General features: G+C 41.7%; 2 protein-coding genes across 8 annotated transcripts; one reads left to right on the top strand and one right to left on the bottom strand.

The window, feature by feature from the left end:
* The first annotated feature begins 23859 nt into the window (after nt 1–23859).
* On the top strand, nt 23860–57779 carry Slc25a36 (solute carrier family 25 member 36). Of its 7 annotated transcripts, none has more exons than XM_087563392.1 (7): nt 23860–24079; nt 36493–36657; nt 38632–38723; nt 42446–42546; nt 49602–49668; nt 53237–53526; nt 54033–57779. In XM_087563392.1, the coding sequence occupies exons 4-7, from the start codon at nt 42525–42527 to the stop codon at nt 54224–54226; spliced, it is 573 nt and encodes a 190-aa protein (XP_087419518.1). In that variant the 5' UTR covers nt 23860–24079; nt 36493–36657; nt 38632–38723; nt 42446–42524; the 3' UTR covers nt 54227–57779.
* Nucleotides 57780–70522: 12743 nt separating this feature from the next.
* On the bottom strand, nt 70523–71034 carry Bax-ps1 (BCL2 associated X, apoptosis regulator, pseudogene 1). Its single transcript, XM_087564292.1, has 2 exons — nt 70943–71034; nt 70523–70847 (listed from the first exon to the last, which is right to left on the bottom strand). Exons 1-2 carry the CDS (start codon nt 71032–71034, stop codon nt 70523–70525), a joined length of 417 nt encoding a protein of 138 aa, XP_087420418.1.
* Between the last annotated feature and the right edge of the window lie 1055 nt (nt 71035–72089).

Raw genomic sequence — 72089 nt, 5'->3', positions numbered from 1 at the left:
CAGAAGGACAAAGGACGGACAGGGCTAAGCAAAGTCCTGGGAATGTTGGGGTGTCTGGTAGACACCCCAGAAAAGGGATCATGACATAGAGCCCAACGTGGAAAACAGAAGTTAGGGACTTTCAATAATAAATAAGTCGAGCCAGTCAGTGGTGCAATGGATGATGTATCTATCAATGGAGTCAGAAAAATGACACAAATTAGGGTTGCTTAGTGCTGACCAGACTTGAGGTCTGCAAGAATTCATGATTAATATGTCATAGAGAGCAATTTAATACGCTGAAGTTTTCTGTTTGGTTTTTGGTTTTTAATGTAATGAGTGCTCTATATCAGCATATATACCTACATGCCAGAAGAGGGCATCAAATATCTCTATAGAGATTTGATATACATGAGCGGCCATGTGGTTGCTGGGAATTGAACTCAGGACCTCTGGAAGAGCAGCCAAGCTCTTAACCACTGAGCCATCGCTCCACTCCCTAATACACTCTATATCACATTGTTAATACAAAAACCGGTCCCTTTAAGCAACTCCATGTTAATGTGGCTGTAGCCTGAAGTGGTAATGTCTGGGCTGGAGACAGCACAGAGCTGTGAACTGTCACGGACTGGAGTTATAGGTACATACAGCTTGTCTCTTTCCAGTGATGGTGGCATCACTCTGCTCCCTTCTGAGACAGTCACAATGATATAAAATATCTTACACACAGTAAGCATGTGGTACATTCCTATGGTTGTATAGACTTGATGAAAGGAAGTTTAGTCAAATCATCCAATATCTACTAAAGTGTCCTTGTCCTAGTCATGAAGCTAGCACCTCTATGGTGATGAGTTAATTTGGGTTAAACGTATTTGTATACATTAGAATACATGCCATGCATATATTTTCTTCCTTCTTCCAAACACTCTCCTCTCATTCCTGACCCTCCCATCATCCAAGAGAGATCACTGCCCAAGCTGCCACCAGCTATATCTCCTGGTGGATCTCCTATTCCCTTCTGTGTCCTCCTTTGGTCCAACTCCCATGTTACCAGAATGAGTTCTGTAAAGTGAAAGCAAGGCCCTCATATCACCCAGCCTCAGATCACGCACTTGACCTCTGAATGGGAATTATACCCTCCATCCAAATGAAACAAGAAAATTCACACGTTGAATTCCTAACTTCCAATCCCTATAGGGATGTGATTCTTCTGCAGAAAGGGCTTTTACAGAGGTAGTGGAGATAAAAATCAGGTTATTCTTGTGGGATCTAATGCAATTTGATTTATTTCTTTATCAGAGGAGAGGGTGACACAGACACACTTAGGAACAACTATGTGAAGTGTGATGTCACAGTCAGAAGGCAGCCATCTGCAAGCCAAGGAGAGGCCTCAGAGAAAAACCAAACCTGCTGACATCTGGATTGGAGTTCTCTGTGGAAGCCCCTAGTCTGGGGATTCGTCTTGGCAGCCCTACTAAACTACTACCGCCCCCAGCCACATCTTCACACGGTTGCTTTCCACTTCGTTCCAAGTTCCCAGCACAACTGGCACATCTGCAGAGAGGCCGTCCATCCCAACCCACGAATTCTAAACAACTCTTCCTTCTTCTGCTTGTTTTTGTCACAGTAATGTGTCATGTCCGGAGACCAGCTCATTGTTGATTTTCCACTAGAACCCAAGAGATGGCTGCCTTAATGTAACCCCTGGACTTAGGTAGAGCCTAGCACAGAGAGGACAAGTGGAAACCATGCATTAACCGTCCACATGGGTGACTACAGAAGAGGCTACAGATATGAGACTCTGCAAGCATGGAGAAGCGAGCTGCTTGCTACGTGCCGGGAGTCTTGGCACTCAGAGGGTGCTGGAGCAGGGGCTGTGAGTGGACCAGGGTCTGGAGGTCAGAGGAGAGCTGTGCAGGCACAGAGGGGAGAGGGTGATCCAGAGGACTGTCTGCAGACACAGAATGAAACAACTGTGTGACAGCAGGCAGCGCCAGAGGTGCGGTGACCTGGAGTAACCCCTGTTTGGAGGAAGGGTGGGAGGGTGGGAAGGAGAGCCAGCAAGCACTTCCACATGAAAGGCTGAGTGCCAGAGCCAGGAACTTGAACTTTCTTCTCTCCTTCCCACTCACGCTTCTGCCCTGGAAGGAGGGGAGAAAGTACAACCCATAGATTTAGTGATAAAAATTAACTAAATGGATTTAGTTGCATATTTTTGTACACAAGTTTTGTTTCAGCCTTTGACCTGAGTGTGGATTCGGCAGTTTTCTCAAACCACATCAACAGTTTGGCTACTTTCTGACTTCTTCAGCTACCCACCCCTTGCGTGCCCATACCTGGTAACTTCATGCCGGGGACACAATCTGTTTGTCCACATCAAAATAGAGTCCTGCAGGCGATTTGTAGGAAACAAATTGTGTCAGCTGTAGATTCTCTAGAGCCCAAAACAATCGAACAGTTGTACAGTTCAGCTAAAAGGACTGTTTTTCAATTTTAATTTCTTTGTGCCTACAGAACACAATCTGTTTCCTTACCTTTTTCTTTTTTTTTTTTTTTTGGAGACGTGTTCTGTAGCTCCGACACGTTCTGCATGGTGAATAGCCCATGCTTTCCATGTGGTAAACATTCCATGGGCCATAGGACTGTGAAATCTTCTGGGTATGTTGGAACACACCTGTAGCCTCAGCACTTGGCAGGTAGAGACAGAAGGAGTTCAAGGCCAACCTCAGCTACAAAGTTCAAAACAGCCTGGGTTGCAAGAGATCCAGGCTTCAAATCGACAACAGAGCTGGCAAATGTCAGTTCAATTCCCAGAGCCCACATGATGAAAAGAAAGGACTGAACCCTGCAAGTATCCGCTGACCTTGATGTGCCTGCTGTGGCCTGGGCACTTACTCCCCCTGCCCTATACACAAAGTAAATGAAAAGGGATTTTAAAAACCACAGCAACACAAAACAACAACAACAACAAGCGTGCTGTTGAGAGATAGTCTATAAATCTCAGGATAAGTGATTGATTGTAGTAGAACCCAATCAATCTTCTCAAATGATCCTGGCGGCAGAGGCAAGTTCCTTGACAGTGTTGTTCAAAGCCCATGTATGCTCACCTATTTCTGTCTACCTGGTATTTGAGCCTAATTCTAAATTTGTCTTCTTCCTCTGTATAGCCCTACTAGTTTTTGCTAACTGGATTGAGCCATAATGAAATTATTTTCTTTCAGAAATAGCCTGGTGATATTCTTTGCTATGAAGTCTATTTCATTTTTAACCCAGCCAAAACAGCTCTAACTGCTGCTAATAAGGCATATGTGGTGGTTCGAATAAAAATGGCCTCCACAGACTCATAGGGATTAGCAATAATAGGAGGTATGACCTTGTTGGAAGAGGTATGTCAATGAAGGATGGGCTTTGAGGTTTCGAATGCTGAAGCCAGGTCCAGTGTCTCTGTTCCTGCTGATCTAGATGTAGAATTCTCAAGTATTCTCCAGCACTATGTCTGCTTGCACGCTCCCCACCACAATGCTGGACTAAACCTCTGAACTGTAAACAGGCCTGTACTGGCTGGTTTTGTGTGTCAACCTGACACAAGCTACAGTCATCACAGAGAAAGAAGCCTTAGATGAGGAAATGCCTTCATGCGATCCAGCTGTAGAGCATTTCTTCAGTTAGTGATCAATGGGGAGAGAGCCCAGCCCATGTGGGTGGTGCCTTCCCTGGACTAGTGTCCTCGGTTCTATAAGAAGGCAAGCTGAGCAAGCCAGGGGGATACAAGCCAGTAAGCAGCAGCTTCCATGGCCTCTGCATCAGGTCCTGCCTCCAGGTTCCAGCCCTGCTTGAGTTCCTGTCCTGACTTCCTCTAATGGTTGATTGTGTGGAAGTATAAGCCAAATACACCTTTTCCTCTCCAATTTGCTTTTTGGTCACAGTGTTTCATTGTAGCAATAAAGCCCTGACTAACACACAGCCCCAATTAAATGTATTCATTTATAAGAGTTGCCATGGTCTCTTTAGAGCAATAGGACACTGTCTAAAACAAACCTAGTACCAGGAGTGGGGTATTGCTATGACAGACCTGACCACACTTCTTGGTGGAATGTGGACTTAGACTTTGAATAAGAAAAAAAAGTTGAAGACTTTAAGTGGGGCTTAATGCACCAGACTACTGGGAACAGAGAAGACAGTGGTGCTGAGAACAATGTAGATTATAACTGATGGCTAAGCTCAAGAGGTTTCAGAGGAGAAGAGTATTAATAAATAGCCTACAGATCATTCTTGTAATATTTTAGTGACAAAAGTAAATACTTTATGCCTTTGTCCAAAAGCCTGCCTAGGGCTAAATTGAAGAGTTTTAGATTAACAGTAATGGAAGAGGAGATTTCAAGACAGCTTAGTATGAACTGTACCGTGAGGTTATTAATGATGAAAGAGCTTTCTGAAGACTCTACCCAGCTTTGCCTCATTTATGAAGTTTTCCATTTTAGCTGAGGTGAAAAGGCATCATTCTTTGCTATTAACCCCGAGCAAGACAGTTCTTCATCACCTACCTATTTGCCCAACTACTAAGCCTACTAAGAGGTGGTGATCTGGAATAAAAGCTAAAGAAGATGAGAACTCATTTTACAAAACCCAGCCCTAGAGGGAAGCAGTCTCCTGTGAACTGCAACTGCCATCACACTCCTCACCAAGAATTGTTTGCCAAGAATCTGTCCATGCTTCTTCTCACAGCACCACTGCCAAACCAGAAACAAAGCTTCTAATCAATGGCCCTTGACCCTGGCCACTGATTCAAGGCTGATATTGTGCCAAGTATTGTAGAGGAAAGAAAATACTAAATAATTTTGGCTTTGGGAACTGAAAGACAAGCCAGCAATGAGAAACAGTTAAAGATGGTCCACGGGCATTCCCAGCATTCTGTTTCCTCAGTGGGAAAGTCCACAGGGTACCCTGACACAGACAGTAGAGAGAACTTACAGTACTGTTTCACAGAACTTCACAAAGTAAGGAGTAAAGATAAAGTTCCTAAAGGTTTTTGAATCTATAACTCAGAGAAACAGGCAAGTAGGGGATTGGAATGAGAGTTCAGTCAACATAGATGATAACCAGAAATGGTGGGGGGTGAGGTAGGATGCTAGGAGGGAAGGCTAAGAAACAGTTATTCTCTCTTCCTGTCTGCAAGAATAGCAGAGTACCATTAATAGTGCCAGGGCCAATTGGTATCCATAGGAGGTATCTCCCCTTCTCTGATGAGAAAAGAGAGGAAGGATGGGAGAGGGGGTATGAGGGTAGTCCTGGAAGGAGAGGAGGGATGTAAAATGAATGAATGGTTGAATGAATGAATGAATGAATGAATGAATGAATGAGTAAGGAAAACCATATGATGTGACTAAAAGGAGAGGAAAAAAAGCAACACAATTCTAAAACAAATTTGAAATTTTAAATGTACTGGAACCTAAATTGGAAAGAAAAACAAAGTTAAGTGACAGGGGTTTGTTATGTTACCTTGGCTGACCTTCAAATCCTTGGCTCAAGTGATTCTGCTAAATAGCCTGGATTATATGTGCACATTAATTCTACTCCATGCCACCTCCACTAAGCCTACACACATGTGGTTCAAAACCTTGACACTTAAGAAAGTCACTCTTCAGCTGACACCACTTACTGCTGTGGCCTTCTGGAAAACCTCAAACCCCTATTCAAAATTTGCTGCCCCCTTTCTAGTCCTTCTAGCTAGCATGCCACATGGATTCAAATGGCTAAAATCCTCCTGATTCATGAATACCGATACCAATCGCTGACTCAAGGATGTCTATCTGACCAACTGGCACAAGATAAAGAGAGAGGGTTGACATCAATTACCCAACTTTATCGAGAGGTAGCTGGAATAGAAATAGATGCTCACAAGACCTTTGGCCTTCTGGTGGTTTGAATGTGCTTGGCCCAGGGAGTGGCACTATTAGGATGTGTGACCCTGTTGGAATAGATGTGGCCTTGTTGTAGAAAGTGTGTCACTGTGGGGATAGGCTTTGAGACTCTCCTCCTAACTGTGTGGAAGACAAACTCCTTCTGTTTTCTGATCAAATTGTTGAACTCTCAGCCCCTCCAATACCATGACTACCTGAATGCTGCTATGCTTCCTGCCTTGGTGATAATGGACTGAGCCTCTGAACCTGTAAGCCAGCCCCAATGAAATGTTTGCCTTTTATAAGAGTTGCCTTGGTCATGGTGCCTGTTCACAGCAGTGGAAACCCTGACTAAGACAGACCTCACCTTCCTCTATTCCCTATCCTATAAAATCGTTTCTTTTAAAAAATATTTGGGGCTGGGGATTTAGCTCAGTGGTAGAGCGCTTACCTAGGAAGCGCAAGGCCCGGGGTTCGGTCCCCAGCTCCGAAAAAAAGAACCAAAAAAAAATATTTATTCTATTACTTTATGTATGGTGGAGGATGAGTGTCCAAAAAAAGTCAGAATTAGATATTAGAGTCCTTGGAACTAGACTCACAGGTGTTTGTGAACTTTCTAATACAGGTTCTGCAATCTGAACTAGGTTCTCTGACAGAATAGTAAACTCTCTTAAACTACTGAGCCATCTCCCCTAGCTTCCCTCTTTTATTGTATTTTACTTTATTAGTGTGTAGTTGGGGGAGGGTGTCCTGGATAGTTTTGGGGTTTTTTGGGGTTTTTTTTTTTTTTTGTCAACATGAGACAAGCTAGAGCCATAGGAGGGAAGGGGAAGTCAATTTCGATAATGCCTACATAAGATCCAGCTGTAGGGCTGGGTAGGGGAGGACTCAACCCATTGTGGGTGGTGCTATCCCCAGGGCTGGTGATGTCTAAGGGAGCAGGCTAAGTAAGCCATAAGGAGCAATCAAGCAAACAGTATCCCTCCATGGCCTCTACATCAGCTCCTGCATCCAAGTTCCTGTCCTGTTTGAGTTCCTGTCCTGACTTCCTTTAGTGATGGACTGTGATATGAAAGTGTAAGGAAAAAACCCTTCCCCCACCCAACAGCTTGCTTTTGCTCATCTTTCATCTCACTGACAGAAACCCTAACTAAGACAGGGGCACCCACACATTTCACACGATATGTGTGGGAGTCAGAGGGCGACTTGTAGGCTTTAGTTCTCTCCTTCCATTATTTGAAATTCAGGGATCACACTCAGGTCATCAGGTGACAAACAACTTTACCTGATGAGTTCTCCACAACATAGACACTATGTGCTCTACGAGTGAGCAGTGCCTGAGGAGAGCAGAAGAGGGTGACATTGCTGGACCTGGAATAATGGGTGTCCTATGCCACTCATATAGGTGATGAGAACCAAATCCAGGTCCTCTGGAATAATGAACAGGTGCTCTTAAACACTTAGCTATCTCTCCAGTCCGTGTGTGTGTGTGTGTGTGTGTGTGTGTGTGTGTGTGTGCACATATGTATGTATTGAGACAATCTCATTGTTTAACTCTAGTTGGTCTGGGACTCACCATGTAGACCAGGCTAGTTCAAACTCACAGAAATCTTCCTACCTCTGTCTCCCCAGTGCTGAAATTAAAGGTGAATGGCACCATACCTGGACACATCCCCCACCATGCACACACATATGCTGAAATATTAGATTACTGAGGCTACTCCTGATACAGGTCTTTAGCCACACCATACAGTCCTTTCCCTAGATTGCAGAATGCCTACCATGTAACAGCCCCATATGAATTTGCCTCCTAAATTACAGTCTTATATCCTATCTATGACCCTCACTAATCTGTTAAGCTCAGAGGCTTTCCCCTCTAAACTCAGTAACCCCTCTCTCAAAGCTCAGAGACTCCTACTGTCTAAGGCACTAGTCCCTAATGCTGCGACCCTTTAATACAGTACTTCATGTTGTGGTGACCCCTGACCATAAAATTATTTTATTGAGACCTCATAACTGTAATTTTGTTACTGTTATGAGTTGTAATGAAAATATCTGATATGCATGATATCTGATATATGACCCCCAAAGGGGTCACAACCAAAAGGTTGAGAACTGCTGCATAAAGTCTATGAATAGACTTTTGTTCTGCAGTTCTTTTGGGTCTCCTATTCCAGTTTCCCCTGCTGTTGAATGGCTAGCCTTAGGAAGCACCAGATCCCCTGAAATCTGTCTAAGCCTATCTACTGAACACGAATCTTTATCGTTTAAAACATTGAGCATCCCCCCAAGCCTGGCTTCCACCTTGATTCCTCCCAGTGTAACTCAGCACTGTCAGGTAGACTCACACCACTGCTAACCGTCACCATTTTCAGACTTTCCCATTATCCTAAGCTCAGCTTTGTCCTCACGAACGATTAAACTTCCTACAGCCTTCTCTCCCAGGAGCTTCTACTGTGCTTCTGTCTCTGTGACTTTGCCTTTTCTTTCCTTTTTTATTAAAACAACAGATATAGAACTAAAAGCTAAAAGCAAAATCTTATAGTCATTCACAGAGATGAAAGTGAAGAGGCAGGAAGGTTGGGAGGGTCTAGTCTTTTTTTTTTTTTTCTTGTAACTTTCCTAGTAGTATATATTTACTTTTTGACCATGCGAACAGCCTACCTACTTTTATTGTGGTTAAAAATCTACAACATAAAATTTTATATATCAACCGCTATGGAACACAAAATTTATTGGTGTTAAGCCCATTCATGAGCTAGGTGTGCTGGTGCATGCCTGCAAATTCAGTACTCCAAAAGGTGAGGAAGGAGGGAAGGAGAGTTTTAGGCCAGCCTAGGATGCACAAAGCAAGTTCAAAGTGAGTAAGGCTCTGCCTGAAATATTCAAGAGCTCAGGCCATCACACACACACACACACACACACACACACACACACACACACACACACACACACACAGAGAGAGAGAGAGAGAGAGAGAAACAGAGACAGAGACAGACAGAGACAGAGAGACAGAAAGAGATCACTGTACATTCACATCATTGTGTGGCCATCATCCCTATCAGTGCCTGAAACTTTTCTAGTATCTTAGACTGAAATTCTGTACCCATGAAGCATGAGCTCCCGGCTCCTGTCCCCTTTCTTCCCCTACCCTTGATTAACATTTTCCTGCTCTCTTTTTCAGTAGCTTGACGATCCTAGGTACTTCATGAAGCATAAAATATCTGCCTTTTATGTCTGGCTGATTTCACTTAAAAGCTTGTCCACACTGCTGTTCCTGTCGCAATTTTCGTCCCTCTAAGTGCATATATCACATGTGGTTCATCCATTCGTGTATTTGCTGCTAGGGAAACCCCTTCAGTTGTCCTGGATGGTGCTGTGGTGAGTGCCTGCTTTCATGTCTTGGGGTGTATGCCCAGGAGTGAGACTTTTGGGGGGCTCACTGTGAAGTCCCTCACTGCAGTGGCAACAGTCTGTGTTCCTTCCAGCCGGAAGCAAAAGTTCCAACTTCTCCACACCTGGCCAAACCTTGTTATTTGGAGATTTTTGTCTGTTTGTCCAGTCAGCCTATGGGTACCTGTAGTATCCCATCTTGATTTCGATCTTATTGCCTTGGTGATTGATAACATTAAATGTATTTTCACAAGCTTGCTATTGTCATCCTCTGCAGGGGTTCCCTGGATCTCTGGTCCCTCAGAAGGGAAGCCAGTGCAGGGCAGGTAGCCAAGGTCCCAGGGTTTCTTCAGCTACCAGAGCCAATGCCAACTGCAGCGACGAGCAGCAGTGAGCGACGGCAGGTGCAGCAAAGGAGTGAGCCCAGCTGGCAAGGTGGGTCTAAGGTCCAGCAATGAATACTTCGGGAAAGAAAACACTTCCCCAAAGTGTTACAGCTCAGTAAAACAGCCACTCTCAGATGATTCTTGGAGAAATAACAACGTGGGTAGGGACTTCATAAACATTGAGGAGTAGGATGGGATCCAGGGGTAGATGCTTCCCATTGGCTCAGATCGATATGTTAGTAATGCTCTATTAGCATGGGAAAGGACTTCGGGTGTTTTCCCTATGAGACTGAGTGTCACAGCCCTCTCAGTGGGGTGTCATGGTTCAGTGTTCCAGAGCAGGTTTTGGCAGTGAGTACTTTTTCTGAGTTTCACAGGGTTTGGGGCTCATTCAACCTTACAGTTCTTCTGTCTGGTGGCACGGTCCACTTGCCCCACATGCGATCATTTTTTTAAACTTTTTTTTTCCTTAGAGCCATTCAAATTCTTTCCCCGCTCTGTTTGATCTGGACTGTTTGACTACATTGATTTTGTTTGTTTAAGGACACTGAAATGACTCAGTAGGTGAGGACACAGAATGGTTAACCCTAGATGTCACTTTCATTACATCAACTAAAACAAACAGCTGGGCGGTCTCCAGCAGGTTGGAGGTTTGAGGGTTGGTTTGTTGTTGTTGATGATGTTGTTTGTTTGTTTGGGTTTTTTTTTAATCATATTATTTGATGTGGGAAAACCCACTTTATATCTGGGTCATTTCAGACTAGAAGGTCCACCCTAAATCTGGGTCAGTTGAGGTCAAAAGCCCCACCCTAAATTTGAGCCCTAGCTTCTAATTGTAGCCCATATACATGATATGAAAGAAAGAAGCGTTTTGCTTTTTCCTGTTTCCCTCTCTGGTGTTGGCAAGTTTATTCTGCTGCTGAGGAATTCCTTCATTAGTATTAGAACCTACTTCTTTGGAATTTCAGCATAGACTGAAGACCAGCTGAGACACCCTCCCTTATGGTCGGAACAACTACCTGATTCTTGGCCTTTCTGTGAGGAAACAGCCACTTCTGGGCTAGCAGGACCACAGCCTGTACACCACTCAGCTAAATCTGCTCTTAATATATAGAGAACAATTCTGTTCTTCTAGAGAAGTCTGGCTAATACAGAGGCTAATACAGATTGTTATATGAGGTGGCTAATACAGAGGCTAATCAGATTGTTTTACCGGGAGTGGTTCTAGAGAAATGCCTGGATTGTTTTAAGTGTTTGGAACAGGCTTTCCAAGTTGCCAACATCTACAGTTCCTGAAGCCTCTCCCGGAAGAACAGACTGCATGAACAATCCATGGCGTGAACTACTTGAAGAACTTACTGAGATAAACTCGTTTGATTAGCTGATTTGCCTGTTGTGAGGAGGAAAAATGTAGTGACTCTGTACATAGAACTTTTTCTAATTTCTTACTTTTAAGAATAATTGATTTATTTTTATGTATAGGAGTACACTGTAGCTGTCCTCAGACACACCAGAGGAGAGAATCGGATTACAGATGGCTGTGAGCCTCCATGTGGTTGCTGGGAATTGAACTCAGAAACTCTGGAAGAGCAGTCAGTGCTCTTAACCACTGAGCCATCTCTCCAGCCCGACTTTTTTTTTTTTTATTATGTACACAGCGTTCTACCTGCATGTACATGTGCAGGCCAGAAGAGGGCATCAGATCCTATTACAGATGGTTGTGAGCCACCATGTGGTTGCTGGGAATTGAACTCATGACCTCTGGAAGAGCAGACAGTGCTCTTAACCACTGAGCCATCTCTCCAGCCCCCAACTTTTTTTTTTTCTGTAGAGCCTGTCTGGCCTCAAACTCTGCCTCTCGAGATCTCCTGCCTATGCCTCTGGAGAGCTGGATTGGAAGGTGTGCACCACTGCGCCCGACTGTGCATAGTTTTCGACAATTTGTGGAAAAGAAAGAGATGTTCTCTGGTTGTTTTTTCACATCTCTGGATAAATCCACAAAAGAATGAGATTCCTGATAGAATTAAGCAACTTCTAGCATCTCTGAATATAGTAACAAGGAAAATGAATTAACCCTGAGATACAATTGGCTGGCTCCTGGTACATATGAACAATTGAAAGGTTTCTAGATTTATTTATTTATTATTTATAAGTACACTGAAGCTGTCTTCAGACACACCAGCAGAGGGCATCAGATCCCATTACAGATGGTTGTGAGCCACCATGTGGTTGCTGGGATTTGAACTCAGGACCTCTGGAAGAGCAGTCAGTGCTCTTAACCACTGAGCCATCTCTCCAGCCCAATTGAAAGGTTTCTAAGTGTGCCCTGGAAGAGAACCTTCTCTACAGTAGCCATAGAGTTCGAACTGTGGGAAATCAAACGGAAACCCTCATTGGCAAATTGGCTGAATTATAACAAAAATTCCAGCCCCAGCCTTGTGTGTTGAAGGAAGGGAATTGATGGTAAGGAAGGGAATCTTGTATCTTGAGATGGAGATGTGTAAGAGGTTGGGGCTTAGAACTTTGAAGCCTTAGAGCGGTGGCTCTCAACCTTCCTAATGCTGTGACCCTTTACCACATGTTGTAGTGATCCCCAACCATATAATTATTTCATCACCACTTCACGACTGTAATGTTGCTACTGTTAGGCATTCTGATGTAAATATCCGATATGCAGGATACCTGATATATGACTCCTTTGGGGTACAAGACCCACAGGTTGAGAACCACTACCTTAGAAGTAGTCTCCCTTCCCTTAGCAGAAGATACACCTGGACCCTCTACAGTATTGCCCTCTCTGCCTTTGCCTGAGGAAATTAATCCTTCATTGTTTGCTGAATAGCCAGTGACTTCCCCAGGAGATGCCAGGCAGGACAATCCTGATGTCCCTCAGGGCCCTTCAAACGTTGCCTCTAAATGTATAGCGAAACTTCAGGCTTCTAGAGAGGAGATAGAAAGTGTAGTCCATGAGGAGGTCTGTTAACAAATGAACTTACTGAGTCTGCCAATTCATTCAAGCAGAAGACTGGAGATATTCATGGATTTTAAGGGTGTGGATAGCCACAGAAAGAACATAAAACTGGATCAGGCTGGGTTTGCTGATACGAGCCTGCTGAGTGGAGATTCTAGGTTTAATATGTGTAATGGCTATTCCTGGTTGTCAACTTGACTATATCTGGAATGAACTATAATCCAGAATTGGAAGGCTCACCTGAGATCCAGATTTCAGGGCTGGGAGATATGAGTTTCTGACCTGGATCTTGACCTGGAGACCTTAGGGCATAGTGGCTATGAATCCCAGGAGTCTAAGGCAAGGATATCTTTGAACTCAAGGTCAACCTGGGACAAAACAAGTCCCAAATCCAAGGGTGGTGGTACACGGGGTTGGGGATTTAGCTCAGTGGTAGAGCGCTTGCCTAGGAAGCGCAAGGCCCTGGGTTCGGTCCCCAGCTCAAAAAAAAAAAAAGGGTGGTGGTACACGGCTTTAATCTGGGCCACAGCTTCTGCAGGAGACCTACAGACATCAGAAGAAGGAAGACACACTTTTCACCTGCTTGCATTTACTTATTCTGTTAGAATCTACTAGCCTTGGAGGACTGAGCGACCACTAGATCCTTGGACTTTCAATTCACAGCTGACCATTGTTAGGGAGTTGGACAACAGACTGTAAGTCATCATAACAAATCCCCTTACTCTATAGAGACTATCTGTAAGTTCTGTGACTCTAGAGAACCCTAATACAATATGGATGCCTAAATAGTTAAGAAAAGATGTCAAAAGCTTGACTGGTTTGGCTGAAGCCGTTTGTCAAAAGGTGGCCTACTGAAAAGGAACAGGAAATGCCTGATACCCCTTGGCTTAGTGTTGGCGAAGGGCTTTTAAGGTTGAAGGAAATTCTAATGCTAGAGTGGGTACACTGTGTAAAACCTAATTCTCTATGTCATAAAGGTCCAAAAGACATGCTCCTCACTAGTTTAATAAGACCCAAAATGGCGAGAGGGGCACCAGCACACTAGGAAAACCTTGTTGTAGCCCTTTTCCTTGAGCCAGATCTTACAGTTGGAGATGCTGCTGGTCAGTTAGATGACTTAAGTGAGATAGGTTCAATTGGGCCCCAGAGCAGCAGGGACCAGATGGCAGTCTTGACTCATCAAAGGCAAGGTGAACCTAGTTATCATAATGGGAAGCACAGACAATGTCCATAATGGCCTAACAAACAATGGTCAGCACAGGCAAAGTAAACTTCTCAGAGGCGTGATTCAAGGGAACCCTCAGTACTGGCTCATCAGTCATGGTGTTTCCAGAAATGCTACGTTTTTGTTCAATCCATTTAAACAAAAAGACGCTCAAACAAATGAAAGAAAGGCTTCATTGGATCATAGCATGAGGGGATCTCAGCTCGTGGACCCATTTCTAGCCAGTTTTCAGACCCGGAACCCTTTGAATGAAGATATGTCCAAGTCCCCCTGAAGAAGGACCTTGAAAAATACCTAAAAGTTTTGCTGTTACTCTTTTCCCAATCATTCTTCAAAGAGAACTAAGGGCTTTTATAAGTGAAACTGTGCACTGAGAGGAGGGGCACAATCAGACTTTCTGGGATCTACTGGAGACTCGAGAATCACTGTTGCCCTTCACCTAAAGTAGGGGCTTATGAAGATCGGGCAATTAATGCATTTTGGGTTAAAGTCTGACACACAGTGGGTCCAGTATGGGTCCCTGAACTCATCCTGTGGTTAATTCTCCAGTTCAGAATCTATAGTTGGAATATGTATGATTAGAGTTTGGCAGTTTCCACAGCGGTCCCCTGACCTGTGGAAGGAGGGTTGGAAATGCCAAATGGAAGCCATTCAAAGTTACTTCTACTAGGTAAAATAGTGAATCAAGGGGCTGGGGATTTAGCTCAGTGGTAGAGCGCTTACCTAGGAAGCGCAAGGCCCTGGGTTCGGTCCCCAGCTCCCAAAAAAAGAACCAAAAAAAAAATAGTGAATCAAAAACAAATATGATATCCCTGGGTAAGTCACAGAAATCAGCGCCGTTATTGAGACTTAAAGGATGTAGAGATTTTGTTTCCCAGCATAGCTGCCTTTAACTCCAATCTGGCCAGTGAAGAAGAGAGGGAGACCACGGGTATATAGTGTGCAGGTATTGATCTAACAAATGCCTTTTTCTCTGTAGCTGTCCACAGGAGCACCGGAAGTAATTTGCTTTTAGCTGGCAAGGCCAGCAGTTTTACTTTTACGGTTTGACCTCGAGGGTATATTAAGTCTCCAGTTCTGCGTCATAATTAAAATGAAAGGGAACGTGATCGTCTGTCCGTTCCACAAAATACCGCCTTGGTCCACTATACTCATGGCATTGTGAGTATAAAGTGGCAACCACTTTGAATTTGGGAATACGTATGCATATCAGAAGAGAGAAAATAAATTCAATGACCTTCCAATGGCAGACAGGGAGCCTTTGACAGGCTCTTTCGATGAATCACAAAAGAGACCCTTGGGATTTTGGAACTAGGCTCTACCATTGTCTACCAACAAGTATTCTCTTTTGAGGGACTGCTGAGTGGAAACTAAGTGTTTGACAGCTGGCCACCAAAGTTACCACGTGACCTGAGTTGTCCATCATAAGCTGGGTGTTACTTGACCAACCAAGCTGTAGCTTTGGCTACTTTGTGGGTCCCTTTTTCTTCCACCCTTCTCCACCCCCTTTCCACCCCTTCCACCTGATAACACTAGAAAGGAGAGAAAAAAAGTATATAGAGGAAAAGGGGCCATGTTATAATTAGGCTACTTCCTGGTGATTAGGGACATCAAGTCCTTGGGGCAAGTTTGATCTTTGTTATCAGAATATCTAACTTCTTGATGTTTTTTCTTTGCACATGACTACTTACCAAACTGTGACCAAGAGCAAACAGCCAATAGTCCAACAACAACCCCACCTCTCAGGGCCCTAGCATTTATATACCTTCTCAAAAGTCCCCAGAATTCCAAATGTCACACAATCAAAGAAACGATCTGCAGCTGGCAAAATCACACCCCCTCTTCACCAGAGCACTAGACAAACCATAGTCACCTGATGTGATCTGTCTCATATTCCACACATGAAATTAAAACAAAACCAGATCCTTATACTAGTTCTGTGCTTTTAAAAGAAACCAAAACTCCAAAATTGTCACTACACCAAGCCATAAGGTAGAGTGTACAAGAATAATCCATTATCGAATAGAAGTGGTATATGTGTGATTGGGAACAAGAAAAGTACATGAAGGAGTTGTTCAAATGCCTATAATATCTACTCCCATCACAATGCCTTCTATTCCCAAGCATGCATTCCTAGTCTCTGGGGTCCCATGATTGGTCCGCTGAAGAAGTGATGACTAGGGCCTGGTCTAAGATGATTCTGCATGCTATGCAGGCACCATCACAGCTACATTATAATCCCTTTCAGGAACAGCCCTGAAAGACACCAGTGAAGGGATGTCTTCAAAGTAGACAGAACTTTGGGGACTGTGCATACAGCTTGGAAGGAGAAATGACCACATGCTTGATTGTTCACCGACCACAGGGACTATCTAACTAAAGGAGTAATGGCCAGGGGCTGGAAAGAGCATAATTGAAAAGTTTCTAAGAAAAGCATCTGGGGAAGAGGAATGTGGATAGATCTCTTTAAAAGGGGAAAAGGTGTGAAGATACTTGTGTCCTATATAAACACTCATCCAAGGGTGACTTCAGCAGAGGAATTCAATCATGAAGATAGGATGACCCATTCTGTGCACAGTCAGCCTTTTCCCTAGCCATCCCTGTCATTGCCCAATGGGTACATGAAAACAAAAAACAAAAAACATGATGGCAGAGTTATCCATGGGCGGCTCAACAACTTGGCCTTCCATTCACCAGGGCTTACAAATGCAGATCTGTCAACAGCAAAGACTGAGACTGAAGGCCCGACACAGCACCATTTCCTGTGGTGACTAGCCAGCAATCTGTTGGTAGGTTGACAATATTGAATACTTCTTTAGTGAAAACGGCAGTGCTTTGTACCTAATGGGATAGATACGTACCTCTGGCCCCTCTATAACTCAGCCATTTTAGCTAGGCCGGTCTCTTGACTCAGGCTACTCCTCTTGGTTGGCAACTTCTCCCTGGCTCTCCCCTCTCTCCTCCTCCATTCCTTCACAATTATGGATTTGCTTTCCCTGAACACAATGCTTCTGCCAAAACTGCTATCCAGGGACTTACAAACTGCCTTATCCACCATCATAGCATTCCACACAACATTATTTCAGACCATACAACTCACTCCACAGCCAGATAAGTGCAACAGTGGGCCCATGTTCATGGAATCCACTGGCCTTAGACTATTCTCCACCATCTTGAAATAGCTGACTTGATAGAACTATAAAATGACCTTCTTTTAGTTTTTGATAGAAAAAAAAAACACAATTTTTTAAATGTATTGTTAGCTTTCAAACCTGGGACAAATGGCTAACTTAACTGCCCATGGACATAACAAAGCAGGTGCTGGCTGCCAGGGTCTTCCTGGATTTGTCAGCCTCTACCTGTTACAGGACCCTCCTGGCTGGCATACCTTGTCCACTAGCCTGAATACTCTTGCCTAGATACTGGGCTGGGCTTCCCTCTCCCACCGCCTCCCCCAGCTCCTCTTGTCCCTATATAATTCAGCCATTTTGTCTAGGCCAGTCTCTTGGCTCCTCTTGATTGGCTGCTTCTCGCTGGCTCTCCCCTCTCCCCTCCTCCATTTCTCAAGGGCCAGCTCGGGTCATGGTCACTCTGGACTCTCCCAGATGCCCCTACCTCTGGCTATACTCTCCCTTTTATCTACAATAAATTTTCTCTTCCACCACACCTAGAAGCAGTCATGTCCTTCCTTTTTTATTTCTTTTTTTCATTCATGTATGTATGTCACACGCATGTCACATGTGTGAGTCAAGGGTGTAAGATCGTCTGCATCTGGAGTCACAGGGAAACAACATGTGGATGCTGAGAATTGAACCCAGATCCTCCAAAAGAGTGGCAGTTCTCTTAACCACTGGCCATCTCTATAGCCCCTGGAATGGCCTTTGGAAGACACGGTTTACAGGGCTAATTAGTTGTCAGTAGCATGGAGGGCTGAGTCAGGGTTCTCAAAAGAAGGCAGTATATACTTTGAATTGGCATCCATTAGGTATAGTTTCTCCCAGGATTCAGGGATCCAGGAGTCAAGGGCTGGAAATGGGAATGGTTTCCCTTATCATTACCCCTAATCACCCATTAGGAACAATTTTCCTTCCTGTTCCCATGACCTTAAATTCTATTGGCCTAAAAGATTTGGTTCCAGGCAGTGGAGCAATTTTGCCTGGAGACACAACAAATATTCCACTGAACTGGAAGTTCAGACGACCTCCCTCTGGCTACTTAGGGCTTCTGGTTTGTCCTGTTGGCTAAGAAAAGAATAGCAGTGTTAGGAGGGTGATTGAACCAGACTACAAGGGGAAACAGGGTCGTTTCTCCATAATGGAGATAAGGAAGATTCTGTCTGGAGGGCAGAGGACCTAAAGTGGTTCTCAACCTTCCTAATGCTGTGACCCTTTAATACAGTTCCTCATGCTGTGGTGAGCCCGCAACCATAAAATTGTCTTCATTGCTACTGTATAACTGTAGTTTTGCTATTATTATGATTTGTAACATAAATATCTGTATTTTCCAGTGGTCTTAGGGGACTCCTGTGAAAGGATCATTTTATGCCAGAGGGGGTCTCGACCAGCAGGTTGAGAACCACTGCTTTAGGGCATCTCTTGGTATTGCTGTGAGCTATGATCAAACTCAATAGGAAACTACCAATACAAACGGGATAGCACAAAGACCCTTCAGGAATGAACATGTGGATCACCCCTTCTGGAGAAGAAGCAAGGCCTGCCGAAGTGCTTGCTAAGGGTGAGGGCAATACAGAACGGGTAGTGGAAGAAGGTAGTTATAAATACCAGCTAAGGCCATGTGACTAGTTGCAATGTGGATTGTAGTTGACGTGTTTCTGTTCTGTTTTATTAAGAACATGTTTCTGCATATGTATGTGTACGTACATTAAGTGATCCTTTGTTTTCTTTCTTCATCTTGCAATCCCTATTGAGATATCAGTAATTATTATCACGTTTAAGTTATGGGACACTCAAACACTAAGCATTCCTCAAATTGGACATTGCTGCCTCTTTTAAAATGTATAATGCATTTGCAGTTGACCCGGCACTGAGAAGGGAAGGTAGATGTTTACCTTCCTAACCAAGAAGCTGCTTGCAAATGATGCCTGCTGGAAAAGAGAAAATTGCTTTTTTCCAAGGACATGTCACTGGATATACATCCACCCTTCAGGGTGGGCTCCACACCCAGGAGTAGTTACCCAGCACTAAAGAGACTGATTTTTTGTTTGTTTTGCCATGATTTTTTTGTTTGTTTCTTTGTTCAGTTTTCAGGTTTTTTTCTTCCTGAGCTTTTTTTGTTACATGTTTTCATATATTTTGTCTTATTGACATTTTGTTTGTTTTGATTGTCCTTTTGTTTTGTTTTGGGGAGGGAGAAAATGAAGTTGGGTAGATAAGGAGGTAGAAAGAATTTGGGAGGAGTTGATGGAAAGAAAAGAATATCATCAAAATAGATCGTATCAAAAATATGTTTAAAATTTAAAAAAAAAGTTGAGGTTTTTTCAGGGGATCTTGGACCTGCTGTGGGCTCTGAGACACAGTGTTTCCCTTGAGGAAACAGTTGTTTCACCATAGGGGAAAAAAATCCATCTTTGCAACAAGTATCTTATCTACCTCCGGTACTCCCTCTGAAGGCTCACCACCAGTATACGGAGCTAGGTCAGTAAACATCACTGAGTTTAAGTGTCACAGAGTGGATGATGGGAAGGCACTGAAGGGGAGATTAAACTGCACAAGGAGGAAGTTACTGGCCTGGGATTTTCCGTCTGAGGCTCAGCTATAAGTGCATACTTTGTCTTCTCTAGAACCTTATCTTCTGGTGACTCTTTCCAAAATTGTTCAAGTTTTTGTAGGATCTTGGGCTTATATTCTCCATGGGGGCGGGGCCCTCCAGCCTACATTCTCAGTGTGCTTGGGGGGGAGGGCAGCGCTAGTGAGCCATCAGTGTTGATGAGAGGATAAGAGAACAAGACTTTGGAACCAGAGTTCGTCCATTTCCAGCCTGGCTGGCTCATCATTTCCAAGTTGGGTCAGCTCGGTAAGTCCTATAAACTCTTTCTATCTCCACTTCCTGTCTGTGAAATGGGACTTCCCTACCATGCTTGTAAAGAGGACTGATTTAAATATTTCCTAAGTATTTGCCACACTGCCTGGCGCATAAGAGGAACAGAGGCTTATGTCTATACACGTGCACGCACATGAATGTTCATAATGACTTTATCTGTAAAACTGCATGCAATTTCAATGGCTGCCGCAAGACAAGAAATGAGCTATTGACTCTTGCTACTCTCTAAATTAGTAATTATGCTCATCAAAAAAAGACAACACACATATGCCCATGTGCTAGGTATGTATTTAGGAATGCACTTTGTGGTTTTATCTAGATCAAATTCTAGATAAACGTAAGGGAATCTGTAGTGGTTGCCTAAAAGGGCTAAATGAAAGTGGAAAAACTAGGGGCTGGGGATTTAGCTCAGTGGTAGAGCGCTTGCCTAGGAAGCGCAAGGCCCTGGGTTCGGTCCTCAGCTCCAAAAAAAAAAAGAACCAAAAAAAAAAAAAAAAAAAAAAAGAAAGTGGAAAAACTATAATGGGCAGGAGATTGGGGATGGGGTGGATGAGGTGGGTGGATTTACCAGTTATCTTTATTAGAGTGGTCCTTCTGGTAGAGACATACAAATCACCAAACTTATGCTAAAAGTAAAAGGAGGTCCTGGGATGCGGCTCCATTGGTAGAGTGCTTGCCTAGCATGAATGGAACTGTGCGAGTGCTTGTCTAGCATTCATGAAGTCCTGGGGTCCATCGGTAACCATACTTCAATCCATAGGACTACATAAAAAGTAGGCATGGAGGCATACATCTATGATCCAAGCACTTGGGAGGTGGAACCAGGAGGATCAAACGGTCAAGGTCACCTTCAGATAGGTAGGAAGTTGAAGACCAGCCAGGATATATGAGACTCCAGGTTGGGAAGGGAGAGAAGACAAAGAGGAGGAAGAGAAGGAGGAAGAGGAGGAAGAAGAGGGGGAAGAAGGAGGAAGAGAACAGAAAAGCAAAGGGACATGAGACCACCTGCTTAACCTTTGCGGTGGTGTGAATGACAAATGTTCAGGCATTTTGATACTTTGATCCTCAGTTGGTGGTACTGTTTGGAGAGCTGCGCTGGAGAAAGTGCATCACTGGGAGCAGGGCTTCCACATAAGAAGACCTGGGCCAGTTCCAGTTGGCTGCCTGCTTCCAAGGCTGCCACTGAGAATGTGAGTCCCCAGCTTCCTGCTCAGGCACCATGCCAACAGGAAGGCCTCTCTACCCTGGTGCACTCATTCTTCCGGAACCCTTACCACAATACAACCTACCCTATACGACAAAACCCCACCAAACATTTAAACCCATCGTTGCCAACCCAAGGGCTGAAGCTTTTAAGAATTTCTAAACCTACAAGAACTAAAAATAACAGAAAAACAGAGAAGAAAAATAAGGGATGAACAGAGGCCAAAACACTGTGACCTCAGTCTAGCTGTGCTCTTCTGCTCCCTACCCCCATACCTACCGACTAAGAACTTCCAACTCTTTAGCAATTGTAATTAGAAACCAAAGTTAGTCAGGAAGTTGAGGCCTCTGTTTGTTTTTGAGGTACTCATCTGATTGTGACCAAACACCCAGACAGGAAGATAACTTTGGTCCCTTAGTCACTAAGAGATTGTATCTCCCAGAAGCCCTCTAGGTAGAAATTGGGAGGGGGTGATGGATAAACTGTTTGGTGGGAAGCTTCCTTTGTTCCCATTCACCTGGCCCTGATACCAGCCTTCAGGAAAGCTCGCAAAAGCTTGTAGAAAGGGCAAAGGGGCCTGTGGAAAGGATTCGTTGAAACGGTGCCCTATCCAGAGAGATAAGGAAGGTTTACCACTGTGCTGTGTGGATCCAGCCGCTTTGGCGGTTTGCTCAAGCCGGGAGTCCTTTTGGACTTCAGCAACCGCGCCCCAGTGGGCGGTGCCCGATTGAGCAAAATGTGCTGGGTTTGCATCCACAGTGAACTCCAAGAGAGGCAGAAAAGGAACCAGCAACGCCGACTTGTCACCGATCCAGGAATAACTGTTACTGTGCAAAAGCATGCCCATAGAACTTGTTCACAGCAGAAGCATTGGAGACAGTCTCAGAGTGGGACCGAGTGGTCCTTCTCTCAATACGGACCATCATCAGTCAAGCAAGGAGTATCGCCCATGAAAGGTGAATTTTGAAGACACTCTTAGTGGAAAAATTCCTCACACCAAAGGCCACACACGTAAGTTTAAAACATACGTATTTGTTCATAAGTAATGTGCAGCATAGGCAAAACCAGAGGGATAGAAAACAGGTCAGTGCTTTGTAGAGAGTAGGAGGAGGGGCGAAAAGGAGTGACCCCTAACAAATATGTGGCTGTTTTGAGGGCGAGGAACCCCTCAGGGAATAGGTAGATGAGGGTTGCACAACCAGGGAAATAAACTAAAACCCACCAAACCACACACTTTAAAGAACCATATGTCATGGGAATTGTGTCTCAACAAAAGAAGAGAAATACTTGTGCCATAAAAAGAGTCACTTGTTGAATGTCCTGTGGGAATCTATGTCATTTGGCTAGAGGGTTGTCATCACTCTTTGGGTCTGCTCTTCTAGTTTTGCCCCCTTTTATCCCTTTCCGCCCTAATAGACATTCTTATTTCAACAATTAAAGCTCTGAAGTCAGATTCTACTGGATTCAAATCCCAGCTCTTCTAGGATGAATTGGATAACCCCTGGGCAAAGTACTTTGACTGCGCGTGCCCCTCCCCAACAATAATAATCAAATAAGAAATACAATATCACGAACACTTACTCGGTGGTACTGAAATGCTATAAATGGTTTACACACTCGGTCGGTCCTCTCCTGCTGCAGGAACATTTACAGTCTGTATGTTTTGTAGGAATTTAGATGGCACGGTCAAACTCGGAGAGAGCTAAGGCAGTTAGACTTTGTCAGGTGGTGCCCATAAGAAAGTGGCTCTGGAAAATTTAATGTGGGCTGGAAAGGCAATTGTATGGGAGGGGGAGAGAGAAAAAAATGAAATGTCCCTTCTGTGTGATTGGCATATCGGTATCTATTATAGTATTTTGACGGTTCATTTGTACCTTGCAAATAATAACCAGATAACAAAAGTTTGAAGTAACTGCCATTTTTCTAGAGAAAGAAAACACTTTTCCTAGTCCTACATATACATATAAGAAACGCGTTGATCAGTAAAATAAAGCTAGTTTTATTCCTGTAGTAAACCTTCACGTTTTAATCTACTTGCCCTTTACTAAACACTTTTCCCTCATGTGACTCTACCTTATTCCTGTCAGGAATTCTCTGTCTGCATTCCATTTCAGAAATGTTCTACAGAGCATGGTCCACCTTTCATTCCATCACTCGGGGAGTCTAAAGCATGCAGGTCTGAGTTGGAGAGCAAGCCCCAGACCAACCAGGGTTAGTCTCACAGTGAGAAAAGTCTCATTCCTGGCCAAAAACAAAATAAATAAATAAATTAACGACTTATCTCACTACTCCCCTGCAGATCCCAATTTAACACTGGTGTTTCATGATCATGTTTAATGCTGTGCTGTTTGTGAGAGTGCATGCTAGTATCTTCACACAAGATTTTTTTCCAAGCATTTCAGTGATTTCCAAGGCAAACACGGGGAAGCAGAAAGACTCAGTTCTAAACCCACATTTTTACTGGGGCTCTGAGCCGCTGGAGTTTTATCCTAGACTGTCCCAGGGGGCCAGCGGAGGTAAGTGGCAAGGGCCGGGTAGCCTTCCTGATTAGCGGATCAGGTGCGAGGGCAAGACGAGCCACTACTCCGGGCAAGCACTCCCATCCTGCCCCGCGGCCCTTCATTGAGGAGCCCCCTCGGTGATCACGTGAAAGGGGCGTGCGAATCTCGTGACGTCACGTAGCCTAACCCAATAGGAGCTTCTGTTTATGTAGGGACCTCCGACTCCTCACGACTCGCGCTGCGCAGTCCGGCGGAGCTCGCTGGAGCAGGAACCCAGCGGGGTGGGTTTGCGGGTGGCCATCCGCCGCGGCGGCTCCGCTCACTCCCCGACGTCCCTCTTCTTGGCCCTCGCCGCTGGCCGTGGCGGCCTGCTGGGTCCGCGTCCCGCCTCTGCTCCCTGAGGACATGCAGAAGAGAGAATGAGCCAGAGGGACACGCTGGTGCATCTGTTTGCCGGGGGGTAGGTCCGCGGGGCGCGCGGGGTGGAGGCTGCGGGCCTACGAAGGCCACGCCGGGCCTGGGCGTGAGTCGCGGCCTAGCCTGTCTGTACTGCGCGACAGCGGAGGCACACGGACCCCGGCCTCGCGGAGGAAGCTCGGCCTGGTGACAAAATGGGAGCAGGTTCGGTCTCCCCGCCCAGCACGACCGGGCCTCACGTTGCCCACGTTCGGGGACGACCTGGTTTCCGGCCGCCGCTGCGCCTTTGCTGCTGGCGGGCGTCGTAGCCGGCGGGGAAGGTATTGCAGTGCTCTTGCCCGCGGTGCCCGGAGGATATTTCCAGCTTTGGAAAATTTTCTTTCTCTTCCCTGCCCCCGGTTTGCCGGAGATAGTGCAAAAGCGGCAGTCAATCTCTCTCTCTCTCTCTCTCTCTCTCTCTCTCTCTCTCTCTCTCTCTCTCTCTCTCTCTCTCTCGTCAACCCTCCGAGCACTCCTTGCTTTGGAGAAGGGGTAGAGGGGTGGGTTGAGAGAAGTCATGTATTAAATGAATATTTAACTTTATATGTGTACAGGATTAGTATGGAGCCTGAAGTCTGATTTGCTGATTTCCCCCAGCATGAATGCTACAGCCATTTTGCTGAACCAAGTTTGTTCCTCCATTCGACATGTTCCTTCCCAATTAGTTAAGAGAAATCGAACGTTAAGGCTTTTACCTGCAAGACTATAAAGTTGTCATAAAAAATAGCTATGGTGAATTAACTTTTTAACCTATATAACAGAATAAAGTAGTATTTTCAAGTCCCACGGTTTGACTTTAAGATCAACCACTTTAAGAATATCAAAGGAATACATACTTACGAATTCTCTGCATGGTTTTTGCTTTGAGTTAATGTGTGGCGGATTCTATTGCTAATAATAACAATGCATAGTTGGCGCACATTTCATTCCACTTTTATGATTGACCGATTTTGAACCGACCCCTATTCTGGCATTAAAACAACTACTAATTTTATGAGAACCAGTTTGCTTTTTGTGTTTCTGAAATGTTTACTGCTAGTAAAGGGCTAATTTAATTCTTGCTTGTACCTGCACATGCTAGGCAAGTTCAACAAAGGGCTCCATCCTCAGGCCCTTAGAACATTTTATTACTCTATCTCTCCCCTCTCCAACCCACCCCACCCCATCCCACCCCCACCCCCGTGGGTGTGGGTGTGTGAGGCCGGTAGGAGAAGGTAAAAATGTATTGTCTTGTAGTGGTTGAATTTCTACTTGTAATTAGATCTGGAAACACTTGAAAGTTAGAACACCATAGATGTATCTAGGTTGGTAATTATTTATTTTGACTTAAGAAATAGACAAAGCTCCTTAATCACGTCACTTGTAAAGCAAAGTTGACATGGTCTCTTCTAGAGCCCTTCCGTGGCGCCTTTGTTTTTTTTTTTTTTTTTTTTTTTCAGGCTTCATATATAAGCAGGTTTTGTTAAAGCACATGCTTGTGTATGATATAAATGTTAGTTTGAATGTCAATTTTCCAGTTGTGATAGGATCATCATATTGTGTTTGTAAATGCTTGTTAATTTAGGCCATTTTATATAGGCTTTTTGTTTCTGTTGGGGGCTGGAATGGAGGATTTTTATGGGATCCAAAAATATCAGTTCATTTCTTCTATTTCCCAAGAAGTCTAGTATGTGCACAGTAGTGGGATGTTAAATGGTGCACAATACGTGTTTTGTAAATTCCCCTCTTTTCCATCTCATCCTAATTGCATATTCATATAATTGTAGCATGTATACATTCACTCTTTATAGAAAAGAGTGGTTCGTGATAGCAACGGTCATTTTAATCAAAATAAAAGAAAAACAAATACCAAAACAAATTCCCTAAGGTCAAACATTTTCATTCATGTAAAATGAGGAATAAGTAATTGTAGAAGTCTTGACAGTCTGACAGTACTTAAGTTCTGTTCTGTATACTACTCTGGCAGTGTTGTATATACTGAACATAGAGAGGTGTGAGGCAGATGACGTTGGAAGTGTTCTTAATTGAACATGTCTAAGTTATATATCAAAATTGCTTGTTTTGGCAATAATTCAGTGTGTTCTTTCTTCATAATCGTTCAGTTTGTTTATCGTGATAGCATTATATATACTAGGAGTTGTAAAATTCACTTTACTACGCAGGAGAGGCGCGTCTTTGTGGGCTCTATGCCTGGGCTTCCTCACATACAGGTAGGTATTCTCTGGGTTATGCTCAATATGCCTTAAAAGAACCAAGAGTAGCCTTTCATTATTCTTAGGCAAAGGTTTTCTTAACACAGGAGCCTTTGAGTTCCTTCCCTGATGACTAAAATGCTGTACACTCAAGTGGGCTCATTGGGATCCCAGAAAGATTGTTACTTGGGGCTGTAATAGGAATCTTTGAAATAGACAAGCACCAGACCTTGGGTCTAAGTGACATATCCATGTGCTGAACTCGTGCTTCCTTTTAAGGTGCCCTTTGATCTCATTATGCTTTTGCCAGAGTTAATATTCAGAATTTGTAAGGTCATTGGTTGGGTTAATTAGGTCACAGACAAATCATAGTAGCCTGCAAAAAAAAAAAAAAAAAAAAAAAAGGCTGTAAATAAGGTTTAGTTTTCACTGCACTTCAGATGTCATGGTCACAGCTGTCCAGATCCAGCAGCCACACATGGAACAAGACAATTGTATACATTAAGAAAAATAAACCTTAAAATTAAAAAAATATATATTTGTATATGTGTATGCATGCATGTGTGTAGCTGGCTATGCATATGTGTGTACCACATGTTTGCAAGAACCCCAAGTAGGTCATTCCCGGAAGTGGTCCCTGGTTCTCTGCAAGACCAATAAGTGCTGCTTTCTTCTTTTTCTTTTTCTCCGCCTCCTCCTTCTCTTCTTCCTCCTCTCCTTTGTCTTCTCCCGCCGTCCCTTCCTCCCTTCCTTCCTCTCTTCTTTTCTTCAAGACAGTCAGACAGTCCATGGTAAATTTGGAGATACTCATATTCTTGCAGGAACGTTGCTAAGTTTTTTGTTTTTTTGTTTTTTTGTTTTTTTTTTTTTTTTTTTTTCGGAGCTGGGGACCGAACCCAGGGCCTTGCGCTCGCTAGACAAGCGCTCTACCGCTGAGCTAAATCCCCAACTCCAACGTTGCTAAGTTTATTGAGAGGTCAGCTTATGAGAGTCAAGATTGTCCTTGTGGAGAATCCTTAATCAGTATACCACATGCCTAGAGGGACAAAACATCAAATGGTGTGAATGCAATGTGGAAACCTTTCATTTCTTTTTTAAAGGGTATATCAAGTGTCAGAATGTATAAAACCATGTGAACATAATGCTTTTGAAAGCTGCAATGTACCTCTTTCTATTCCAGAATGAGAAGATATGTAGTATTCTGCTTTTAGTAGACTTTCTGATTATGATAGAAACTTGCAATTAATTGGTTTTCTGACTTTACTGGGAAAGCTGTGGTTTTAGAGCTCTGGCTGTCCTGGAACTCAATATGTAGACCATGCTAGGCTAGAACTCAAGAGTTCCGCCTGCCTCTGACCCCTGAGTACTGGGGTTAAAGGCATTGGCTCCTGTTCTATCCTGCATCTTACTTAGACCTTTTGGGCTGCTAGAGCAAAAAAATCAAGTGGCATCTAACATTTATTTATTCCAGTTCTAGAGTCCAGGTGGTGGCGATGGCAAGTTCATGCCTGCCTGGTGAGGGTCTCCTTTCTCAGACTACATCCCCACTCTGTCCTCAGAGGAAGGGCTAGCTGGCAGCACTCTTTTATGACACTAACCCAAACATAAGGCTCTGTCCTCAATGTCTGCTTACTTCCCCAAAGCCCAGCTGCTGTTACCTTATGTGGTAGGATTTGAACCTGTAAATGGCAGGGGAGAGATCTTAAACATTGAGACATACCCCCTGAGAGAATTCCTTCTAATGGATTGGAAAACCAAGAGAATTCTTAAACTATTAAGACAGTATTAAGTTATTTCCCTGTAGTGGATTAGTGTAGGGGGGTAGGGTGGTGCTAGGTCTCTGTAGAATTCCCAAGAACCCTTGGGGTAGTTTTTAATTCTAAGACCATGTTTATGAAAGTAGTATGACATTGTTTGCCTTTCACAAATCTGTTGACATTTGTACTGGTAGTCAAAGGCAAAGCTGTGAAAAGGCAGCTGATGGTAGTCTCATTATTCATCTAGACGCAGTTTTTTGAGTTTCTGTCAAGTTTCACTTAAAAATATTCGTGAAAGGGTCTGGTAGGTGGTTCATTCAGGGAAGTGCTGCTGTCTACGCATGAAGACTTGTAAGTTCAAATCTCCAGTTAAAGTTTACAACAGAGAATGGGAGCTATCCCAAAAGCTGTTGCCTGTATGTGGGATATGTTCTTCTAGCTGGGCTGCCTTGTGAGGCCTTAGCGGGAGAGGAAGGGAGGGTAACCCAAGGGGCCACACCCCCTGGGGGGGCATGGGGTAAGGATTGTAGGTGACCAGGAGGAGGGCAGTGAGTGGGATTTAAAGTGGATAAGTAAAAAATAGAATTAAGTTAAAAAGCTAAGAACAGGAAAAATCAGAGCAGAAGAGCCTGCTGGGCAAGGTAGTGCCTTCCTTTGATCCTAGCACTCAGGTAGGAGGCAGGGGTAGGCACATTTCGGGTCAGCCTGGTCTACATAATGAGACCCTCTCTCAAACAATAGAAGGGAAAAAAGGAGTAGAAGAATCGGAAATTGTGTTCTGGAATCCGATGAGGCAAGTATACCGTAGTAAGGAAGAAATGCTGAGCTTTCTAGTGCTACTGTCATATAAATTATGTTTAGAGACCTTAGCCCTTTGGCCTGATCTGATTTAGTGATTTTGACTGGGTGTTTACAGGGTAAGGGGTTAGAAATGTGATTGGAACAGGAAAGAGATAGAAAACTAATGGACAACTTTCAGATTTGATGAAAAGGGATGCAAATAGATTAAGTTACACTTTATGGGGAAATTTACTTTTTCAAAATGTATCATGTTCCTTCTGCATCTTTTGTTTCCATAATAGATTTTAGTCCTTAGTCTGATACTCTCAAACTGTATCTTGATACATGGTGTAGTTTCCTTCCACAGGTTTATCTAATCAATTGACCAGCATTTTTCTGATTTGGGTATTGTTATTGGTCTTTATTTTGCTCTAGCATTCAAAGTAAGAATTAATTGTTACTATGCCAGAAATGCTACACATACCTTAAGTGTCCTCCTTTTTTAAAATCTAGTTTTTTCATGGTAATCTTTCACTGTATAGGAAATGTTCCTATCCCTTTCGAAAAAAAATTTTTTTTTCTTGACTTAAATGCTAAAGTCTTGGAGATAAGGCGCAATCTGTAATATTGGTTAACCAATAAGCTACAGAAGAAGAAGTTGGGGGTGAGAGTTCCTTGATGAGGTTTACAGGATTTTGAGACAAGGACTATATGCTTTAATATGCAACACCCCCCACCCCCAAGATTGGTTAACCTTTTGTGAACTGGTTTTTAGTATTATTTCTTATGAGATGGTGTATTACTCAGAGGCAGAAAAATAGGTCAGCCTGTTCAGTCTGCTTTTACAATGTAAACTGTGTTTGTTTGAGGAAATAGGTTTGTGTAAAGATAAGAAAGATGGATTCCCAAGCACCTTTAAAGATGTGTACACGCCTCCATATTGTAGGTGTGCTCAGGAAATGCTTTCTTTCCACACGAGTTTCTTTGCCTGTCTAAGAAGTGTCCTGGCCCAGGCACACTCAGCCTCAGAAGGAAGGCAGCCTGTGTCTGACAGTCAGTCTTGGAGTCAGTTCTTACATGTTCATCCTTTTCCGTCAACAGAGTCTTGAATATTCTTAGGTTCCTGTGCCCCCACCCCAATTTGTTTAGTAAAAGTTTTTTATAGACAGGGGAAATGGTTCTAGGGTTCAGCAGTTTGAGACTATGAGGGCTGTGTGTGTCTGCACCTGGCAGGTTCATGGTTCTTAGCAGGATGGTTGAGATTACTCTGCTTGATTCTGCTATTCAGTTCTCCTTTGCCTTCCCATCCCTCACTCTCCACTTAGTCCTTATGCACCATGGTAAGCTGTGTGGGAAAGCACTTTGAAGCCGTCAGTGGGCACACTGCTTTCTTATAAGGTCTGTTTGCAGAGTTTTATATTCTGTGCTTTTAAACAGTGTCATGGTTACACCGCACTTGGCTTATTCAACTGCTCCTCTTACTCAAGAGGTTGGTAAAAAGCACTAAAGCAGCTGACCACTGGCATGCCAGAAATTTTCTCTTATGTACATAAGCAAATAGAAAACTTCTCAGAAGTGGGTGGATTTACCAGGCAATCATAAAAGTAGAGGAGTTTGAACTGTCTTACATAAAGTTGTGGATTTAAGCAAGGTCTAAATGGTCTATGATTGATGCATAGAATATATGATTGCCTTATTTCTCTAAGTGATCTTGGCTGTTTCACTCTTCTGGTTCATTTTCCTCCCTGGTCCTTCCTTCCTTTTCCTCTCCCTTTCTTCCCTTCTCTCTCTTGGTTCCTTTTCTTTCTGGGTGGCAGTGTTTCAGTATGCAGGACTGCAGCTCTTGGTCCCCCTGCCTTAGCTTCAAGAGTGTTGACTTAGAGGTATGTAACACTCTACCCAACAACTGCCTATAAGTGTGTGTGTGTGTGTGTGTGTGTGTGTGTGTGTGTGTGTGTGTGTGTGATGTTTTACCTGCCCGTACATCTGTGTTCTGTATGTATTTTGGGTACCGTTGGAGAGCATTCACTCCTCTGGAGCTGCTGTTACAGACTATTGTGAAGCTCCATGTGACGCTGAGAATTAGACCTCTATTGTCTGGAAGAGCAACCCATGCTCATAACCATGAAGCCATTGCTCCAGCCCCTGCCTGCTGCCTGTGAACTTAAAATGCACATTGATCCAGATAGTCTGACTCAGAAGAAATAATTGAGGTTACTTTGATTTATCAGAGATTTTGATGCTGTAATGAATGTTTAATGTTCTTTGGTCTCAGTCTTGTCTGTTGTTTTCTCCATGGAATTTCCCGTGAAGAAAACAGGAACAAATGAGTGATTTATAGAAATAACTTTGAATTGTGACTTTAAAATATTTATATATTATAGATATAATTTATATTTATATTATATTATTTTATATTTATGTAATGTGAATACTAAAATATTCACATTAGCAGATTAATTGGCTGCCACACTACAGTCACTCTGACTCAGGGCTACCCACTAGGTCAGACGGGAAACTGAGAAGTTCTGGAACTTCTGCATGGGTAATTAGAGGCTTTTCAGCTAGTTTTGATTTCAGAAACTTGCTCCTCTTGAGACAGGATCCTCACTAAGTTGGCTTGTCTTGGAACTCCCTAGCCTAGGCAGGCTTGAGCTGTGGTCCCGCTGCTTCTCAGTAGTTTTTAAAACCATGATTATGTTGGTTATGCAAATCAGTATTTTTTGCAAATTAGTATTTCTAAAAAGTTTAAAATGTCCTTTAAAAAAAAAGATTTATTTATTATATGTAAGTACTCTATAGCTGTCTTCAGGCACACCAGAAGAAGACATCCTAATAGATGGTTGTGAGCCACCATGTGGGTGCTGGGAATTGAACTCGACCTCTGGAAGAGCAGCCAGTGCTCTTAACCACTGAGCCATCTCTCCAGCCCAAAATATTGTCTTATAAAAATTTATTTATTGGGGTTGGGGATTTAGCTCAGCGGTAGAGCACTTGCCTAGCAAGCGCAAGGCCCTGGGTTCGGTCCCCAGCTCCGAAAAAAAGAAAAAGAAAAAAAAATTTATTTATTGGTATGAAACTGAAGAAATGGAATAAGGCTAAAATAATATTACATAGTATTTGGGTTTTGCTTTTGTTTTGAGATAGGGCTAGCCTAGACTTGTTTGAACTCACTGTATAGCTGAAGATCACCTTGAACTTATGATTCTGTTTCTGCCTCCCAAGAGCTAGAACTATAAGTGTGTGTGTGCGTGCCATGCATGGGTGCTGGGAAAATAGGACTCAATTCATGCTAGACAAACACTTAGTCCGAAGCCATATCCCAGCGGTATTGTGTTGTAAAATTATATAAAATAAATGCTGTCTTTTCCCCCATTAGGTCCGGCACTGCTGTATTCTAATTATCTAGTAGATAGCTTCATCTCAGTCAGCAAAGTCTCTCACCCGCTCTGCTCCATCCCATATCACACTGCTGATAGCTTCTCTCTGAGCCTGTCTCTCTACCCATCTAGTTCCCAAGGTAGGCTATCACCATGCCAGAAATATACATCTCAATTCTGTGGCTGCTTGTGTCTCCAGATGCCACACTCTTAAACTTACAAGAAAGAACACACAACACAATAACCTCTGATCCAATTGACAAGATGTAATTGCCCACCTAGACATACAAAGCCCTGTACACATCCATCCCTTAAGAACATTCACAACAACCTGTAAAGGTGCAGCGTGGAGTCTTAACATCCACCTTCATGTTCTCTCAGCAGCAGCATCTTCCAGTCTCTCCGTTCCAGGCTCCACTTCTCTCAAACTTTTCTCTCGCCCATCCTTTTCTCATTCAGTGACAGGCCTCGTTCTATCCTGTACTTGCCTCCTCTGTATAACACCCTACAGTATTCTGGGAAGATTCTTGTTGGGTATTTTACTTGTGGACATAAACATATTAAATGTTTTTGCGTAATGGAAATTGCATTCAACTCCAAATACTTCATATATTACTAATTTTCACATTTGGCTTTGGTCCTAGTTTGTTTTCTTTTGTATGATAAATACATGACCAAAAGCAACTTGGAAAGGAAAGGGTTTGTTTGGCATAATATGTCTTAATTACAGTAGATCACTGAGGGAAGCCAAGGAAAAAGCTCAGGTAGCACAAGAATCTGAAGGAAGCAGACCTGAACTCAAGCAGAAGCCATGGAACACTGTTAACTGGCTTGCTCCCCAGAGGCTGCTGATTTTGCTTTCTTAAACAACACAAGACCACCTGCTCAGGGGTGGCACTGCCCACAGTGGGCTAGACCCTCCCACATCAATCATTATCAAGAAAATGCCTCTACAGACATGCCCAGAGGACAAGCTGTTGAAGGTATTTTCCCATAAAGGTTCCGGCTTCCTACATAACTCTAGTTTTTATCAAATTGACAAAAAACTAACCAGCACAGCTTTTTAAAGAATTATATTCTTGAGAGTTTCATACATGTGCAGTGAAATATATCTACTTCTATAAACCTCCCTCCAACACCTCCATATTCCTCTTAATACAGCCCCCCAATTTCATGCATACACACACATGCATGCAAATACGTACATGTATACCTACGTACATACACCTACTAGTTAGGGCTGCCTTTGTGTGCATGGGTGTTGGGCCATCCTCTGGAATGTGGAAATTGTACCAGTAGCCACATGACTCATATTTGAAAAAGTAATTCTACTTACTCTAGCAGTTGTCAACTACCAATGGCTCTTCAGTAAAAATGGGGTCTGGAGATCATCTACCCCATTTATTTCAGGTTTTGGTGGTTTGATCTTTCGTAGCTAACCCAAGCTTAAACTTCTGTGCTTTCTTTAGTTCCTTTGCTCTATTCTGTTTTCAGTTGTCTTGTCAGACATGTGTGTCACTTTTCACTTAAGTTCATCATTGATTAAGTTTTATCTTGGGTTGGGGATTTAGCTCAGTGGTAGAGTACTTGCCTAGCAAGCTCAAGGCCCTGGGTTCGGTCCTCAGCTCCAGAAAAAAAAAAAAGAAAAGAAAAAAGAAAGAAAGAAAAAGTTTTATCTCAAGAATTCTCTCAGACTTCTTGTAGTTAGTCTTTCCAAATTACTTTCCCTTGGTGACCACAAATCTCATTTCTGCCCCTTTAGTTTTGCCTCTTCAATGTCATAAAAGTGAAAACTCATATAATTACAGCCATGTGTGACAGGTATTTTCAAGAAGCATAATATTTGAGGTTCATCCTAGGTTGTTTTTTATTGCAGAATAGTATTCGGTCATACATAGATGTACTACAGTTCATCAGTTCTTGATTAATTCAGACAATTGTGTGGTTTTTCAGTGTGAACTGGCTGGTTTTGTATGTCAGCTTGACACAAGCTGGAATTATTACAGAGAAAGGAGCCTCAGTTGTGGAAATGAGACCCAGCTGTAAGGCATTTTCTCAACTAGTGATCAAAGGGGGAGGGCTCAGCCCATTGTGGGTGGTGCCATCCCTGGGCTGGTGGTCTTAGGTTCTATAAAAGAGCAAGCTGAGCAAGCCATGGGAAGCAAGTCATTAAGCAGCATCCCTCCATGGCCTCTGCATCAGCTCCTGCTTCCTGACCTGCTTGAGTTCCAGTCCTGACTTCCTTTGGTGATGAACAGCAATGTGGAAGTGTAAGCCGAATAAACCCTTTCCTCCCCAACTTGCTTCTTGGTCATGATATTTGTTCAGGAATAGGAACCCTGACTGAGACATTCAGTTTTTAGGCACTACATGTTAAGCTGCTATAAACTAGCAGACATTTCATCATGTCTTGTCTGTTTACTTCACATAGATCTTTACCTGTGGAAAGTGTCATTCTGTTTTCTGATATGGTTGTTCCAAGTGTCAGTCTTTTTAGTTTTAGCCATAAGTTGCTGTGTATCCTATTACATTCCGGGTGGCAGATGACTGAAGACTTGTGTGCTTGTTCAAATACACCTATCACGTGTAAACTCTACTAGATATCTTGTTAAAGGGTTGTCCGAGTTCCTGGGTAGCAGCACTGACTTTGTCGGCATCCGATTTGCAATTAGCCTTGGCTGTCTTTCCATTCTCTTAACAGTCTTTCAAAAAGTGCAGGTTTTAAATTTGTGTATGGTATAGCTTTTCAGTTTTAATTTTCTTAGTGGCACATAGCTACTATATCAATATAAAGTATTCTTTGTTTCATATTTGGGTGCTAGGCCTCAAACCCAGATCTACTCCATGTGGGTCACATTCTGGGTCCTGAAGTAATTTCTTTTTATTGACTTGTTATTTGAAGTTTTATTTGAGTGATACTGAATATATTCTTGTGCTGGGCTGCTTTTCCTCCTTTTTCTAATGCCCTTTTTCTATATTAACTTTGGATTCCACTAGCTCTTGCCTCACTGCAATAAGTAAAATCTCTAAGTTGTTATTCTCAGGACCTCACTGGGTAGCTTTTAGTGCTGTAAATGGAAATTGTTTCCATTTTTCTGTTACTGGAATTTTCAGTTTGTTATGTTTTTGACAGTGTCTTATTCTGTTTCCAGGCAGGTCAGTTCTAGGGTTATAAGCATGCACTATATGGCCTATATGGTCTAGCTTTACATGGGTGCTGGGGATTCCAATTGAGGTCCTTGTCCCTGTACTCCAAGTGCTTTTTTTTTTTCTTTTCTTTTCTTTTTTTCTTTTTTTCGGAGCTGGGGACCGAACCCAGGGCCTTGCGCTTGCTAGGCAAGTACTCTACCACTGAGCTAAATCCCCAACCCCTACTCCAAGTGCTTTTACCCACTAAGTTTTCTCCCCAGCTTTCCCTTAGCCTCTTGAGAGCTGAGATTACATATGTGAATATTCTACACTTGTACTTAGAGAATAATTGCTTAAGTTATCACTTAAATTCTTTTTTTTTCCTTAACTGGCTTAAGTAATACATTTTGCTGATAGTTTTGTTATTCTGATGATCAGCCTTTATATAAAATAAATTTTGTTTATTTTTTCACTAGTTCTGCCTGTTCTGTACACATTTGAACATAACAGATGACTGTAAAACTATGGGTTTCTTTTTTTTCGGAGCTGGGGACCGAACCCGTAGCCTTGCGCTTGCTAGGCAAGCACTCTACCTCTGAGCTAAATCCCCAACCCCTAAAACTATGTTTTGTAAGTACAGTCCTGAGTATTGGAGTGCTTAAAATTAGAAATACGTACCGTTATTCATAAGTAATTTATCTCTGTTCTATTGCTTAGAATTAGTTCTGGGATTTTTAAAGGATTAGAAATTTGAAAGATGGGATATAATTCACACTGTAGAGTCTAACAGAACAGCCCATAGGCAAAGAGCACTAATCACTTCTTATGCCTTAATTCAGTTTGTCAGTCATTCTTACTAAAAGCCATCATTGGAAATCTTCCATTACCTAGTTATGCTTCTGTGTAAATTACTAAGCTCATTTTTTTCCATATTTGATTCTGATATGTGGGTACTATGGCCACCAATTACAGCATGACAGAGTATTTCTCTAATTCCCTTAGTTCTTTTTGGGGGAACTAAATGTTAATTTGCAGTCAAGTAAGTGAAACTTTCCAAGAAATTAGTCTTCAGAATGTTAACCTTAGTAAGGTTGTAGAGCACTAGGTAGGAGTGTGTCTTCTCATTGGCTGGTTGGGTCCTTGCATTCTTCCCTTACTGGGTTGTTTTGTTTTTTGTAGATGTGGTGGTACAGTGGGAGCTATTCTGACATGTCCACTGGAAGTTGTCAAAACACGACTGCAGTCATCTTCTGTGACACTATATATTTCTGAAGTTCAGCTGAACACCATGGCTGGAGCCAGTGTCAACCGAGTAGTGTCCCCTGGACCTCTTCATTGTCTAAAGTAAGAGCAAAAATTCATGGATTTTGTTGATGCTGAGATCTTAAATGACTCCTACATGCTTAGTTTTCATTTTCCATATTTTAAAAGATTCTTTAGAAAACTGAAAAATCAGAAGTTAGTATGAATCAGTAGTAATAGACCATAAAGAGTAGAACAATCATAAAGACTGTGAAATGGAGTATTTCCAAATTGTATATATTTAGAATATTTTTTTTACATTATCCAGTAGATTTCTTTTCTAAAAGTATTGCAGGTATTTTGTTTTGAATTGATTAATTTTTTTTTTGTTGGATTTGTTTTCAGGCAAGGTCTCACTATGTAGTCCTCACTGGTCTAGAATTCAGTATCTAGAACAGGCCTGCCTCTGTGCCACCATGCCCAGTCGGCTGTTCTATTTACTTTTGAAATGAAGGTAGTGTTGTACTAACTAACTATTGTGTGTTTAACGTTCACATGTGTACAAGTACCTCCATTTAATTGCTGGCAATCTGTTTACAACATACAGAACATCCAACCTAAGCAGATGCAGCTTGAAACAGCTATCCCAGTTTTTAAATATCTGTGTTGTCATTTTCTGATGATTTGAAAAAATTAGCATGTTTATATTACTAGACTTAATTAATTAGCTTTCAAGACTGGCTGTGGTGACATATACCTTTAATCCCAGCACTTGGAAAATGGAGGTGGGTAAATCTTGAGTGTGAGACTAGCCTGGTCTACAGAGCAAGTTCCAGGACAGCCAGGATTATACAGAGAAACCCTATCTCAAAAAACAAAACAATAAAAAACTTACTGAGAACAGTTTCTGTGTCTGTAGGTTTATATTAGAACTCAGTGCCTGTGCGTCTGCCTTATCAGCTCACAGACTCAGATCTGTTTGAGTTGAGCTCAGTAGTGTTTGTTTTGTGGGAGAGATGAGCTCATCCAGGGTGTGTACATTTGCTGCTAAATTGCATCACACTTGTTAACTCGGTTACCCAGGTACACAGAAGGTAGAATAAAACTCAGCAATTTTGAATTAAATTTAAAATGTCACAATTACGGAAAAGTGTTGATAGATGCGGGAGATGTGTTCCTTTTACTTACTTATTCATGTATTTCATGTATATGGGTGTTTTGTCTACATAATGTGTGCACCAGAAGAGGACATCAGATTCCACGGGAACTATGGTTACAAATGATTGTGAACCACTGTGTGGGTGCTGGGAATTGAACTCGGGCAGAGCAGCCAGTGGCTCTTAACCACTAAACCATCTTCCAGTCCCAGGAAATACATCTTAGCATCACAATTCTGATATTACCATTGATTAGGTCTTCTTAAAATTCTCCCTTAGACCCCTGGGATTTATTTTGTTCTGATTTTCAGTAATATTGCTTTTACTTCACTATAAGAGCTTTCAGTATCTCTCTAGATGTGTGTGTGTGTGTGTGTGTGTGTGTGTGTGTGTGTGTGTGTGTGTGTGTGTGTTTGTTTTTAAATATAGACTCCTGGGGTTTCTTGTTGTCTTGAGACAAGGCTTCATTATGTAACACCGGCTGACCTGGTACTACTCCATGCAGACCAGGCTCACATCAAACTTACAAAAGATTTACCTGTTTTTGCCTACTCAGTAATGGGATTAAAGGCATGCACCACCACCACTACTTTCTTAAGGTTTTCATTCTTTTCTTTAATCTCTTTATAAATTAATCACCGAAAAACCCAATGCTGTTTAGTTTTCTTGGGGTAAACTTGCCACTGAGCCATCTTGCCAGCCATTTTAGAAGAGAATACATATGGCGTTTTGTCATTAACACAGCACCTGGTTCTTCAGTACTTCTTCCTGTGCCCAGCTCCCATGAGAGATGTCTTTATAAGTAACACAGTGGACCTGAAAGATACATTATAAGTGGGACACTGGCTGTGTTCGGGGTTATTGGTAAAGGGCAATAGGAGAACATTTCTTTTTAATAATTTGCTTTTTATCTTTTCAGGGTTATCCTGGAAAAAGAGGGCCCTCGCTCATTATTTAGAGGATTAGGCCCCAATTTGGTGGGAGTGGCTCCCTCCAGGTAAAAAAAGCTAAGTAAGATTCTGGCTGTCTTTATTTCATGGTATCTGGATATAATTTGCAGAGACACATATGTTTCAGTGTTTGTGGGAAATTAGGTAGTTGAGTTTTTGTTGCTAATCAGGAAGAATCTACAAGAAAACCTAGGTTCTGGGGCTAACAGAAGTTCATTGTACTGTGAACACAGGAAATGTTTCGTGTTGTAAGGAGGCAGTGCAGTGTTCGCTTTAAACTGTGGATGCTCATACGTAGAAAATGAAGTGTGAATAAAATAGTTCTAACTGGTAACTTAAATTTCAAAAAACAAAACAAAAAATGTCTATAAAGAAAATAAGGGTTTGTTGTATGTGTGTGCAGGGATATCTTTGTTTTTGTTTTGAGACAGTCTTACTGGGTAGCCCTGCTAACCTCAAATATACATGAATACTAGAATTCCAGAGGTTTACCTGACTATAAATAAGCATTTAAAAAAAAAAATTACATGTGAGCGTTCTTCCTGCACAAATGTATCTACACCATGTGTGCCTGGCCAGAAGGGGAAATCAGATCCCCCGCAACTGGATTCTTCCATGTTGTTTTAAAAAGTTCATATTCAGGATGAACATGGACACCCAGTTCATCACCTTACTTCAGACTACATACCTCATCCACATCCCATTACTTACTGTATTTCCCTTTCATTTTAAGGAGGTAGTGAGAGTCGAGCTCGGTTGCTTACACCTGTAAGCCAGGTGCTGAGCACCATCGTCTTGGATTCAAAGCTAGGGCTTAGGAAGCTGGGTGAGTGGTCGGTGGGAGTGAGGGGCTCTGTAATGGAAGGAGCTTGCCTGCAAGCCTGATGACTTGAGTTCAGCACTCAGAACCAACAGTAAAGAATGGACTCCTAAAGTTAATCTCTGATCTCTGCACACAGACGTAGTGATAATAAAATAAAATTTAAAGATTTGTTTTTGAAAATCGTGTGTGTGTGTGTGTGTGTGTGTGTGTGTGTGTGTGTGTGTGTGTACTTACATACGTGTGCATGTGCATACGCACACTCCCAAATTGGTATGTGTACATGCATGCAGACTCTTAGGAGTCCAGAAGAGGTATTAAGATTCCCTGGAGCTGGAGTTGCACTCTTCCTGATGTGGGTGCTAAGGACCAAATGCAGGGCCTCTGGGAAACCAGAGCTCTTAACCTCTGAGCCATCTCTCCAGCTGCTACTGTAATGGTGGTTTTGTGAATATTCCCAAACTTTCACCTTATGTAGTTAAAGAAGTTTATTAGTTTTATTTGTTTTTGTTTCTTTGAAACAGGGTAGTACTATATAGCCAGGCTGACCTCAATTCAAAATTCTGCTTCTGCCTTTGGGATGCTGGGGTTATAGTCATACACCATGGTGCCACAAAGTTACATATTTTAGAATGAATACCTAAGTAGGGTTTCTGGATAAAGGTAACAAAACACATTGAAAACTAGAGATTGCTAATTTGTCCTCTGAAGACACACCAGGTTTTTGTTTTCATATAGTGAGCTCATTGCTCTTATGCCACGTGATAATGAATGATGGCTACTGTTCACTTTTTTCCTTTTTAAGATTTATTTATTTTATGTATGTGAGTGCACTGTAGCTGTCTTCAGACACACCAGAAGAGGGCATGAGATCCCATTACAGATGGTTATCAGCCACCATGTTGGTGCTGGGAATTGACTTCAGGATCTCTGGAAGAGCAGCCAGTGCTCTTAACTGCTAAGCTGTCTCTCTAGCCCCTACTATCCATCTTAAATATACTAACTAAATGAACTGGGCTGGAGAGATGGCTCAGTGGTTAAGAGCACCGACTGCTCTTCCCAAGGTCCTGAGTTCAAATCCCAGCAACCACATGATGGCTCACAACCATCTGAAATGAGTCTGATGCCCTCTTCTGGTGTGTCTGAAGATAGCGACAGTGTAATCATAATATATAATAAATAAATAAAATATTTTAAAAAAAAAACAAAAAAAAATGAACTAAAATTTTTCTTTTGGTATTTTGCCATGTATTTAATTTTTGTGTAATTATACCCTCTTTACTAGAAGTTGATGTTTTACTTTTCATATTTATATTTCCTATATGTATATTCCATACCTATTTCTCTTTAAGACATCTTTTGTAATTTCTTCTTGGGAATGAATTTATTCCCCATCATGTTTTAGAATTGTATGTCCTAAGCTTTTTATTATTATTTTCTTTATAAATTGAATGGTTTTGTTATAAATTGTTAAATAATTCCCTGCTTTTTTAAAAATCAGGCTTTCAGTAGATCAGGCTGCCCTTGAACTCATGATCCTCATGCCTTAGCCTGCTGTCTTAGTTAGGGTTTCCATTGCTGTGAATAGACACCATGACCAAGGCAACTCTTCCAAGGACAACATTTAACTGGGGCTGGTTTACAGCTTCAGAGGTTCAGTCCGTTATCATCAAGGCAGGAGCATGGCAGCATTCTGGCACAATACTGGAGAAGGAACTGAAGAATTTTACTGAAGAATTTTCATCTTGAGCCAAAGGCAGCCAGAAAGAAGCTCTCTGTATTGGGCAGAGCCTGAGCATCAAACCTCAAAGCCCACCTCCACAGTGACACACTTCCTCCAACAAGGCCATTTCAATCCCAACAAGGACAGACCTAATAGTGTCACTCCCTGTGGGCCAAACCTATTCAGACCACCACACCTATTGATTTCTAGGATTATAGATACAAGCAAACTGGCCCCTTTTTCTTAAACACGTTTTTAAAAACTATAATAATGGAAGCAAGAGAGATGGCCATTTAACGGTTAAGAGCATTTGGTGCTCTTGGAGAGGACTTGAGTTCAGTTTTAGTACCCCCATGGAGTTTCATCACCATCTGTAACTCCAGTGCAGAGCATCTAATACTATCTTCTGGTGTCCATGACTGATGCACTTACTTACATAAAGGCAGAGTACTCAACACACCGGGAAAGGGTGCAGTAACGAAGCTCTTCACTCTCAGCTATTGGTCTACTTCGTTACTGATTTATAAATCAGAATCGTTGAGAGATAGTGTAATATTTGATTCAGCCAATAATGATCCAGTACTTCAAAGGCTAAAAGAACTCTAAATTTAATGGAGTATTTACAGGCATTGCAAAGCATAACATGCCCTGATGGGCCTGATCATGTTTGTCAACATCATTTTGTCTTAAGAGTATTGTGGGCAGCGGTATAAAGGGGACAGAGGCATTGGTGGGATCTCCAGTACAAGAAAAGTAGAAGTAGACTCTAGGAATCTGGTCTGTGTATGCTTATAGTATAGAATATATAGTATAGAATATATACAATCTCAAAACTTGCCAGAGTAGACTGACTAGATCAGCTCTACCTCTAAAATTATCTTCACCTAACTTGGGTTAAGTACGCTGGCTTCTGAGTTCTCACTCAGAAGTACAGCCAGCCCTGGTCCACAGCATAGAGTCTCCAGTTGTCAGTCAGACAAATTCTCTTTGCCTCTTGTAGTTGCTAAGTGGTTATCGATATTGAACACGGCTTAGGTGATCTGAGAAGGTTTCTAGGAGCTCTCTATGCCTTTGAGTTTGGCTGCTTTTTGTTTTTAAAGTACTAAATGTGCCTTGTGGAAAAAATGGGTAAACCTGATGATATGTTGAATAGGACTAAGACTTTATTCTCTTTTACTTGTCTATTCTAAAATTATGAAGATTTATATCTTACTAATAAACTTTTTTCTTTAATTTTTAGAGCAATATACTTTGCTGCCTATTCAAACTGCAAGGAAAAGTTGAACGGTGTTTTTGATCCTGACTCTACCCAAGTACACATGATTTCAGCTGCAATGGCAGGTACGAATATTCAATAGTAAAACTCCTCTCAATCTGGAAATGTTAATGATTACTTCATATCAAATTAAGATGGTTGATGTGCTTTTTAATAATTAAAGTGTGCACAGTGGTTTTTGTTCATTTGAATAAAACATTTGCTACACATAAAGTCTGCTATCGGTTAAATCTTTGTATTTAAGGGTTAAGTGACTGCAGACAGTACGTTTATTTTGCTGTGTATGGGTTAATATTTGATGCATTCATGCTTTAAGAGTCCAGCTGTTCTTCCACTGGAGTTAGAGCTGCCACTTGCTCTCCTCAGTTTCTGTTAGTGACTTTTTGCTCCTGTCTGGAACATGCCGCCAATACTTGGTGCCCGCCATATTCATTGTGTCCTGTGTTCAGGTGCTACAGTTTTGTGAGGCTTCTTATGACCCAGTTATTATAGCGGGTGTACCACTAGGAATATATTTATCATTCCTCACAATCTGGACTGCATATTGGACCTGAACTTTAGACACTGGCTTATGTGTACATGCTTGTGTAGAAATGTTTCCAGGAACTTAATGTCATGATGACATGATTCTGAATCAAAACAGCCCTCACTGGTCTCTGCCTACCTTCTAAGGATGAGTAGTAAAGATTGGTTTGCTCTTCTGATTCTGGAGTCATTTGCTGCCATGCATGTTAGACAAAGCCTTGAATTTTAGTTCTTAGTAGAAATGTCTCCCAGTTTTCTGAAAATTATTAATGTATCTACCTCATATTTCCAAATTGTCCTGTAATTTCATAAAACTATAGCTGCTTTTATCAGCTGTTGATCAATAAATTGACTTCCCATTGTGTTCTTAAGGAATGCCGTAAACTGCTAATCATTTTCTATTTAGAATAGTTTAATTTTGAACCACATATTTAACCAAATGTATGCTTGAAATACTGATTTGTGAAATATCGATAACGTTTGCCATATTAATAAATCTAGTATATACTTTACAAATTGTTTTCAAGACTTTACATTTTACAATGGTTGGCTGATTGACATTTTGAAGCTGGAAGGGACAGTGTTTAAAATCAAGATACTATATCCTCTGATTTGCCAGCTTCGAGATAAGCTTAAGTAAGTTAGGTAATTCCTGGGAGTTTTTATGACCTTATCCATGGAATAACTGGATTAATCTGGATAGATTGGGTTTTAAGAATTAGTTCTTAGTGTAATAATATTCACCTAGTTACAAACTAGAATTTTTTTACTTACAATATGTATAGATTATGAATGTTTTCCTCTTACGTATTTGACTGGATATTGGTGAAAGTTGGGCCACTTAGTTATAAATCCAGTAACCATTACATTAGATCAATAATATATTTCTAGATTTCAGCATTTGTGGTTTGGGGGCAGTAGGGTTATTTATATCTAACTCCAGAAAATTAAAAAGAAATGTTGTTACTATAAAAAATCAAAAGTCAAGAAACTAGTTAAAACAGTCATTTAGTTGACAGTGTTTATTATAGATTTAATATTGCAAAGTTAGAGGGTCAAAGTATCTACATTCTTACCAGAATCTTATTTTATTAGGATATATTAAAATTTATTACTGGTCTTTTATTGCAAAGTAATTAAGTAAAACTTTTCAATTCTTTCCTCAAATGTCTAACAGCTTCATTAATACTGTTTTCCAAGTTGAATTTTATAAATTGATAAGCATGCATATACAGACATTATAACACTGTGTACTTACTGTGTAATTTGAAAGTATTTTTTCATTTGTTTACAGTTACATTGTCCTGAAAATTATGCCTTCTACATTTCTTTGCACTGTTCATTAGTATTAACGTTTAGCTTTGCAGTTTTTGAGTCTCTACAAGGCTGGTGAAACAGAGTGGTCCCGTACAGATTGACTAAGGTAGTTTTTGCCCCATTTATTCTTAAAATAATCTGCACCAGATTGTTCTGGTTGTCTTCGGGATCGTGTTTTTGGACATTGAAGGATGGTTTAGAGGTACAAAGTACTTAAAGATAAGTCATGTGTGGAAAAGTTCTTAACCGGCTGCTAAAAAAATGCTAACCTTGTCACCTTAGTAGCAAAAATACATTAAAGTACTCAGCCATACGGCCTTAGCAGTTGTGCCATACCAGTCAGCACACTCAGCCTCTCTTCAGTTTCATTTTACATATTTTCCAAATCAACTAAAACATGTAATTTAAACATTAAAATTTAGTTAAAGTGCTGTTAAAGAGGGTTTTTTTTTTTGCATTTTATAAATGGCCACACCTAAAATGGACTATATGATTTTGTTTACTGAAACGTTTTCCAATTACAAAGATATTTCATCCAAGCAAGGCTGATTGCTTCTGTGTTTTAACCCACCTTTCCCCCTTACGTACAGCTGTTGACACGGCTTACTATAGCTATTGAGGGTATCTGTTTTGTGTCTTGTGAAATAATCTTGAGTAACCTTCTGAGTGTACCATGACACCTATTGGTATGCCAAAAAGTTATATGAAATTTCTTCTTTCTTTATAGTAATTCCCAATTTTTAAAAGTTTGCCTGACAAACACATTCTTTTTATATGTAACATAAATATAAAGGAAATTAGTTTCTACTTTTATTATTGTTTATCCATACAGTGTGAAGTTTCTAGTATATCAAAAATATCATTCATAATCATTCAATATTGTCAGTATACCTACTGAGTAGTATTTGCTTACAGAATATATTATCTATTTATATTTCAAGGTATTTTTTCCTGTGAATTTTAACTTCATTATTTGAATGCAAGGTTAGGTGTTTGCCCTTAAATGTAAAGCTTACCTTACAGAATTCGGCCAATGCATGGTTGGGCAGCTGCTTTGTATGCTTACTTGTGAACATTTTCCCTGTTTTCTGTTTTGTAGAAACAAGAATTAATACAATAACCCAAAATATTCCATAAGTATGGATGTGCAGTATTACTGCTAGAGTCCCAGGTGACAGGTACCACTGTTAGCAATGTGTACTTTATTAGTTACGCAAAGTTCCAGACTGTAATACTCTGTTGGGGCTCTGTGTGTTTCTGTTTGTCTGTTTATTTTAATCACTAGATAATCTGAGTATTAGAGAACAGAAGAATTTACAACTCTTTTCATGGTAGGTAATAGTGATAGGAGGAAATGGGACACAGAATCCCTTCTCGGTTTTTTGTTGTTGTTTTTTTTTTTTTTTTTTAGATTCTCCCTTGACAAGGTTAGCATTTTTTCTTTAAGACAAAATTGATCATCTTTTAGGTAAGTATTTGGACTCTGAATCTGCTGAAGATGGCGGGATTGTCAGTACTCTGTGCACTTTTATTTTAAACACAAGGCACATTCTGATATTCTCTTAACTTAAAAATCTCACAGTAAATATTTCTTAAATCCTTCAGTGAGATTCAGTTTGTACACATGTGTCTGATGAGGTCGCTGCTTGTTGTTATGATACAGAAAAGCCTGTGTCTATTTTAGGCATTTACTGTACATTTCTCCCGAGAAAAGAGTGAGATCGTGTCATCTCATGCTCCCCATCCGCAGGTCACTTCCTGTAGAAATATGGACTAACTTAAACCTCGTGAGTACTGAACTGAGCATCTCTTGCAGCCTCTAGTATAAGAAACACACCCTGGGATTTTCTGGTAGCTGTAGATGAGTAAAGGCGGGACATGGATTGTGTGCATTGTCGAGTATTTCATAAAGATTTAATTCTCCCTTTGTAAGCCTTCTAGAAGGAAAATGGTCTACTCTTCAGTTAACATTGTAAACCTGGGGTCTTCAGCTTGGCCATTACTGCCTGGACCTTCACAGACTGACAGAAGTATATATGAATATGTAGAGAGTTTGTAGTTTTAATATGCTGTCCTACAGCTGTTAATAATAGCAGTTGTCTTTTGTCTTTGCTTAGCTAACATTTAGAAGTCTAATACAGTGCTTTCCACTCTGAACTATTGATACTTAGTTACTGCTCTTTTTTAAAAGACTAGTGTGTCTTCTAAGAAATGCAGGCTATAGTGAATAAGGTCTTAGCTGGTTTAGGGTAGTTTTAATTTTTAAAATAGTTTGAATACTTTAGTCTTAGGAGGTTGTGTATGCTTTGTACTTTCAGAGCTGAAACGCAATACTGCAGGTATCACTCATTTAAATATTCTCAGGGAGTTTCTATAGGTGGGGTTTCCTTATTTTTTAATTGACTTATATTATTAAGTAGAGTTTGATTTTATGCACAACTTAAATTTACATTTAAAGTTTTCTAAAGTTTCTCAGTAAAAACTGACACTACTAACTAAAGGCCGCTATTGGCACTTTGCTTAACTGATTCTGGAACAATATACAGTTTTAATCTACAAGTGGATTCCACACTGTACTTCCCAGTTTGTTTTTAATGATTTATTGGGTGTTCTGAATATATTAGTCTCTTATTAAAAATGTAACAAAGCTAAAATGCAGAATAAAAACTGATAGACAATTTCTAAACTTCAAGATCATCATGCCCAACATCTGTGTGCATTTGTTGTAAATGTAGCAAGAAAATGTGTAGTTGTGGCTAACCACAAACTTCCTTACCATATAATTTTGTTAATAGTAAAATTTTGTTATTTTCCTTGCTTTATTTCTTGGGTTAATAGGTTATATTTTTCCAGACTTAATTAGCCTAATAATGTCTGTCTTGCTATTTATTTATTTGTTGTTGTTGTTGTTGTTGTTGTTGTTAAGAGAAAGTAATACTGTAAAGCTTAAGAACCAGTTAGCTTTTTTTAAAGGACCAACAGCTAAAAACCTATAGCTAATGCCTAGATTCCTTATCGGAGTCAGGAGATGATTTGCTGATCAGCTAGTTTGTCTGTGCTTAGGTGGTGCCAGAACGATCACAGTAAGCAGAGCTCACAGGAAAGCCAATTACAGATAACACTCTCTCACTCACCTCAGTTTTAATGTTGGCCTATTACATATTGTATCTGGAAATGAATTTTAGTTAAGTGAGAAATACCTGTTGTTTGGTTTCTGACATTGTTTATTTACAGAGAAATATTAAAGTTTCCATTTGAGTATTAAAAATTTAGTACACCTAGTAATAATTTAAAATATTTTTTTAATGCGGTGCTCCTATCTTAAAGTGAGGGATTTTGTGACTTAGAAGACAATTAAGGGCACAAACTTAAACTAAGTGTTTTATTTTAAATTTAAAATTGGTGGTAATCTTTTCAAAAAAGTAAGCTAAATGAAAGTTTTTAATTGAATAGCTTTATTTTTAGCTCGAGAAGGAATTCTACTATATGCCTTTTAAATTAAGTTTTATAAGAAGGCAGGTTCTTATTAAAATCATTGTAAATAATGAATAGTGTGGTTTTATCCTGCTCCTTTTCAATTAGAAACTCTTAATATTACTGTGTAGGCACCTAGCTAATATAAATATTTCGGTGATACAATTCTTGTTTAGTAAGTAAGAATTTGGGCTAGGGGTGTGGCTTTGTAATTAGACCACTGGTGTAGCAGCTGTGAAACCCTTGTTTCAGTCCCCAACAACAAAGAATCATTTAGTTGGTGTTTTGGCCTGTATTGATGTCTGAAAATGTATAATTTTAATTTGTTGAGTTTAACTTTCTCATTTAGAAAAGTGAGATTCAAAAGAAAAAAAAAGTGTGTATTCTCAGACTAAGTATGTAAGACAAATATTCAAACTAGTCTGATAGTCATGGTTTTGTTTCTTTTACCAAGAATAAATCTATGAGAAGAGTATCTTTTTTAAAAAAAGAATATTCTTTGGCAATCTGTTCCATATTTTAAATTGATTATGTTATTACCTGCTAATGCCAAAGTTATTGGTCTCATTCCTCTTTATGTAGTATTAAAGGCACTTAAAGGCAGAAATTATATACTAGTCAAAATATTATTAAACAGTTAGTAAGCCAAACTTTATCTTCCTAAACAGGCTTAATTGAGAGCACCCCTTCATGTGAGATGTGGCTATTTCTGCAGTGGTAAAGCAGGGCATAAAAAGAAGTAAGGTTTGAGGAAGTTGACTGTCTGACACTGCAGAAGGGGAACGAGAGAGCAGTCAGCCTGTACACAGCCTGGTAAAGGCATCTCTTAATGTAGCGGCTTTAGAACCCGAGGATTAAATACATCACAGCATTTTCTCATAGTAAATGCGCTGAGTATAGTATGTCTTTCTAAAAGCAACCGGCTTGACCTGATAGTATTTAATAGAAGGTATTAAAATAACTGGTTCCTTATTTCTCTATGTGAGTTTTCAGTGAATTTAAAGGCCAGTTGAATAAATGTAATTCTGTGAAGTTTGTGTTACTGATCTTATATGGAAAAACAAAATAAACACTCATAGATGAAACATCTTTATAAATTCTTGTCATTAAGATAGCATTTCCTATTTTGCTTTCCTAAAAATAAAAGATAATGAATGGTCCCAGAAGCACACTGCTCCAGAGATCCTAATTTATACTAAAACTGAGCCACCCTGTCCTAGGTGAATGTTAGCGACAGAGAGCTGCTTTCCACCCTACTGATCTTCACTCTCTGTAGAAGTGAAAAGGAAAGTTCAGGTTGTAACTTTTGTAAAGAGTTTTTATTTGTTTAATTGGGTAGTGAGTTATAAGTAGCTCCAGCTATTAACCCTAGCACAAACCTCACCTCTGTGCTAATACTTATCTATTATCTATTGAAAACAGATTCTGAGCCTGACTTCTGACCCACAGACCTAAATATTAGTATGTAGTGTACCGGGTGATAGGATTCACCCCGGGCAGCTATTCATAGTGCATGCTTTTCAGCTCTTGATTACACAAGATTTGTTTGTGAACAAATTATAGAGTAGCGAGCACCCTGTTGTCATGTAGGTTAGAACGCTGTAGGTGAGGTCAGAGTCTGCTCCTGAAAGAATCATCTAGGAAGGCCAGAATTGTGAACAGTGTTGATGGTCACCTGGACATGAGTTAATACTTTCAACATTTGTAGACATTTTCTTTACGATAGATTCATATAATGTAAAGATCCTTAATGTGAATAATGTGGTTCTTATCTGCTGACGTCATTTTAAATGTATTTGTTTAGGTTTTACTGCGATCACTGCAACAAACCCCATTTGGCTTATAAAGACTCGGCTGCAGCTTGATGCAAGGTATGTTTTTATGTGGTCTTGCTGTAGCCCAGGAGGAGCACGGGTTGCCTTCTAATGCATGGTGATCTTATTGATCTGATATCTTATAGCCTCAGTCTTTCAAGTGTTGTACTTATTGGTGAGTTACCACACCTACCTTAAGGTATATTGATTCCTTTTTCTTTTTTTGTAAATGTGTGTGTACTCTGTCTGCAGGTATATCTGCGTGCCAGGAGAGGGACTCCTATCCCTTTATACATAGTCGTGAGCCATCATGTGGTTGTTGGGAATTGAACTTGGGACCTCTGGAAGAGTAGCTTGTGCTCCTGACTACTGAGTCATCTCACCAGCATTAAATTTAAAAAAAAAAAAAAATGAAGAGGTTTTATTCTTAAAAATTAAGCAGGGCTGGAGAGATGGCTCAGTGGTTAAGAGCAGTGACTGCTTCTCCAGAGGTCCCAAGTTCAATTCCCAGCAACCACATGGTGGCTCACAACCATCTTTAATTGGATCTGAGGCCCTCTTCTGGTGTGTCTGAAGACAGCTACAGTGTACTTATATATAATAAATAAATAAATCTTTTTAAAAAATTAAGCTAACATGGATTTAGCTAATTTTTTATATATAAATTTGTATTTGTAATTCCTCAGGGCCAGGGTGTCTTGTCTCATTTATCCTTTCTTGGCTGCTGATTTTATATAAAAATGAGATGGCATTACATTTCCACACATGGATGGGATGCATTTCACACACATACACACACACGCACACACACACACACACACACACACACACACACACACACACATGCACGCATACATGCACGCACATTCTCTCTTATGTTTTCATTCTGAGTGTTAACTCCATTTTTCCTTTTGTCTTTTGTGTGTGTGCTACTGTGCAGTTCTTTAGGGTTATTTCTAGGAGCCATGGGTAAGAGTTTGTTTACAAGAGGGTGGGCCCCTTAAAATAGCTATGCCACTGAAGAAATTCTATTCCCCATCAACCTTTAACTGCACCTAAATCTTCAGGAGAAAATGGCATTCTAGGAACCCCTTCCCCTCCCTCAATAGTGTTGACTGGCCAGTCTTGTGGAGATTCTGCGCAGGTCATCATGGCTGCTGTGTCCTCAATGTCTTTCTTCTATCTCTTACATTCTTCCCACCCCTTCTTCCAACAGTGTGTGCTGAGTTTCTGAAGGTCAGCTATTCCGTTATAACTGAACATTCAACAGTTGTTAGTTCTTTGTCCTCTGACGATAGCTCACCTTTGCAAAAAGAAGCTGGCAGCAGCATCCTTCTGTGGGCATGAGCACTGTTACTTAGAAGACAGTCTGACAGGCCTGTCATGTCCATTTAGCAGTCACTTCCCCACTTAGTCATGGGGCTTTGACCAGTTTTCAGAATCAAATGGGAAACCTTTCCTATGGAGTGAGACACTCACTGTCTGATCCATTCAGAAAGCAGATGGGAAGCCCTGAAGTAGACCTGCCAGTACTACTCCAGTAATACTGCCTTCTTAGCCAGTCAGTACTGTTGCATACCAAGTCCACTGAGAGGACACTTGTGGTTGAAACGTCTTCCCCAGCATTCTGCATAGCACTTTCTATTGAGTAGTTGTTGGTGCTTCTGCTTCCTTTGAAATGTGGATCTCCCACCAGAAGCAACAGCTATATAATAGTTGATAATGAGACAGTCTAATAACACAGCATGTATGTCTTACCAAAGAAAGATCGAGTCATTCATCAAAGCTATGTTGAGCAAATACCACTTCATGTTAGAAGATTCACCAGGAGTCAAGGAGGTTTATTTTAAACAGATAGATCAATGAATAGCTCTTTTTAAAAGGAACCTGTTTTAATCAGGAACCAATAAGAATAAATCTCAGGGAATCTAAAGTATAAGACTTTTGGCAACTGAGAGCAGACTACCGGAAACAGTGTGGCTGAGCTCTTACCGTTGGCCTCAGCGTAGAAAATGGAGATTATACTACTTAAATAGTCAATCCTATCTGTTTGTATTAGGATTCTCTAGAAGGGCAGAACTGATTGAATGAATGAATGAGTTAATGAATGAATGGTTATATACATTGTTAATGGAGTTGAAGGGCACAGGTAAAAGACTTGTTGATAGTTTCTAGGTCTAGGAAATCCTCATTTGTTCGTTTCACAGACTCCTGCATCAGCTACGTGGTGTCATGCCCTGAAGGTACCACTCCCTTTATTCCTCTTTGAATCAGGCCTTTCCTTAAACTTCTTTATCTTTATTATAAGCTGGATTTTTTTTTGAAGATTTATTTATTTATTATATATAAGTATACTGTAGCTGTCTTTAAGACACACCAGAAGAGGGCATCAGATCTCATTACAGATGGTTGTGAGCCAAAAATCTGAAAGTAATTCAGATAAAATAAATAGCCAATGGTTTTAAAAGTATGACATTATATTATTGTAAAATATCACAGTTATCATTGCAGTGAGTATTTTTACAAGTTACACACACACACACACACACACACACAGTAGATTCTCTACCTTTAAGAATACCTACAGTGTCTCTAAGCGGCACTAAGAGACTGTATTTAAGAAGATATTTGGGAAGTTGTCAGTGTAAGGATTGAGTCATTATTTTCCAGGCTGCTCCATGGGATTCTGACTTAGATTTATCTGGTAACTCTTCAGGTGAACCTTTGTGAAATTGAAAGAAACCCAGTTATAATTCTTACTTTAAAGTGCAGTGTCATAATTTTAACACCTCCCTTGGCTTTTGGGGGCAAGGCTAGTTTGGTTTTTTGAGACAGAGTCATGATTATATAGCTCTGGCTGTCCTGGAACTCGTTGTGTGGACTGGGCTGGCCTCAAACTCACACAGATCCACTGGCCTCTACTTCCCAAAGTGCTGAGATTATGATACGCAGCAGAATGCTGGCCCTCATTGTTCAGGTCACTCAATGCAAAGGAGATTTAGCCTCATTAGAACCGGAACGACCACGGTGTCAAGAGCTTGGGGTGTTGATACTTTATGAAGTCTTCCTTGGGTCAACACTTGAGCATGGCCAGGAGTTTCCTAGGAGAATTCACTGAGAATTTATTTCCTCCCACCTGAATCCCTTTGAGGAGTACAGGAAGCTGAAGAATCAGTGTAGTATGTTGTGTTTTTTCAGTAAAGCAATGACATGATATTTGTTACCAGATAAAGGTAAGTCAGACTCCCGTGGAGCAGCCTGGAAAATAAGGACTCAATCCTTACACTGACAACTCAGTATCTTCCCAAAGACAGTCTCTCAATGCCGCTTAGGGACACTGTAGGTATTCTTAAAGGTAGAGCATCTACTCTGTGTGTGTGTGTGTGTGTGTGTGTGTGTGTGTGTGTGTGTGTGTGTGACTTGTAATACACCTAATAAGATATTTAAGAGAAGATTAAAAAAAATCTATTAAATGTATACTTTGAGTTTTTTAATGAGTATACAAAAGACCATTGTTTAGTAGAGTGCCATATTTTAAAAAATACATATCTTGTTAACTTCGACAAAAATATTTCAGTACTTAAGTACTTAATGTCAGTAATACTTTTGTCTTTTTTTCTTTCAGGAATCGTGGGGAGAAACGAATGGGTGCTTTTGAATGTGTTCGTAAAGTATATCAGACAGACGGACTGAGAGGATTTTATAGGGGCATGTCTGCCTCATATGCTGGCATATCAGAGACAGTTATCCATTTTGTTATTTATGAAAGTATAAAGCAAAAGCTACTGGAGTGTAAGACTGCTTCTATGATGGAGACTGACGAGGAGTCTGTGAAGGAAGCATCGGATTTTGTGAGAATGATGCTAGCTGCTGCCACATCAAAAACCTGTGCCACAACCGTCGCATATCCACACGGTGAGAGGGCGACTGGGCCACACGAGACTCAATTGCCATATAATTAGACGCTGTTCTTAATAGTTTAAGTCTAGTTATGCCATAGTTTTTTTAATGGAAAACAAGAAGAAATGTTAAATTGTTAATTTGCCCAGGGACATGTCAGAAATGGACCCCTGATTTAAAGCCTTTAAATTACAAGGACCCAAGCAATTTTCTATTTTTTATATTGGCACATTAAACTGCCCACCAAAAATTTGCTTCTACTATATTCTGTATTCATCTTTACTATATTTATGAATATTTTTTGTTCATTAGGCCTTATTTATTTTACACCCTTTTATCTTACTTAGTGTATATGACTTGGATTGTACTAGTTTGGTGTTGACAGTTTGACTGGTTTCAATAAGCTATACATTGAATCACTGTCATGAGTTTATAGTGACAGATCAGCTATGAGCTCGGTATGAGGAGGGTAAAAGGTAGCAGTAATGTTGCAGTAATGATTTTCCTTTTTTCCTAAACAGAAGTTGTAAGAACAAGACTACGTGAAGAAGGGACAAAATACAGATCTTTTTTTCAGACACTGTCTTTGATTGTTCAAGAAGAAGGCTATGGGTCTCTTTACCGTGGCCTAACAACTCATCTGGTGAGACAGATTCCAAACACAGCCATTATGATGGCCACCTACGAACTGGTGGTCTACCTACTCAACGGATAGCAGCAGGGGCTGCCGTGCTGCAGAGCAGGAAGACCAAACGATCACAGTGGACCATGGAATATTGAAGCCAGCATGGTGGTCAGAAGACAGTAGTGGGGAAACATGTAACTACTGTGGCTGAGTGGAAGTTTGGTTTTAGGAAGTAAGGTACTACCACACCACATTGATCTTTCAGTGAGGACACCCTGGGCTGCCTCTTAGAGAATGCTTTGAAAAGCATTCCTATCTCAAAATTGCCATTTTCTCTACTATTCACCAGCTCCAGATTTGTTTTACTGGTTTATGACAGTCAGAATATAGTGTTAATTCCATGAGCATTTTTGGTTGTTTAGACAAAATCATTCCTCAGTATATACTGTACTGTAATTTTCCAAAAATGACAGTGACAATTACAGATGACTAACCGGACTTCTCCTGCAGTACTGTAAAAGAACAAGTAGATCTCGATATCCCAGTTCCCTAGAAGGGCCTGCCTGTTACAGTGTTTTAAGTTATTTGACACCAGTAATCACTGTGTTTTGACAACCAGTGAAATAGTGTCTAAATACTTCACATTTTCAACATTAAAATGTTTTGGTCACAGCTAAAAGGTATTCATCATAATGTGGACTTTAACACATCAGATGCACGGAGTTAATGGTTTTGGACTATAAAATAAGCTATTGGATACTGACTGACTCAGTGACGTAGAGCACATCCTCATACCTTCTCCAATTATGTGATGCAGGAATGGGTGCAATTTTGATTCATAATGTGATTATCACAGTCTCATACCTACATACTATTTACTCTAAATATAGAAAACTAATGACTTGAATTTTTTCTGCTTACTTTCACATTAAGAATTTCGTCCTTTGAATTGTTTCCACATCTGTATAGGTTATTCTTGGTTGGTAGAGGAAATGGTAATTTTCAATTTTGCCCTTTACAGGCTCCTTGAAGTGATACTAATATTTAGGAACATATAAATCTTACAAAAAGACACCCTCAGCCATCAGATACAACAAATCTTAGTTGGCAGAGAGCCTATAGGTGAGTGTGCTGCACTGGGCAAGCGCTCTGCCCGAGCTCCCTAACTGCTCTCTCAGAGCCAGGTTAGTTTTAGTTCCTTGTAAACAAGATAGTTTTTAAATGTTACTATTGAGTCAGCACCATCTTTGAATACTTTAATATACATGTGGCCATTATAAAGGTGTTTGCTGCAATACTGTAGATTTTCCTATGGATGTTGCTATACTGGTATATAGAACTTCTACAATTAAACTCTACTGTGGTACTCATCAGTGTACCTTACTTAACTTTACATTTTGTGCAATGGCTTTCTCTTCAGAATGACTTTGGAAATGCACTTTGTGGCCTTTTGAAAGGGTAAGAATAGAATTCATATTACTTTAACATTGCTATGTATTAGGCAGAAGAAGTGTTCATATTTTTCTGGACTTTAGGTATGTTTTGGAGATCTTACAGTATTGTACATGTGCTGTGTGACACCACAGTATTATGGAAAAGCCGCATGCCACTGAGCGCTTTCTCTGCTGTCACCAATGAAGTTTAATTCCCTCTTAAATGTCTCACCTTGACTTCCTTGTAATCAGTAACTGGATGTTTTTGAGGTGCTCAATTGGAATTAAGAATATTCCAATCTATTTGGAGACCAAAGGCAGGTATGGATCGTTACCTTTGGAATTATTGCAGCTTTGACATCTGTTACATGGAACATACCAAAAGATTAATCCCTACCTGGGGGTTTAGCTTAAATCTGTAGAGAAGGTCTCAGGCTATAGTGTTTCCTCTTCAGGTGCCATTGATACTGCCTAATGCAGCGCCATTTGCTCTGTGAAGATCCATAACACTCTATTGTGTTGAATGTAGGACATGTTCTCTGGGTCACACAGATCTCAGATGATGAAGAGTGAAGTGAAAACCAGCAGCCAAGGGACAGCTTATGTCGTCGTCACAGTAAATCCATGATAAGTGTCCTTCAGGGATGAGCATGTCTTAGGCTGGTTTTGGCAAGTAAAACCTACATTAATGTCTAGTGCATTGCACTCAGCTTTTGCAGTTAGCCTGTGACCTGCAGGAAGGGGGTTTTAGAGGCTCAAGTGTTTACTTGAAAAGCAACCGCTGGCAGGGAGCAGTGAGGCCGGCCTTGTGTTTTCCCTGAGCATTGGTCTACCATGGCTTACTGTATGACAGACAATCCAGAACAGAAAGTCATTTATGTGTCACACAATTTGTCTATGAAGTATTTCTTTGAAGATTTTAATTGTAATTTTTTTAAAAAAATACATACTCAGAGCATTTTTTTTTTAAAAAAAACTTGTTTTAATCATATAATCTTTTTTTAAATGTAAAGAGCTCGGGTGGACCTTGCTGTATACTTTTGTTGCAGTCTTTCTTCTCAGAAAATTGAACTTCCTCAGCCGGGCTGGAGTAGTAGCTTCTAGAAGCAGCCCTCACAGCAGCAGACTGCTGTGCTCAAGTGCTTGAACTCGGACACCACTCCAGCTGGGGAATCAATCGCAAGCTTTAGTAGGTACCATACAGTGCTTTTAAGTTACCAGGGAGCGGCCTCCCCGAGACCTCTGTCCTGGCATTGGTTTGCCTTTTTCTTCAAATTTTGTTTTGTTTTTGTGGTGATAGGGGCTCTTGTTACCTAAGAAGACCTTGTCTCCTGGTTCTCTGCCTTTGCCTCCTAAGTGCTGGTGTTACAGGCCTGCCTCTCCATGCTCACAAACTCTGTTCCGGTTCTCACTGTACAACTATGTAGAACCAACTTGATTGATTAAAGCGGTTCAAGCAGGCTTGTAATTCTGATACCATGACAGCACTGTTAGGTCACACAACACAGCCTGACCTTTTTGTCACATAAACCTGGATGTCTCCTTGCAGTAGCCTTGTTAGGATAAGCACATCTGTGGTGTTCAGAAGAATAACTGTTCATTTACTAAAGTCTAAAAATTTTTGGCTTTTAAAAATCACCGTGAAATAATGATTTCATTTGAAGAATGTAAGTGGTAGAAATTGGTCTCCCCCTATCTCTGAGGACTTTCTTCCTACTTCGCAGTTCACAGGCTCTCCTGTCCAAACTGCCCTTACAGTAGGGACTCCTGAGGGCTGATACACAGCCCGTGATCCTCCTTTACCATGACTTTCAACATTCCTAAGATCCATACGTCCGCGTAAATAGGACAGAATCTTACCATATGAAATAAAGAGTGCTTTCTGCCCCTCACATATCTTCTCCCCTATAACCTTGTTTCTCCATAATTATACCTGGATTCTTATGCTATCTATTTAGAAACTAAAGGACTAGTTGTGATGAGTCATGCAAAGCTTTCTGAATGTACCCCAGTGGATGTGAAGTACATTACACCAATGAGTCAGTCTAGGCAGCCTGAGAGCTAACGAGCTTTGCCGGGCCATGCGAGTGTTGCTCTTGTTGCACTTTTGTACATGGCTGCAAATTATGTGCATTTATGTTCTGTTTATGTTAACTAGCTGACTTGTACTTGAATTAAAATTTTAAAAAATTAAAATATGCTTTTGAAAATGTGTGTTTTTTTAAATATGTATCTTAATATTGGTAATGGTGGAGATAGAATCATTGCCCTGGCATGCTGTGTGCAGAACAGACTGCATCGCTTTCTGACTTACACACTTGCTCATTTATTCATACAGAAAACTTTGGGCCTGTTAAACCTGATAATATCTGTGGGTATGAGAAGGTCAGATATGTAACTCCATCATAACTTGCATCTATTGTGCGGTCTTACAAATCTATTGATGTTTGGGTCCAGGGCTTTTCATCTATCAAATCTAATCCATACAACATTGAATAATATGAGTCTGGTTAGATTATTAAATTGACGTACTCTGTCTAGGTAGTAACATTTTACATTAACTTTCTGTTCTAATAATAGATTTTAAGAAAGTTAATGTTTTTTAAACCAAAGGACTTATAGGATAACCAGGTGAGTCCATTCATAGTAGGGGATGTAGATAAAAATGCTGGTAGGCAGGCAAGATGGCTAAGCGGGTGGAGGAGCTTGCTGCCAAGTCTGACCACCTGAGTGGGATTTGTACACACATACATATAAGCAAACATACATACACATAAAAACTTACCTAAAAAGAATAAAAACAGGGGGGTTGGGGATTTAGCTCAGTGGTAGAGCGCTTGCCTAGCAAGCGCAAGACCCTGGGTTCGGTCCCCAGCTCCGGAAAAAAAAAAAAAAAGAATAAAAACATCTACATGAAATCTAAAGGTTGAATACATCAACACCATCTTGACACAAGCTGACTTGATCTAGTTGGCATTTATAGAACACTCTGGACAGTGAATATGGTATATTCAAGGTACACCATGTGTTGGGTGACAGGAAGTTAGAATAAACGTTTTAAAAACTTTAGAAAGAGGGCTGGGGATTTAGCTCAGTGGTAGAGCGCTTACCTAGGAAGCGCAAGGCCCTGGATTCGGTCCAAAAAAAAAAAAACCAAACTTTAGAAAGGAGTATGGGAAGATACCTGGAATAGCCTCACCAGTACACTGAAACAGCATACTTCTAACTAACACATGTATCAAAGAGTAAATAATGAGATGTGTCAAACAATTTTGAAGTAATGTAAAATGTTTCAAAGAAAAGAATATGCCCATAGAGAACAACTCGAACCATTACACTAAGGGGGGAACACGAAATCAATGCTTAAGCTTCTACCTGAAACTAGGAAAAGATCAAATTAATCCCTAAATAGAAGAAAGGAAATAAAGTGATAAAGCTGTCAATTGAGTAGAAAACTAGAAACATCTGTATCATCAACAGCTACATCTTTTAAACAGATGAAATGTAAAAAGAGACTCCACCGTGACCAGAAGCAGATGGGCATCCGGTAAGGGCAAATGCCTGAAGGGCAGCAAGCAAGAGCTCGAACTGCTCAGAGAAAATTTGAAAGTCTGAAATGAGTCAGCACTGTGCATCTCTGCTCATCACAGACTGCTCAACAGCTACCGCTTCCTTCATTTCAGAAGCAGCTCCGGGCTCCAGTGTGTGGCTCTTCCTCAGAAGAATCAGGACAGCTGCTGGAATGAGTCCCAGCCCCAAACACTGCGGGTGACCTCGGCCACATTCTAGATTCCCCTTAGTTCTTAATATAGCTTTCAGTGGCTACACTTAGTGAAACCCAAACCTCCATCTTTGAAAGGACAGGTATCTGGTTACTATATCATTTTTAGGACATGGGTCTCTTGTACCTGTCCAGTTACCACTGGAAGTGGCCTAGAACCACAAGTGGATCTTTGAGATACCATCATATCCCATCCTGTTCTTAGGAACCAAGTTCCAACTTTTCACTGAAAGATGACAGTCAATTCCATCGGCTAAACCGGTGGCTCTTCTTGCTTCTAGACGTAAAGAACCATTGTGGCAAATACATCTTACAATAATTTAAATAGGCACTTCGGTTTGAAGAAATGTTTCTGTCTTTGAAGACCTGGGCCTCTAAATTTGCAGAGCCCAAAAAGTTTCAAGTCCCCGAGTGACTCAACCCCTTAGGCCTTGTGTCACCAGACAGACACATCTTTCATCTTTAGTGTGTATATGCTACTTTTGAGTGTTACTTGTGTGCCTCAGATGGACCGCCATCAGAACATTGCAAAGTCCCTAGGGTGTGGTACATTGCATGATACAAGAGGCCTGTGGTCATAGGTCCAATTCTCACATTTTTGTTTCCCCTTTGAAGTGACCCCAGTTTGACCACATTCTTAGTTGACAAATGGTGCTCGTGAGGCAGACATAAAGACTGAAACACATGAAGTTCAAATCTAGTTCATGTGTGTATGTGGATATGTATATATACATATGTATGTATGTGTATATGTACATGTGTGTATATATGTATGTATAATGTGTGCGTGCGTGCATGCATGCATACATACAGCCAGCCAGCTTCTCAATGGTTTCCTGGCTTCAAAGAATGGTCCCAATGCTTAGCACTTATATTTCAGCCTCCATTAAAGGAAGACAGCCACTAGGTGGCAGCAGTAGCTAGCTCAGACCTGACATGACAGCCTAACAGAGCCATACTGTTGACCCAGGGATGGATGCCTCCATCTCTGTGAAGTAGATTACTTTGCTTCTATACCTATTTTGAGCACTAGGGTAGGAATTTAAGTTTTCCAGAGGCATCGTACCTAGATGACCCTATCTAGAGCCCTGTTCCTTCTCAGTCACACCTCTGGCCTGGACATACCAGACATCTTGGTTAGGTGTTTAGTATTAGAAGCCGAGTTTTATCATGCTCTTTCTCATCTCTCTGGTTTTCATTTTTGCTTTTCAGCCACTAATCACTGAAGCCTTGGCTAGAGCAGTTGAGAGCTTGGTAGGAGCTAAAGCCATGCATTTGCACTTTTCAAATGCATGGTATAGACTCGGTGTGCTGGTCTCTGTACACTTTCGACCAGCGTGCCTGTCTCAACTCTGCCCACATCTTGTACCCTTTATTTCATCTTGCCTAGAGTGTGACCATTGTGCTTGAAGCCAACCAGTCAGTGACAAAGCAGTCAGAAGCATATGCTATGGGACAGAATGGAAAGAAGGGAATCTGGGTGCCAGGAGCAGAGTGGAGCCACCACATCCCTCCAGACAACCCACCTCTGATGTACAAGAAAAGTAAAACCTGCTTCGATCACCAGATTTTGGATTTCTGTAACAAAAGGAAAAAGTTGAACAAAATGCAACTCATCTTAATTCATGGAAATGTTAATAAGATTGCAAATTATAAGGATCGCCAAAACTATCAATTCCTGCCTGCATGTACGAGTATCAGCCATCTGTTCAAGAGCCACAAAGGACCAGATCACTGCAGACGTACACATTTCCCCAGAGGGGAGCAAACAGACCATGCTCTGCATACTCTTCTTTCTGATCGGTTCTTCCTTACGATGACAGTGGTCAGAAAAGCTACACAACCGGTCTCACGGACTTGTAGCAACTGAAGTTACTCCTGGCTCTTGAAAGGTCTCTTTTGGTTTCTTTTGAGGCAGGATCTCTAGAACTCAGTCTGGCCTGGAACTATTTATGTAAACCAGGCTGGCCTTAAACTTAGAGCCATCTGCTTCTGTCTCCTGAATGCTAGGACTACAAATCTGATCTGCCATGCCTCAAACTCATGACATAAAAAAAAAAGTATTTGTTACTCATGTGTGTCCATGTATGCAGCACCTTGCAGAAGTCAGAGGAGAGAGTCGGACCTCCTGGACCTGGAGTTAGAGGTGGTTGTGTACTGTTTGACATGGTTGCTGGGAACCAAAATTTGGACCTCTGTGACAGCGGAGGCACACTTAAGCACTAAGCCATCTCACCAGCTCTATTCATGGTGTTTTGTAAAAAAGATAGTAAGTCATGACAAAATTGGATTAATCCCAAGAATCCCAGGTTCATTTATTGTTAAATAAATATTAGTGTAAATTTACCACACCAGAAGTTTACCTGGTGTTTGTTCACCATTACTTAGCAAATTAGAGACAGAAAGGGGAAATTTTCCTTGGTTTTAAAATATTTGTCCAGCACTAGGGAGATGGATCCCTGAGCTTCACTGGCTAGCTAGCCTAGCCTAGTCACCAAGCCCTGGGTCTTGGTGAGAGACCCTGTCTCAAAAGGGTGTAGGTCTCTTGAGGAAGAACTCCTGAGGTTGACCTCTGACCTGCACATGCCTTCAGGCATAAAAGTACGCATACGATTGTGCAGGCATAAAAACCCAAGATCCAAAATAGAACAAAAGGCCTAAACAGCTTGGATGTTTGTCCAGAGGTGAGGAGAGGGTGACATTGTAGTTGCAAAGTTTGGGATAATTAAAGACCGTATGGCTTGGATACAGGGACATAGGGAAAACAATGGAGTTGAAAACAGAGCCAAGAGCAGACTCACTTGCTTAAAGCAGAATCTTGACTGGAAGATGGGTGTGGTGGTGAACGCCTGCAGTTGCACAGCTTGGAAGGCCTGGGCAGCAGATTCAGAGAACGAAGCCAACCTGGACTACATAACAAAACACTTGACAGAGAAAAGGAGAAGAAAACAAAATAAGTTTCATGGGGTCAGAAATAGCATAAAATTGGATGGACCATCCAACAAAGTGGTACCGGCTCTGTGGTTATCCACATGGAAAGATAGGATATTCATCTCCAATTGGTGCACGCCTCATGCCCGAGAGTCCCTTTCAGGTGGGTTAGACTTAAATGAGACAGGCTAACCTTTTACAACTGTAAGAAACCATAGGAGAAAAGTGCCTGTAAACTAGTGGAGGAAAAGGTTTCTCTGTGCTCAATATTAAAGTGTATGCCAGACAGGAAATGACTGGTAAATTAGTTTACATTAAATTTTAGAACGTCTTTTCCTCAAAATACTTCACAAAAAGGAAAATCTAATCCAAAGCCTGGAAATATTTGCCATGTATACAACTGTCAAGGGATAGAATAGGAATACATAAAAACTTCTATGAGTCAGTCCCTTAAAGGCACTCCAATAAAAATCTGGACAAAGGTCGTTAAGTGGGCATTTTACAGGAGAATAAAACCTAATATACCACAATAAATGTGTGCATTGGAGGGGTTCATCTTAGCTATTAGGAAACAGCAAGTTAAACTGCAATGAATTGTTAAATCTTTCAAAAACACAAAAAGTAATAAATCAGACGATATCAAATGGATGAGGGACAAGGAAATTCTTAGGTGCTAGAGTTGCCTAAAGTGAGACTGTATCAACACTGGAAAAAATATGCGTTCTACAGTTAATGCTAATAACATATAAGCTGGCCGGTTTGCTCCTAGACACAGACCCTAGAGAAAACATAGCTCAGATGTTCCAGGAGTCACACAAGAATGTTCATAGCAGCCTGGTTGCCATAGCAAAACGCTGAAAACACTCTCTCTGTCCAAGAACAGGAGAATGGAGAAATTCACATGAGGGAAAATGAATGAACTCCAAGAGCAGCCTGACTTGGTCCAGGAACCCAATTTTGAATAAGAAAAGTAAATGAGAGTGGTAAACAGAGAAGTAAGCCAGGGCTGAAGGATCAAACCGAAGAATGTAACCAAGTATTTAGGCAAGCAAGTGCCGGTCAATGTGATAAATGAAAGCCAAGGGAATGGTAAACAAGTTCCTGACCATAGTCATCTAGGACAGGAGAAAATATTTTTCTATTCTGTCACCATATAACAAATGACTCCCAGACTTCACTCAGATATTAAACAATAGAATATTCACTCACCATTTAGTTTCTAGGGACCAGAAGCCTGGGTCCTCCATCTCCAGGACTCTCCGCAGTATCTGCGGGAAGGCGGTGGAGACAATCGAAGGTCCTGCTAATACACTTTCTCATCCCGCTATTGCTGGGCCGAAGGTTCTGGATCCCTAGTAGTTTGTCCATGATTTTGTTTTGTTTTGTTTTAGCTTGGGGACGCTCTAAACCCCTAAACGCTTTACTACGGAGCCCGTCGAAACAGCCTGGTGTGTAGCACTTTGAGGGGAGTCATTCTCTCCAGCTCCTCACCCTTCCCCATCCGCTGACCTGACCGCACCCTACCTGTCTCCTGAGCAGGTTGACTAAACGATCTCCTGGTGGGTGCCTGACCGAGGACCCTCCCAGAACATGAGCAGGGGAAGCAGTGTGGACCAAGTGAAAGGCTGGGGGCAATCCTGCAGTGAAATGTGTCGTCTCCATGACGAAGTAAAGTTCCCAGTGGTGTGGGGTTATAAAGAATGGGGGAAGGGCACTTCTTTACGGGGACCTTCTATGATGTCTTACAGTTGGAAAAGGTTAGCCTGTCACATTAAAAAGTTCCATTTAAGAGCTTCTGAATTTCGGATAATGGAGTGTATATTTGTGCTTGCTTGAAACATCCATCATTGGGAGACGTTTCCTTTTTCCAAATGAGACTTTTCATCTCGAGGGGGAAAAAAAAATCAAGTTCTTAATCTGTGTCCTTCATTTATTAACTCATTTGTCAACATCTTGATACATTTCCTCTGTGTGTGTGCCCGCACGCAGCACATGCTTGTGTGTTAGGTTGAGAGTCCTTGAAGACGTCCACATCCTAACGTCAGGATATGTGTATGTGGCAAGGAGGGATTAAGGCCTTAAGCTAAGAGGTTATCTTGGGCTATTCAAGCCCAATTCAATCACAAGTGTCTTTGTAATTGGGAAGAAAGAGAAAAGAATCAGAACCAGAGAGATACTGTGAAAAGGATTCAGCCAGTTCTAACCGGGTTTTTTTTTTTTTTTTTTTTTTTTTTTTTTTTTTTTTTTTTTTTTTTTTTGATGGTGGAGGCTGGGAGCCAAAGAATTCAGGCAGATTTTGGGAGCTGAAAAAGGCCAAAGGAAAAAAAAAAAAAAAAAAAAAAAAAGTCTGGAGTTTCCAGAAAGGAATGCTGCCTAGTGGGGCCGTCTCAGACCCCCTCGCTTTCATGACAAGACAGTAAGTCTGGGTTCCTTAAAGCCACTAAGTTGGTGGCAGTTTGTTGGGCCACTCAGATTTCTATTGCAGTGACCTGAGAAAAATCACTTTATATCAAGCAAGGTACATTTTTGGCTCATGATTTTGGAGGCTTCGGTGAGCCGTCGATTTGTCCCATGGCTTTTGGGCCGTGTGGGCAAGAGTACGTGGGTAAGAAAGAAAGCCACTAACTTCATAGCGGCTGGAATCATGAGTGGGGGTGGGAGAGATGGGGCAGGATCCCAGCATCCCCCCTACAAGGACACACCTAGGACAGCTAATCCTGGTTGCCAATGTCACATACCTGGGAAAAGGAAATCTCTGTTGGAGGAACTGTTTCCATCAGATTAACCTGTGGGTATGTCTTGTGGGGCATTTTCCTGATTGCTAACTGATGGAGGTGGGAGAGGGAGGTGTCTCAGGCCTTGGTGGGCAGATTCGCCCCTGAGCGGGTAGTCCTGAATTAGGTAAGCAAGTCAGAGTAACAAGCCAGTGGGAGTGAGCCGTGAGCCGGTAAACAGTGTCCCTCCCTGCTCTCTGCTTCAGTGCCCGCTCTGACTTCCCTCCACAGTGGACCACATGCTGTAGACTAAACAAGCCCTTTCTGCTTCAAGTCGCCCCGGGTCAGAGTGACCTATCACAGTGACAGAAAACAAAAAAGGACACATCCAATGACCTTACTTCCCAGAGGGCTCGGTCCCCAGGGCCTTGCGCTTCCTAGGCAAGCACTCTACCACTGAGCTAAATCCCCAAACCCGAGGGCTCATCTTTTAAAGGTTCCAACACCTTTCAATAGCACTAACCCTGGGAAAGAAAACCCTTAACCCAAGGGCTCGCTCAAGAGCCAAACGACAGCGTGTGTCAAAGTAACGGCACAGTGTGCTGTTGCGGTTTGATCTGTTACTGTGCACTGTAACGCTGAATTCTGTGCCCGCGTAGTGCCAGGGAAATGTCAGCGATCCTCCCCCCAAAACAGACAGGAGCTGATCCAACGCAGTCACAGTAGGACCTTTCTTTTCCAAGCTAACTTGGGTCCCTCAGTGCACTGCCGTCTGACAGGATGGTTTTGGCGATGAGGAGCCCCAAATGTCTATTGAGGCAAGACTTTATAGTAAGCAGCAAGTGGAGGTTGGGCAGGGGGAAGAGTGAGTGTGCAAGCATCTAATTGGGAAGTTACTGTGGTCTTTAACATAATTGGCTGGTGCTGGGAGTCATAGCATAAACAATTTCTATTTCCGTGCATTGGTGTTGTTAGGCAGGGGTTGGGCTTATAATCTGTGGGGTGCAGATTTGTTATGAAATGGCCTGGAGATGCTGGTCTTGTTGTGGGGTGTAACCTGGACACACAGGTCTTCTTGGGGATTAGCCTAGAGACTAGAACTAGGTTTGGATTTTGTTGGGGAGTGACTTGGAAACTAATGATAGGCACTGGCCTGTTAGTTTACCTGAGTTCAAACTTAGGTCAGGTTCTCTAAACTGGAGTCTGAATTTAAAAGATTTGGCCTCTCACCAGAAGGTCTGGTTGCCTAGGAGTGAATTCTCACAGTTACCAGCTTTCGTCGTGCAGACCTTGTTCCTTAATTTACAACCATTGGTCAAATAAAAATGCCGAAAACCAATTTCTGGGGGTGGGGAATTAGAGGTAGGTGGGTTTGGAGTTACTTGGTTGGAGTTGCAGAGACGGGAGAGAAAAGAAAGGACTTGGAGAGAGGAGGTAGCAGCCATGAGAGAAGATGGACCATGAGTGTGCGGGGAAATAGCAGTTATCTGGGGTGTACCATTTAGTTTTTGAATACCGCTGGGGATGTAGCCAAGCAACCGCTGGGGACATAGCCAGGCCATCAGTAAGAAAAGTAGATTAGGGATGATCCCCCCAGTAATTGTCAGAGCCAAATTGAATAACCATAGTGTGAGTCTTCTTCATTTGTAAACTGGACGGAAGCTTAAGTTGGTTCAACTGTGCAGGTCCTTTATGTATTTTTACTCAGAATTTCCCTTCTAAGCCTCCCACACACACACACACACACACACACACACACACACACACACACACACACTTTGGTGTGTTCTGGTTGTGAGCATTTAATAAAGATGAGCAAGCACATATTTTCATATAACCACGATGTAATAATGGTCAAGTTCAGAAAAGCCAGCTACCATGCTCAACACACCCTCAGTCGTGCCGCTTGTGAAAGGGACCGGCTCACAATCCCATGTGGCTGTCACATCTTTTTACCCTTCTTTGAGATTGCTCTCTGTCTTCCATTTTGAGACACTGATATTGTAGGGAGCACAGGCTAGCTCTTGTGTAGAATGACCCACATGTATAGTCTTATTTTGTCCGTATGCTTACATTGACGTTCCAAAGGGAAGAGATACCTCAGGGACAGTATCGTGTTCTTACAGGGTATTTTTAATTTCTAATTTTATTTATCATTTTCACGTGTGCATCTACATGCATATGATGTATGCACGAGCATGTGTGCCACGGCACGCATGTGTGAAGGTCAGACAATGACTTTCCGTTCTCTTTATCTACTATGGGCCCCAAGAATTCAAGTCAGGTTGTCAGAGGTTTTGGGAAGGGCTTTACCCTCTAAGATGTCTGGATGGTATTATTGTAAGGTATGTAAAGAGTTGGTAATTCCTGAAGCAATTAGAAAATAAATACCAGGGCATCTTAGGTTATGAATTTGATGAAAGATGATTCAGAGAAAGCCATTTAGCCTGTACTGGTTGGTTTTATGTGTCAACTTGACCCAAGCTAGAGTTATCGCAGAAAAAGGAGCCTCCCTTGAGGAAATGCCTCCATGAGATCCATCTGTAAAGCATTTTCTCAATTAGTGATCAAGGGGTGGGGGGCTTGTGGGTGGTGCCGACCCTAGGCTGGTGGTCTTGGGTTTTATAAGAAAGCAAGCTGAGCAAGCCAGGGGAGCAAGCCAGTAAGTAACATCCCTCCATGGCCTCTGCATCAGCTCCTGCTTCCTGACCAGCTTGAGTTCCAGTCCTGACTTCCTTTGGTGATAAACAGCAATGTGGAAGTGTAAGCTGAATAAACCCTTTCTTCCCCAACTTGCTTCTTGGTCCTGATGTTTTGTACAGGAATAGTAAAGACCAATTAAATGTAATTTGAATAAAAATGTTTGCCACTAGGTATTTACCCAGTAATACCATTCCATTAGGCTGGTCTGGTATCTCATGCCTGTAACCCCAACACTTATAAAAAAAATTGTCACGGGGTTGGGGATTTAGCTCAGTGGTAGAGCGCTTGCCTAGGAAGCGCAAGGCCCTGGGTTCAGTCCCCAGCTCCGAAAAAAAGAACCAAAAAAAAAATTGTCACAAGTTTGAGTCACAAAAGAAACCAATGAGCAAGACCCCACCCTATTAGTACTGTTGAATATATCCAGACATCGGTGGCATATTCGTTAGTTTATGAATGAAAGCTCTAATTTAGCTAGAATGAGATTGTAGTGTTGGAAATAGCAGCCAAGTATCCCCAGATTTCCCATCTCTCAGAAAAGGGGTCTACAAAACACCAACACTGTATCTTTAAAAGCAATTTAATTCTTATCTAATTGCCACTCAGACAAGTACCCGCTTCATCTCCCTCTTTCCTGGGATGGGATTTCACACCGGCTTGAGCAGCATTAGCCGAATACGGTGCCATGTCACTCAGGAAGCCAAGGATTTCAAGTAATATCATGTTTATTGGTGCAATTTCCTCTTTGTTCCCTGGAGGTTTCAGTTGCAAGCAGGTGAGACAGACGAGAAGAGGCCAGGCCTTCGGTAGCCATCCCAGCCCTTCCCTTCCCCATCACTCCCTGAGACTGTGGTCACAGCCTGGGGAAGCATAGAACACAGTCATCATTTTCTTGTTTATCCCCTTTTTATGATCAGCAAGTATCTGCTAATTAGAGCTGTCCATGAAGGGCTGGCCGCCGGCATTTGGAACTTCCGTTCCAGAACTCTGAGGTGCATATGGTGAAAGGCCACTGAACTGTGTTCATACTATACCCAGGAGAGCCAGCGCACCATTTTGTGCTCCTGGAGTTCTGTACTTAGGAAATGAGACAGATGCCAAGGACAGGAAGTCTGGCCCATGGTGCCCAGCACCATATACTCAACAAGGCAGTGAACTCTGTGCCCCCATGTAAAATGTAGAAGGGGATCAAGACATTCAAACAACCATCAACCAATTGATATCTTAGATCATATGATTTTCCAGTTCCAACAGCTCTGCTTCAAACTTGAGGTTATTTTCTGTTTTCCCAACTATAAAACTAGATGATGAGAACCACAGGACTGCTCAGAGCATAAAGCTTGATAACACTATGCAAAGGCTTGATGCACAAAGGGAAAACCAGAGTACAGCATCCTTCATGGTCCCAAGTGGAGGAGAGCACTTGATAACAGCTCCCTTCAAACCCAAACAATCTGTGCTCAGAGAAACTTCTGACCTCAGCCATTCTTGTTTTGAGAAACAAAATACAACCAGCTTTGGAAAGGGAATAATGGGGGGGGGGGGAGGGACAGCATTTTTCTTGATTAGAAAATGAAAATTAAATATGAAAACAATGAGAAACTATTTAAGTCAGTTAATTGCATATTCATTTGGCATCTATGAACAAGGGGAGCAAAACCACAATGTATAGTAAGTTCACCTGTCAAAAGTTCTGCATGGCCAAGGCCCTGTTGAAAGATAAGGATGACCTGGGAAGGTGGGGCACACCTTGAATTCTCCAGCACTCTAGCATTGGCTGTGTGTCTCGGGATAAAACCGACATGGAGTTAGTGATTATGGTCTTCATTCTGTGCTAGATCTTTTAGAGATCTGGGGTTTAACTTGTTAAGCAGCTCAAAACACAACTGTTCAAGCACCAGCAAGTTCCCGGCGTCCCCTTCCTCATCTGACAAATGGAGATGCAAGGATGACAGACCCTAGAGCCACGGCTGGGATCCACGTGGCAAGGCATCTGGAAGGAGAAGGCACACCTCTTGTTGTGAGCTTGCTCTACAGGCTTCGGAGATGTGTGACTTCCGAGAGCTGCGGTCCATCAAGGCCATGTCAGTGCTCACCTGCCTCTTACCCAGCGCGAGTTCTCAGTATCCCACCAGAACCCACCTCAGCGGGCAACTCTCTGTTCTCTATATAAATAAACTCTGTTTTGTTTCCGTGACGTGTTTTCTAAAGATGTATCCGTAGCATAAATCACTGCAGTTGGTCTTTTAGACTGAAAGTTTACTGAGGTGCATTTGTGTCGATACGAGTTCTGTACCTGAGTGGAAAAGAACTCACTCCTCCACGGGCTGAGTTTGCCTGAGTCTTGGCATCTGACTGCTGTACTCTGGCAGCTGGTCCAGTTGTCCCCAAACATTCATATACTGAAGTACATATTACTGTGAATTCTGATACTCTCCGGGGAAAAAAAGACTCCACCATTTTGGGCCAAATTTGAAGCAAGCCTTAAGGCACCCTACTTTCCCATGAGGCTTTGCTATTTTCCAATAACTACAACTTCCAGCATTCCAGGAGTTACCTGGTCCTTGGGCAGATGGAGTTTACAGGTTAAATTTGGGCGTTACATTACTACAAATGGCTCTTTTCTATTTCTCCCATATGGTACAATTATAGTTTTGTTTTGTGTTTTTCAAAACCTGAGGTTTATTGGCGCCTCCCCCAGGCCACCATTCCCACCCCTCCCAATAATTACAAAAGTAAGAAAAATGCCTTTCCCCTTCCCCCCCTTCATCCCAGGAAAATGTCATAATTTATGAAGAAAAGACACAGTCCAAGGCAGCAGGAGGCCTCAGCCCATCTTCTTCCAGATGGTGAGTGAGACGGTGAGGACTCCAGCCACAAAGATGGTCACTGTCTGCCATGTGGGGGTCCCGAAGTAGGAGAGGAGGTCATTCCAGCCACCCTGGTCTTGGGTCCAGACAAGCAGCTGCTCCTGGAGGAAGTCCGGTGTCCAGCCCGTGATGGTTCTGACCAGTTCGGGCACTTTAGTGCACAGGGCGGTGAGCACCTGTTTGCTAGCGAAGTAGAAAAAGACGACCACCCGGCCCCAGTTGAAGCTGCCATCTGCAAACATGTCAGCTGCCACACGGGGGGAGGGGGAGGTTTCCGGAAGTCTGTTTCCACGACATTCGTTCAGTTTCTTGGTGGATGCATCCTGGGGCGGCTACTCCAAGGTCAGCTCAGGTGTCTCCCCAGCCATCCTCCCTGCTGGATCCCCTGTAGCAAAAAGGCCCCTGTCTTCATGATCTGTTCAGAGCTGGTGGGCCCGCCGCCTCCGAGCTGCTCCCGGGACCCGTCCATCACTGCCGCTGCCTATCGCCCGGTGCGTCCGGGCGGCTGCGGCTACAATTATAGTATTACAGATGTACCTTGACTTAAAAAATATCATGACCTGGGGCTGGGGATTTAGCTCAGTGGTAGAGCGCTTACCTAGGAAGCGCAAGGCCCTGGGTTCGGTCCCCAGCTCCGAAAAAAAGAACCAAAAAAAAAAAAAATATATATATATATATATACATACATACATATATATATATATATATATATATATATATATATATATATATATATATATATATATATATATATATATATATATATATCATGACCTAAGATTTCCTTGTTGTTAGTTTTGAGACAAGGCCTGACTGGGTAACACATTTGGTCTAGAACTTAGTATGTGGTTTAGTTGACCTCAAGTCACTATGTAGCCCATGACATCTTCAAACTGTGGTCCTCTTGGTTCAGTCTCCTAGGTGCTAGGACTCCTGATGAGACTTGAGATTTTTGACAATGGTGTACAAGCCACACCTTTTCAATAGAAACAGCCCTGCAGGTTTTGCCTTTTGGGTTCTCTCCACGGCTAGACAGTAAGTGGTGTGAAGGTGTGGTATGGCAGTGCTGGAACCATCAGGGAGCTGAGCCCACAGCCAGCTTCCCATCATGAGAGTAAACTTCTCTGGAGTGTGCTGGGGGGCGTTGATGACTGAAACAATGGGTGTGTTAATGTATTTTCTGCTTATGGAATTGTCTATGTATGGTGGGCTTTTTAGGATATAACCCCATTTTAAGTTGAGGGGCATCCGCATGTAGATTTGGGTATACAGTGTGCGATTTTGAGAACCCTACAAAATATTTTTCGTGAAAGGGGAGGTTTTATATCAGGAAGACTTAAGACCTCGGAAGTTCTAGATTCTCTACTGCTCCTGCTTTTCCTTTCTCCCCCCATCTCTACCCCAGACAGACTTCCCAGGTTGGCCTGAAACTCTATGTAGCCCAGGATGATCTTGAACTTCCGAACTTCCTCCATCCATCTCTGAAGCTCTTGGATTACAGGCATGCATCACCATGCCTGCTTT

The sequence above is a fragment of the Rattus norvegicus genome, chromosome 8 (assembly GCF_021556685.1).
Source record: "Rattus norvegicus strain SHRSP/BbbUtx chromosome 8, alternate assembly SHRSP_T2T, whole genome shotgun sequence".
Taxonomy (NCBI): domain Eukaryota; kingdom Metazoa; phylum Chordata; class Mammalia; order Rodentia; family Muridae; genus Rattus; species Rattus norvegicus.
The sequence above is the reverse complement of the archived record's forward strand: the minus strand, read 5'-3'. Positions and strand labels throughout refer to the sequence as shown.

What these genes read in the sequence shown, in the direction of transcription:
- Slc25a36 (XM_087563388.1), top strand. Translation starts at nt 24,039, where the DNA reads ATGAGCCAGAGGGACACGCTGGTGCATCTGTTTGCCGGGGG. An exon ending in CGGCTGCAGCTTGATGCAAG is followed by an intron (nt 49,669 to 53,236) that starts GTATGTTTTTAT and finishes TTTTTCTTTCAG; the next exon opens with GAATCGTGGGGAGAAACGAA. An exon ending in AACCGTCGCATATCCACACG is followed by an intron (nt 53,527 to 54,032) that starts GTGAGAGGGCGA and finishes TTTCCTAAACAG; the next exon opens with AAGTTGTAAGAACAAGACTA.
- Bax-ps1 (XM_087564292.1), bottom strand. Translation starts at nt 71,034, where the DNA reads ATGGACGGGTCCCGGGAGCAGCTCGGAGGCGGCGGGCCCACCAGCTCT. An exon ending in TTTTTGCTACAGGGGATCCA is followed by an intron (nt 70,848 to 70,942) that starts GCAGGGAGGATG and finishes TCGTGGAAACAG; the next exon opens with ACTTCCGGAAACCTCCCCCT.